The following is a 60,948-nucleotide window of genomic DNA, read 5'->3' as shown; positions in this document are numbered from 1 at the left end:
GGAGATTCTTCCCTTTCTTCACTTTAAATATATCATGCCACTTTCTTCTGATGTGCAGAGTTTCTGCTGAAAAATCAGCTGATAGCCTTATGGGAGGTCCCTTGTATGTTCTTTGTTATTTTTCCCTTGTTGCTTTTAATATTTTTTCTTTGTCTTTAATTTTTGTTAATTTGATTTCTGTTTGTCTCAGCACAGATTTATCCTACCTGGGACTCTCTGTATTTCCTGGAATTGGGTGATTGTTTCCTGTCCCATGTTATAGAAGTTTCCAGCAATTATCTCTCCAAATATTTCCTCAGGTCCTTTCTCTCTTTCTTTTCCTTCTGGAACCCTTATAGTGGAAATGTTGGTGCATATAATGTTGTTCCAAAGGTCTCTTAGACTGTCTTCTCATCTTCTCACTCTTTTTCTTCATTCTGTTCTGTGGTAATGATTTCTACCATTCTGTCTTCCTGGTTACTCATCAGATCTTCTGCCTCAGTTATTGACCTACTGATTCCTTTCAGTGTATTTTTTCTTTTCAGTTCTTGTATTGCTCATCTCTTTTTGTTCTTTAGTTATTCTAGGTCTTTGTTAAACATTTCTTGCATCTTCTCAGTCCTTGCCTCCATTCTTTTTCCAAGATCCTGGATCATCTTCACTGTCATTATTTTGAAATCTTTTTCCAGAAGATTGCCTATCTCCATTTAACATAGTGTTTTGTTTTGTTTTGTTTTCTGGGGTTTTATCTTGTTCCTTCTTCTGGGACATATACTCCTGCCATTTCATTCTGTCTGACTTTCTTTGATTGTGGATTCCATCCTGCAGGCTACAGGATTGTAGTTTTTCTTGCTTCTGCTACCTGCATTCTGGTGGAATGAGGCTATCTAAGAGGCTTGTGAAGGCTTTCTAATGGGAGGGACTAGTGTTGAGTGGAGATGGGTCTTGTCCCTCTAGTGGACAGGGCTGTGCTCAGTAAAACTTTAATCTGCTTGTCTGCTAATAGGTGGGGCTGTGTTCCCACCCTATTAGTTGGTTGACTTGAAGCAACTCAGCACTGGAGCCAAAGGCTGTTTTGTGGGGTTAATGGCAGGCTCTTAGGAGGGCTCATGCCAATGGATACTTCCCAGAACTGCTGCTGCCAGTGAGTGTCCTTGACCACACATTGAGCCCTAGTCATCCCCACTTCTACAGGAGATCCTTCAATACTAGCAAGTAGGTCTGGCCGAGTCTCTTATGGGGGTCACTCCTTTTTCCCCCTGGGATCTAGCACACATGAGAGTTTGTGTGTCCTCCCCCTCCAAGAATGGAGTCTCTATTTACCCCAGTCCTGGGAGTGTCCTGTGATCAAAACCCACTGGGCTTCAAAAGTAGATTCTCTGGGGACTCCTCCTCCTGCTGCCAGCCTGGGAAACCAGATATGAGGCTTAGAAATTTCACTCCCGTGGGAAAACTTCTGTGGTATAATTGTTTTCCAGTTTGTGGGTCCTGGAATTTCAGTTTATCACAATTGAGCCCTTCTTACTGTCGCTCTTTGTCTTTGGATATAGGGTATCCTGTATTAGTATGTTCCAGTGTTTTTTTGTTGATGGTTATTCAGCTATTAGTTGTGATTTGGTGCTTTCATAAGAAGGGGATTATCCTGCATCCTTCTACCCTACCATCTTGAGCTAATCTCCTACCACATTTTATTAAACCAATCATCTGTTGATGAGCACATGGGTTGTTCCCATGTCTTGGCTACTGAAAATAGTATTGCTATGAACATTGGGGTGCATGTATGTTTTCAAATTAATGTTTGTTTTCTTTTCCAAATATATATACCCAATAGTGGAATTAATGAATCATGTGGTAGTTCTAATTTCAGTTTTTAAAGGAACCTTCATAGTATATTCCATGGTGGGTACAACCACTTACAGTGTACAGGGGCTCCCTTTTCCCTGCCTCTTCTCTAGCATTTATCATTTGTGGACAATCTGATGATAGCCATTCTGACAGTTGTGAAGTGAAACCTTTTTGCAGTTTTGATTTCCATTACCCCAGTACTTAGTGACATTGAGCATCTCTTCATGGGCCTGTTGGCCATCTGTATGTATTATTTGAATAAATGTTCATATAGGTATTCTGCCCATTTTTTTGTTGGATTTTTGCAGCAGAGGTTCATGCTTGTCAAAAAGCATCCATCCTGGAAAAGGCGTGAACAACCAAGTAAGCAAAATGATTTGGCCAGTCAATATTAGGCAAACTTTACCAGTGACCATCATGGAACTGGTACAGTGGGTACAAGAACAGAGTGGCCATGCTGGCAGAAGTAGTGGTTACACTGGGCTCGATAGCATGAACTCTCATTTGCCAAGAAAGTCCAGTCTGTAAATGTCCAACTTGCCAACAACAGAGATCATTGCTGAGATCCTGAGAAGTCACTGTTTCTCAAGAAGACCTGGCAACTGATCAGTGGGAAGTCAACTACTATGGGGCCCTTTAATCTGAAAGGGCCAGCATTTGGTCCTCGCAAGAATAGATATTCATTCTAGTTGTGATAAGTGGCTTTTTGTGCCTGCAGAGTCACAGTCAACATCTGTGCTGAGGGCTTGCTTAGAAATGTATGATCTTTAACCATGGAATCCCACATGGCTTAGCATGTGAACAGATATTTCAGCCTTCCATGACTGAGGCACAGAAATAGGTCCATCCCAATAGTATCCATTGTTTGCATCACTTATCAAATATTCACTAGCAACCACATGCACAGTGTGGTGCAACAACCTACAGAAGACACAGCAGAAAAACCAGCTCAGAAACAATATCCTGGAAGGATGAGTGCCATCCTTCAGGGTACAGTGTCTATACTAAATCAGAGACTGCCATATGGTACTGTATATCCGTTATGAGGAATATATGGGATCAGAAAGCAAGGAATAGAAGTTGGGTGGCCCTCCTTAACATGACTCTTAGTGAGCCACTGGTTGTTTTTCTACTTGTCCTCCCAGCAACTGGGTGTTCTCCAGGGCTTTAGGAAGCCGGCGGCCACAGAAAATGTACTCTTGCCAGAGACACAGCATGAGTGCCATGGAACTGCAAGGTACAGCTGCCGTAAAAGCCCCCCAAGTATTAACACGTCCAAAGACTAGTCTGTGGGAGGAGGAGTCACCATTTTGGATGGAGTCATTGACCCTGAGTAGCAGGGGAGTTAGGGCTACTAATCCTCAGTAGAGGCTTGGAAGATTACCTGTAGAACCTAGGTAATACATTTGCCAGACTCCTGAAGCTCCCTTGCTTGGGCAATGGTGTGACTGGACTTGTGCAGCAATCTTCACCTGAGGGGTCTCAGAATCCTGAGGATAAAGATGCAAAATTTTTAAACAAACAATATGGAAAGTCCTGTTTTTTCACCATATATTCTACTCTGCTCCGTCTACTTTCTCCTCTCTTATACTCATACCCCATGGGTATCTAAAACTACTATAAGGTTGGCAGAAACAGTTCTCAGCAGTAGTGTTCTGTTGCTTATCAGGACTCCTCCAAGGTATGGGATAATAGGAAACAGCCTCATGCATTTGTTTTTGTTAAAAGAGAAACTGTGGCTAAAGTTTAAACATAGAACTGCTATTCCAATTCTTCCTCTTCCAAAAACCCTGACCCTCTTTCATCTGGAAAGTGACCTGGTCTGCAGATGTTCTCTGATACACCTCAACACAATGAAGTCTTTACCATCTATTGGAGTCACAGAAATCTTTAAAAAAATTTGATTCCATTGTTTGGGAGAAGTGGAAAAATTTCCAACACTGCCTAGTGGGGTTAAAAACAGAACCAGTACAAAAGACCTGTATATGGAAAATTATAAGACACCGGTGAATGAAATCAAAGATGACACAAACAGATGGAGAAATAGTCCATGTTCCTGGGTAGGAAGAATTAATATTGTGAAATGACTATACTATCAAATGCCATCTACAGATTCAATCAAATCCCTATAAAACTACCATTTTTCACAGAACTAGAACACAAATTTTCACAATTCATGTGGAAACACAAAAGACCCTGAATAGCCAAAGCCTTCTTGAGAAAGAAGAATGGAGCTGGAGGAATCAATCTTCCTGACTTCAGATTAAACTACAAAGCTACAGTCATCAAGACAGTATGGTACTGGCACAAAAACAGAAACATAGACCAATGGAACAAGATAGAGAACCCTGAGATAAACCCACACACCTGTGCGTACCTTACTTTTGACAAAGGAGGGAAGAATATACAATGGGGCATAGATTGCCTTTTCAGTAAGTGGTGCTGGTAAAACTGGACAGCCACGTGCAAAAGAATGAAATTAGAACACTTCTCAATGCCATACACAAAGATAAACTCAAAATGGATTAAAGGCCTAAATGAAAGAGCAGAAACTATAAAACTCTTAGAGGAAAGCATAGGCAGAACACTTAATGACGTAAATCAAAGCAAGATCTTCTATAACCCACCTCATAGAGTAATGGTAATAAAAACAAAAATAAAGAAGTGGGACCTAATTAAACTTAAAAGCTTTTGCACAGCAAAAGAAACTACAAATAAGATGAAAAAACAACCCTCAGAATGGGAGAAAATAATAGCAAATGAAACAACTGACAAAGAATTAATTTCCAAAATATAGAAGCAGATCATACAACTCAACACCAGAAAAACAAATAACCCAATCAAAAGTGGGAAAAAGACCTAAAAAGACATTTCTCCAAAGAAGACATACAGATGGGTAACAAACACATGAAAAAGATGCTCAACATCATTCATTATTAGAGAAATGCAAATCAAAACTACAGTGAGATACCACCTCACACCAGTCAGAATGGTCATCATCAAAAAGTCTATTAAAAAAAAAATAGTCTACAAACAATAAATGCCAGAGAGGGTGTGGAGAAAAGGGAGCTCTCTTGCATTGCTGGTGGGAATGTAAACTGATACAGCCACTGTAGAGATTCCTTTAAAAGCTAGGAATAAAACCACCATATGATCCAGCAGTTCCACTCCTAGACATATACCCTGAGGAAGCCAAAATTGAAAAAGACCCATGTACTCCAATGTTCGTTGCAGCACTATTTAGTATAGCTAGAACATGGAAGCAACCTAGATGTCCATTGACAGATAATGGATAAAGAAGCTGTGATAAATATGTACAATGGAATACTACTTAGCCATAAAAAGAAAGGCATTTGAGTCAGTTCAAGTGAGGTGGAAGAACCTAGACCCTATTATACAAAGTGAAGTAAGTCAGAAAGAGAAATGTAGATATCGTATACTGACACACACACATATATATAGAATGGTGGAATATATATGGAATCTTTTATATACCATAAAAGATAGTACTGATGAATTTATTTTCAGGGCAGCAATGGGGAAATAGACATAGAGAACAGACCAATGGATACGGAGGGAGGGGAAGAGGGAGAGGACGAGATGTATGGAGAGACTAACACAGAAATTTACAATACCATATGTAAAATAGAGAGCCAGGGAGAACTCACTGTATGACTCAGGGAACTCAAACAGGGACTCTGTGACAATCTAGCAGGGTGGGATGAGGAGGGAGATGGGAGGGAGGTTCGGGAGGTAGGGGACATTGGTGTATCTATGGCTGGTTCTTATTGATGTATGACAGAAAACCACAAAATTCTGTAAAGCAATTATCCTTCAATTTAAAAAGTTAAATTAAAAAAACAGAACTGGTCAAAACCCCCTATTTTTTTCTTTTTGGTGTGGAGGTAAGTCCTCCTCCTGTTCTCATTTTTTTGCTTGTTTCTTTTTTGGTGTGTTTGTTTGTTTATAATTTGGAGTTGGGGGGCTGTAAATCTCTTGATTTTTGGAGCCCCCAAAAATAAAGTCTGACACTGTTTCCACTGTTTCCCCATCTATTTCCCATGAAGTGATGGGACCAGAGGCCACGATCTTAGTCTTCTGAATGTTGAGCTTTAAGCCAAATTTTTCACTCTCCTGTTTCACTTTCATCAAGAGGCTTTTTAGTTCCTCTTCACTTTCTGCCATAAGGGTGGTGTCATCTGCATATCTGAGATTATTGATATTTCTCCCGGCAACCTTGATTCCAGCTTGTGCTTCCTCCAGCCCAGCGTTTCTCATGATGTACTCTGCATAGAAGTTAAATAAGCAGGGTGACAATATACAGCCTTGACGTACTCCTTTTCCTATTTGGAGCCAGTCTGTTGTTCCATGTCCAGTTCTAACTGTTGCTTCCTGACCTGCATATAGGTTTCTCAAGAGGCAGGTCAGGTGGGCTGGTATTCCCATCTCTTTCAGATCACTGCAGATGGTGACTGCAACCATGAAATTAAATGATGCTTACTCCTTGGAAGGAAAGTTATGACCAACCTAGATAGCATATTGAAAAGCAGAGATATTACTTTGCCAACAAAGGTCCATCTAGTCAAGGCTGTGGTTTTTCCAGTGGTCATGTATGGATATGAGAGTTGGACTGTGAAGAAAGCTGAGCAGCAAAGAATTGATGCTTTTGAACTGTGGTGTTGGAGAAGACTCTTGAGAGTCCCTTGGACTGCAAGGAGATCCAACCAGTTCATTCTAAAGGAGATCAGTCCTGGGTTTTCTTTGGAAGGACTGACGCTAAAGCTGAAACTCCAGTACTTTGGCCATCTCATGCAAAGAGTTGACTCATTGGAAAAGACTCTGATGCTGGGAGGGAGTGGGGGCAGGAGGAGAAGCAGGATGAGACGGCTGGATGGCATCACCGACTCGATGGACATGAGTTTGGGTGAACTCCGGGAATTGGTGATGGACAGGGAGGCCTGGCATGCTGCGATTCATGGTATCGCAAAGAGTCGGACATGACTGAGTGACTGAACTGAACTGAACTGAACTGAAATCTCTTGAAGGTCAACCTTTTTTCACATGGAGGTCAGTATTTTTCTTTTGCTTTCTGAAGATCTTTGGACAAGCAGAAAATTAGGCATCTTTCCTAAGGTAGATCATGTGCCTCCTTTTACTTCAGACTTTTTTTTACCAGAGAAACTCCTATTTTATTCAAACTGTTCGTCAGATTTACTCTAGATATATGATGTGCCAGAAAGACCCTTAGTCTTTTAATTTCTTCTCAAAGTAGTATAGTCTTATTGAGTAAGATCTGGAATTGTAGTGGCCCTCTCTGGCTTCTTGGGGATGTCAGAGTTGTGAGTGTGGCCCTTAAGAAGAAAGGGCATTGGAATAGCCATCACACCATGGGCAATCTACCTGAGTTTGAGGTAGGAGATCGATGGGCCCCTGGTATGGACAGCTGGTATTTGTCAAATTTGTCCAACAAAACCAAAGCTTTGTTTTCTCTGAGCCAACCCAAGGACAAAGCTAGTGGCAGAAGCTGAACTCTGCTAAGTAAAGAGAAAAGGGGACCACTCCTGAAGTCAAGGAAAACCTCCCTGTCTGCACATGTGCAGGAAGGCTCCTTAGGGGTCAAAAAGGGTGGAGGTGCCACCCTGTAATAAGTGTGGACATACCTCCACAGGCCTCAGGAGTGGGATCCATCTTTGCAAAAACTTGCAGAGGCATGCTGGGGAGGGTCCTAGGGCAGGTCAGGTGTGAAAAAAGATAACTGGCCAAAGGTAAACAAGGACCCAGAAGGACTGTCTCACTTAAGTGATTTAAATCACCTCGTACTGCGGGCTTCCTCGTTAGAGAGGAGCACCTCACGATTTCTCTCTTTTTTCTCCCGGTGTGTAAAAAAATAAACAAAGTGTTTCTCTGTGTGCTCTCCCACTTATGCTGTGTCTCTAAGAATAAACTTTGTACGTGTTTTTGTATTCTTGAAGCATTCTTGCTTTCAAATGGGGGCTAGGGCCAGGGGGTCATTGCTTCCAGCCTCTAGTCACTGGTGGTCCGGTGGTGAGGATTTCTGTTTTTTCACTCAGGTTACCCAGTTTCAGTTCCTGGGCAGGGAACTAAGATCTCTTAAGACCACTCCCTGCTCTGTCTCCAAAATCAAGCTGCTGAAAAGAAGCCAAGAAATGAAAGATTTTGAGTAGATTCTAATATTCTGTGGCCTATATTATATAACTTTCACCTTGCTGCTGCTTCTGCTTTTTCCGTAGAAAAAGACCTTGTCTTTCTATGTCTTCATTTGATGAAAAGTAGTGTGCTCCCCACCACCAGGAATTTCCTTCACGTTGCTACATGTAGCATTCCACACAGAACATCATCTTGTTCACATTGTACAGCTTTTCCTCCTCCTCAAATCACCATCACACCACAGTTTCCAAATTGGTCACCCCTGACATTCAATACGTCATAGCATGCTGGGACAGCCTTTTTTATGTCATAGCCAAAGGAGGGCTTGACAGTGTAAATCGCAGTCACTACAGTTTGCCCTCACACAAACAGCTGATGCTGAACATGGGGTTCCATCCTGGATATAAGTGTCAGCTGGACAATCATGTGTCTCCCTGTTACAGTATTCTGGTAGATCACAAATACCAAGAGTATCTCTGTACATATATCCAGGTTGAGCATATTTATACTTCATGCAGCAATCTCCATGATCACAGTCACTGCCAAGGCTGAGGATACAACTGGTTTCGCAACGTGAGACCTTACTACAGTCTTTTAAGGTGCCACAGTCACATTCTTCAAAATTATCTGTTATCTTGTCACCACACCGTCTAGCTACATAAGGAAAATTATTATATGCTATATTTAGTGAACTCAAACAAGGATCCCACACATGCAACCATTGATGAATAGCCTCAAAAGTACAATTGCTCATCATATCTAGAAGACCAGGATTAGGGGCCACAAGGCACTGATATCTTCGAAAACACCGACAACCTGGAACATTGTGAAATGCACCCATAAGACCTATTCCATGTGCTCCAACAGTAGCAGCTAAAAAGATGTGATATCTTACGACATAAACATATGATGCTCCCCGATTGTGGTTGCATATTCCATTATGGCTGCTATAATAGGAGGTCCCAGTGATTTTATGTCCTGTTAAAAGCAACAAAGTATCATGTGGTATATTTGCATAAAAATTCTGAGATTTCCATAAACCAAACTGAGCCTTTGCCTCTGCAGGGCTTCTAAACCTTTGGAGATTCATCTGATCTCTATGACTCCATATGCACAAAGCATGTATGAAAACCTGAAGTTGACCCTGGTAATAAATGGTGTGCAATATGTTGTTTATAATCACTATATTCTCTATTATACGTGCCTCATTACTGTTCTGAACAACTAATGAGTGAGAAACTGTGTAGTGAACTTTTAAGGCTTTCCTGTGTGGCCACCACAAGTACACAATGCCTGCTCTAGGCATTTCAGAAATCATTGCCTCCTCATACTCTTGATTTGTATCTTTCTCTTCAGCCTCACATTTCTCATCCTCTGCTGCTGTTTTCTGTGTCATAAGCTGAGAAATCAGATGCTCAAATTTGGAAGAAGCCTCCAATGGTTTGATTTCGTAAGTGAAGTCGTCCAGCTGCAGCATGCCACGCAGACCCCCATAGCAGGTGTCCAGGGTGCCCATGGACCCAGGAACCCCTTCGAGGTAGCTAAAGTAGTAGCAGTCTCGGGGGATATAAGGGTAGTTCTCCTGCATGGCACCTTGGTCGTTATCGGTGATAACAGGAAAATGTCTGGGCAGCAAGTTCTTCTTGACTCTCAAGTGAACCACGTGTCTTTGGCCGCTGAAGCGAATCTTGTAGGAGAGCTGGCCTTGTCTCTCAATTCCACTCACTCTGTGGGACACCTTCCTGGGAATCACAATTTCAGAAGAAGTGAAGCGCCATCCTGGTGGGTCATGGGAACAGCAGTTTGGAAACAGGAATACCCAGAGCAGAGGCAGCCAGAGATCACCTCTCAGGTGGGCCTGGGTGCAGGCACGCCCCATGAATGAGGAAGTGTGTGACCAAAGAAAATGCACTGCGGTGGGAGGCAGGCAAGACTATCCCTGGAGCAGCAACTTTTAGACAGCAGGCTAGTCCTGAGGAGAGCAGAGACAGACTGGAGGCTGGGCAGCCCCAGAGGTGGGGGAGGGAGGGGAAACTCTTACATAACAATGTGTCCTCATGAGGGGGAGGGGCTGTGCCAAGTGGTCCTAGGGGTCCTAACACAGGGGTGTTAGGGAAGACAAAACATGGCAGAAATGAGGAAAACAGAGTGCATATCTGGGCTGAGTGGTTCCATGGTCCTTTGGAAAAGTCACAGGGGGAGGATCAGGGGGTTTGGTGCAAATTTGAGACAGTGATTGACTTTTTGCCCTCAAACCAAAATGAGACAAGGCTTCAATTTGTAATGAAAATACGAAATGGAGAAGAGAGTGGAAGCTTCTTTCAGTCAGACTTTTGAGGAGAGAATCAAATTCTTTCATACTTTACAAACGTGGGATGTGTTGGGGGTGATGAGTGGAACAAAACAATAGTGTCATGAGTAGAAATGTTAGGGTGGATAATAGTTCCTTATAAAGTTAAAATTATGCCGGCCCTGTGTCTTGGTGATTCTAGCCATAGGAAGTTACCACAATGATTCTATATACATATTCATAACAGCATCATGCTTGAATTTATTCCACAGACTGGAAACAAGCAAACAGTACTGGACAGATGAATGGCAGACACACGGGGCTATTCGTTCAGTGGGAAAATCCTCAGTAAATCTGAACGAGTTTCTGGTATGTGTACGATCGTGGATGTATCTCACAGATAATATGAGAACAGAAAGAAAGCAGAGCAAAGAAGCTTTACATAGGACTTCCTTTGTACGACGTTCTGGAATAGTCCAAAATAATGTACGGGGAATCGAATTTTAATCAGTGCTTTCCTGATGTGAGGGAATGGACGGATGGAGGGAACTTTCTGGAGTGATGGGAAACTTCTGAACCTTGACTGGGGTGTGTTCAAGATGAAGGTTTCCCTCCAGGGTCCACATGTTGAAATCCGACCCGCCCCCCGCCCCAGGTGATGGTATTAGCAGCTGGGGTCTTCGGGAGGTGATTGGTGCTTTTACAAAGAGGCCTCAGAGAGATACTTCAGCCCTTCTGCCCTGTGTGTTTACAGTGAGAAGGTGCATCTGTGAACCAGGAAAGGGTTCTCCAGACACTAAATTTGCTGGCGTCTTGATCTTGGTCTCACTAGCCTCCAGAACTAGGAGAAATATTTTTGTTTATTACCCACCCAGACTAAGGTATTTTATTATAGTATTCTCAACACACCAAGATAGGATGGTACTTACCATCCTGTCAAACCTCAACAAGCTGCATCATTAAATCTGAGTATTTTATTGTATATGCTGAGCATACCTCGAAAAGTTGATTTACTTAAAAAGTTCTGACTTGAGCTTTTTTTTAGTTCCTTACAGAATAATGAATCATAATCTGATCATCACTGTTTCATACATCTTTCTGCTTTCAAAAATCATTTCTGCATTGAATTGCCTGTAAATGAACTCAACTCAAACTAAGGAAGTTACCATGAGCAATTTATGTCGCCTGATTTCTCTTTTTGTGGATCATATCTTGAAGTTGGAACCAGTAATAAGGACATTAACATTTAGAAGAGAAGACTGTCCTATTGCATAAATGTGATGTATGCAACACTGAAGGATTTTTAAAAAATTAGTGTACTCAGGAATATTCAAAAAAATACAAGTATGCTTGAACTCAGCTTGAAGTCAATTCACCATGAAAAGAATCGGTGATTTCCTATTTTTTAATTGAAGTGTAATTGAGTTATTGTATTGTTTTCAGGTATACAGCATAGTGATTCAATATTTTTATGGATTATATTCATTGAAAGTTGCTATCCTTTAAATATCTGATGCCAGATGCCACTCCCTTCTGCCTCCAAAGTTTCCACAGAAAAGTCAGCTGATGGCCTTTTGATTTAGTGTTCTCCTTTTCTTCTTCTATATACCCAGGTGTGGAGTTGCTGGATCATGTGGTGAATTTACTTTTAATTTTCTGGTAATCCTCCCTGCTGTTTTCCTTAGTGTACCGATTTACATTCCTAACAACAGTGCACAACGGTTCCCTTTCCTCTGTATCCTCACTAACACTTGTTCCTTGTCTTTTTGATGATAGCTCTTCTGAGAGGTTCATGAAGTCGTATCTCATTGTAGTTTTGATTTAAATTTCCTTAATGATTAGCGATGTTCAACACCTTTTCATATGCATATTGGCCATGTGTGTGTCTTTCTTTGAGAAATGTCTATTCAGGTCTTCTGCCCATTTTCTAATGGGTCGTTTGGTTTTCTATATGATATTGAGTTATTATATACTTTGCATAATAATCCCTTATCCATCATTGCATCTCCAAATAATTTTTCCCATTCAGTAGATTGTCTTTGAGTTCAGTTCAGTTCAATCACTCAGTCGTGTCCAACTCTTTTGGACCCCATGAATTGCAGCATGCCAGGCCTCCCTGTCCATCACCAACTCCCGGAGTTCATCCAAACCCATGTCCATCGAGTCGGTGATGCCATCCAGCCATCTCATCCTCTGTCATCCCCTTCTCCTCCTGTCCCCAATCCCTCCCAGCATCAGAGTCTTTTCCAATAAGTCAACTCTTCTCATGAGGAAGCCAAAGTACTGGAGTTTCAGCTTTAGCATCATTCCTTCCAAAGAACACCCAGGACTGATCTCCTTTAGAATGGACTGGTTGGATATCCTTGCAGTCCAAGGGACTCTCAAGAGTCTTCTCCAAAACCGCAGTTCAAAAGCATCAATTCTTTGGTGCTCAGCTTTCTTCACAGTCCAACTCTCACATCCATACACGACTACTGGAAAAACCATAGCCTTGACTAGACGGACCTTTGTTGGCAAAGTAATGTCGCTGCTTTTGAATATGCTATCTAGGTTGGTCGTACCTTTCCTTCCAAGGAGTAAGCGTCTTTTAATTTCATGGCTGCAATCACCATCTGCAGTGATTTTGGAGCCCCCACAAATAAAGTCTGACACTGTTTCCACTGTTTCCCCATCCACTTCCCATGAATTGATAAGACTAGATGCCATGATCTTCGTTTTCTGAATGTTGAGCTTTAAGCCAACTTTTTCACTCTCCTCTTTCACTTTCATCAAGAGGCTTTTGAGTTCCTCTTCTCCTTCTGCCATAAGGGTGGTGTCATCTGCATATCTGAGATTATTGATATTTCTCCCAGCAATCTTGATTCTGGCTTGTGCTTCTTCTAGCCAAGCATGTCTCATGATGTACTGTGCATATAAGTTAAATAAGCAGGGTGACAATATACAGCCTTGACGTACTCTTTTTCCTATTTGGAACCCATCTGTTGTTCCATGTCCAGTTCTAACTGTTGCTTCCTGACCTGCATATAGGTTTCTCAAGAGGCCAGTCAGGTGGTCTGGTATTCCCATCTCTTTCAAAATTTTCCACAGTTTATTGTGATCCACACAGTCAAAGGCTTTGGCATAGTCAATAAAGCAGAAATAGATGTTTTTCTGGAACTCTCTTGATTTTTCCATGATCCAGTGGCAATTTGATCTCTGGTTCCTCTGCCTTTTCTAAAACCAGGTTGAACATCAGGAAGTTCACGGTTCACGTATTGCTGAAGCCTGGCTTGGAGAATTTTGAGCATTATTTTACTAGCATGTGAGATGAATGCCATTATGCAGTAGTTTGAGCATTCTTTGGCATTGCCTTTCTTTGGGATTGGAATGAAAACTGACCTTTTCCAGTCCTGTGGCCACTGCTGAGTTTTCCAAATTTGCTGGTATATTGAGTGCAGCACTTTCACAGCATCATCTTTCAGGATTTGGAATAGCTCCACTGGAATTCCATCACCTCCACTAGCTTTGTTCGTAGTGATGCTTCCTAAGGCCATGACTTCACATTCCAGGATGTCTGGCTCTAGGTCAATGATCACACCATCGTGATTATCTGGGTCATGAAGATCTTTTTTGTACAGTTCTTCTGTGTATTCTTGACATCTCTTCTTAATATCTTGTGCTTCTGTTAGGTCCATACCTTTTTTATCCTTTATCGAGCCCATCTTTGCATGAAATGTTCCCTTGATATCTCTGATTTTCTTGAAGAGATCTGTAGTCTTTCCCGTTCTGTTGTTTTCCTCTATTTCTTTGCATTGATTGCTGAGGAAGGCTTTCTTATCTCTCCTTGCTATTCTTTGGAACACTGCATTCAGATGCTTGTATCTTTCCTTTTCTCCTTTGCTTTTCTGTTCTCTTCTTTTCACAGCTATTTGTAAGGCCTCCTCAGGCAGCCATTTTGCTTTTTTGCATTTCTTTTCCATGGGGATGGTCTTGATCCCTGTCTCCTGTACAATGTCATGAACCTCCGTCCATAGTTCCTCAGGCAGTCTATCAGATCTAATCCCTTAAATCTATTTCTCACTTCCACTGTATAATCATAAGGGATTTGATTTAGGTCGTACCCGAATGGTCTAGTGGTTTTCCCTACTTTCTTCAGTTTAAGTCTGATTTTGGCAATAAGAAGTTCATGATCTGAGCCACAGTCAGCTCCCGGTCTTACTTTTACTGACTGTATAGAGCTTCTCCATCTTTGGCCGCAAAGAATATAATCAGTCTGATTTCGGTGTTGACCATGTGGCATCTCCAAATAATTTTTCCCATTCAGTAGATTGTCTTTTAGTTTTGTTAATAGTTTACTGTGCTATGCAAAAGCTTTTAAGTTTAATTAGGCCCCATTTATTTATTTGTGCTTTTGTTTCTTTTGCCTTAGGAGACAGATCCAAAAGAATACTGCTGTGATATTTTTCAAGGAGTGTTATGCCCATGTTCTCTTCTAAGTGTTTTATGGTTTCTGGTTTAGGTCTGTCACGCGAGCGTATGATCCTCGGTTCCTTGTCTCGTCACAACAAAGATTTGCAATGACGGAGTGTCACAGCTCTCAGGTCTTGGATAGACCATGTTATAGCTCTCAGGTCGTGAAAGGACCGTGTTATAGCTCTTAGACAAATCAGTGTTACAGCTCAATTTTATTTAGAAGATAGCAGGAAAATCCATCTTCGAGGCGTGAGGGCACGTCGATCCAAAGACAGGAAGAGAAGAGCTCCCCAGTGTGCGGGAGAGAGAGCGAGCTAGCTTTGGCTCCTCTTTTTATATGTTTATGTCTCCCTAGGCCTGTCCCATGTAAATTGGACCAGCCAGGAGTGTTATTTGTTTTACCTGACGTCCTCACTCTGGTCCTCGGACCTTCTTTTGTTCTATTTTCATGGGCTTTTCTCTTCTTTGTCTTTTAGCCACTGCCATTTTGGACTCCTTTCCCCTATTCTACCTACCTAACATGTCCCCCTCAGGAGATGGGAGGCCCAATTCTTTGTGAATAGGCGTGTCGAGGTCTTTTTGGCTATTTCCTGCTGTACTGGGACGGCGAGGGGTATTGGGCCTCCTGTCCATCTAAGGGTGAGTGATATTTTCCGTGGTCGGCTGTAGTTTTATATCTTTGTTGAACTGGCACTGCATGTTGTAGCTGGTTGACCTGGGCAGAGACAAAACAGGTAAGACAATTGAGAGTACATGTAATAATCATAAGCATCATCAATATAGCATAACAAGCACTAGTAGAGACATCAGTCAATTTTAAACTCACATGGCCAGGATGGCTCAAGTCCCTCCTTGTTCAGGGATCAGAAGATCTATCTCCTGTCTGTTTTGGAGTACAATCTCTGTCAAGCTGTGTTGGCTCCTTAGAGTTATCCTGAGAAATCTTGTCCCCAGAAACCAGATTTTGGGTGTGTTCATTGGAATGGCACTCATTTGTAGTTCTGAATACGTATCTGAGATTTCCCAGGGGCTCACAGGTGTATGGAGTGTCCTCTTCTGTTTTCTTCCATGGCTTGACTCGTGAGTAGTGAATCCAGGAGTCATGTCCTGGTACCTTGACTGTTGTGGGGGTAGAAAGTATTACAGGGTAGGGGCCCTTCCATGTGGGCTGGAGTTGAGCCTTTGGGGACCCATCTTCCAGACTTTAATTAGGACTTGAGTCCCTGGAGCATATAGTGGTGACTCCTTAGAATCTTTTGGGTCCTGGTTCATACCCCACAAGCATATATCCCGTTGGAATTGCCCAATGGCCATGGTATAAGACTGGAGGGTCTGAACCTCTGGATCTAGGAAGAGGTCATTGACATAAACAAAAGGTCTCCCATATAGCATCTCATAAGGACCAAGACCAACCTGTTCCTTAGGGGCAATACGGGTGTGGAGGAGAGCTATTGGTAAAGCCTCCTTCCATCCCAGAGAGGTCTCCTGGGTTATCTTTTTTATCGCTGATTTTAAGAATTGATTGGCTCTTTCTAGTGTTTCTGAAAATTGCGGCCTCCAGGCACAATGGAGATAATAAGTAATGCCCAATGCTCTCGAGACCCCTTGGGTGACCTTAGAAGTAAATGATGTCCCATTGTCACTTTGTAATGACCTGGGCAGACCAAATCTTGGAATGATTTCATGGAGCAGTTTTTTTACCACCTCCTCAGCCTTCTCAGTCCAGGTGGGAAAGCCTTCAATCCATCTTGTGAATGTATCTATCATGAATAATAGGTATTTATACCCTTGAGAAACTGGCATCTGGGTGAAGTCCATCTGCCAGTCCTCTCCTGGGTAGGCCCCACGTCGTTGGATGGGCTGGGCCAGCTGGGGTCTTCAGGCTCCTTGGGGGTTGTTTAATTGGCAAGTGGGACAAGAGGAGACCACCTGTCTTATAGTTGTTTGGAAGCCTGTTCTTCTGAAGGACCTTTCTAGTAATCTTTGGAGGGACTTTTCCCCCAAATGAGTGGTGCCATGTAAGGAGTTAACCAACTTCCATTGGAGGTTCCCAGGCAGAAAAAGGAGTCCCTCCTTTTGGAACCACCCCATATGATCTTCTTGAAAGCCCTCGCTCTTAGCTTTAAGAGTCTCACCTTCAGTATATGAAGGAGTTTCGGGCAAATTAGTCTGTGGAACTAAGGTGGCAACCCCTATTAGGTAATGGTTCTGTAATGCTGCTCTCCTAGCTGCCTGATCAGCTGCTTGGTTCCCTCGTGCCATTTCTGTGTTCCCTTTTTGGTGTCCTTTACAGTGGGAGACTGAAACCTCAGTGGGCAGATGGACTGCCTCCAAGAGTTGAAGAATCTGATCACCATATTTGATTGGGGACCCTCGGGTGGTAAAGTGGCCCCTTTCTTTCCAAATAGCCACATGTGTATGTAGCACCAGAAAGGCATACTTGGAGTCAGTGTAAATGGCTATTCTTTTTCCTTTTCCCAGCTCTAAAGCTCGAGGCAGGGCTATGAGCTCAGCTAATTGGGCTGAAGTACCTGGTGGCAGAGGCTTAGCCTCTATGGTCTCAAAATTGCAGACTACTGCATACCCAGCTCTTCTTTTTCCATCCAAGACAAAGCTGCTTCCATCAGTGCACCAGATTTCCTCAGGATTGGTCAGAGGATCTTCTGACAGTCCCTCTCGGGGTTTTGTCTAGTGGTCCAAGGTTTCTAGACAGGAGTGAAAGGGGAGAGAGCCCTCGGGGATAGGCAGGAGGGTGGCTGGGTTAAGAACCTCACAAGGGCATATAGCGAGGCCTGGATTTTCCATCAGCATTACTTGATATCTGAGGATTCTTTGATCAGACATCCATAAATGGCCTCTCCCGTTTAGGAGTTGTTTTACTTGGTGGCTGATAAAAATAGTTTGCCCCCAAAGGAGAGTTTTAAAGCATCTTCTATCATGATTGCAATAGCTGCAAGATTTCAAAGGCAGCGGGGCCAGCCTCGGGTGGTTGGACCGAGCCTCTTGGATAAGTAAGCTACAGGCTGGGGCTCAGATCCCAACCTCTGAGTTAACACTCCCAAGGCTATTTCCTTTCTTTCATGGACATAAAGTTGGAATGCTTTTTTTGGGTCTGGCAACCTCAAGGCAGGTGCCTGAGTTAAGGCCTGTTTTAGTGTAGCCTCTGCCTTCTTATGAGGAGTTACCCACATCAGTGGGATTGAATCATCTCGTCCCTTTAAGCTTTCATATAAGGGCTGGGCAATTAGACCATAGTTGGGTATCCAGATTCTACAATACCCAGTTAGCCCCTGGAAAGCTCGCAATTGTTTTTGAGTCATGGGGGAGGACAACTGGAGGATTCCTTGTACCCGATCAGAGGACAGCCTCCTGGGCCCGTGTGTAATCTGAACTCCCAGGTAAGTGACCTTTGTCTCGACCATCTGTGCCTTAGCACGGGAGACTTTATATCCCCTTTCTGCCAAGAAGTTTAGAACCTGAATTGTATGTTGTTGGGCACTTTTCTCATCTGGAGAGCAGATTAGTAGGTCATCTACGTATTGTAATATTTTCCGATTAGGTCCCAGGTCCAGATCTAGGAGATCCCGGCTAAGGGCCTGTCCAAACAGGTGGGGGCTATCTCTGAACCCCTGAGGTAATACTGTCCAAGTCATCTGTTGGTGTTTTTCTCCTGGGGCCTCCCACTCAAAGGCAAAAAGGTATTGGGATTCTTTAGCCAGTGGTATGCAAAAAAATGCATCTTTGAGATCCAAAACTGTAAACCACTTGGCACTGGATTGGGATTTCTCCCAAGATTACATAGGGATTGGGTACTGTGGGATGGAGGGGGACTACAGCTTCATTTATGATCTGGAGATCTTGAACCATTCGCCAGGTTCTGTCTTTTTTCTTTACTGAGAGGATTGGGGTGTTACATGGCGAACTGGTGGGGACCAATAGCCCACAAGCAAGGAATTTGTTTATTAAAGGCTGTAGTCCCTCCCCAGCCTCTCTTTTGAGAGGATATTGTTTCCAGTTAGGAAACCGAGTGGGATCTCGGAGGACAATGATGACGGGTTCAACTTGGTGGGCTCATCCAGGAATCCCCTGGTCCCACACCTGGGGGTTAATTTAGTCTTCCCATAGTTTTTGGTCCCTCTCTATTGAAGGTGTAATGGGTTCTTCAGTAGTAACCAGGAGCTGTAGAGCTCTAGGGGCTGAAAAACTTCCCATCACAAGGGTGGTCCCCAGTTTAGTGAGTATCAGATCAAATCAGTTGCTCAGTCATGTCTGACTCTTTACGACACCATGAATCACAGCACACCAGATCCGTCAACAACTCCTGGAGTTCACTGAGACTCACGTCCATTGAGTCAGTGATGCCATCCAGCCATCTCATCCTCTGTCATCCCCTTCTCCTCCTGCCCCCAATCCCTCCCAGCATCAGAGTCTTTTCCAATGAGTCAGCTCTTCGCATGAGGTGGCCAACGTACTGGAGTTTCAGCTTTAGCATCATTCCTTCCAAAGAAATCCCAGGGCTGATCTCCTTCAGAATGGACTGGTTGGATCTCCTTGCAGTCCAAGGGACTCTCAAGAGTCTTCTCCAACACCACAGTTCAAAGGCATCAATTCTTCGGCGCTCAACCTTCTTCACAGTCCAACTCTCACATCCATACATGACCACAAGAAAAACCATAGCCTTGACTAGACGAACCTTTGTTGGCAAAGTAATGTCTCTGCTTTTGAATATGCTATCTAGGTTGGTCATAACTTTCCTTCCAAGGAGTAAGCATCTTTTAATTTCATGGCTGCAGTCACCATCTGCAGTGATTTTGGAACCCAGAAAAATAAAGTCTGACACTGTTTCCACTGTTTTCCCATCTATTTCCCATGAAGTGGTGGGACCGGATGCCATGATCTTCGTTTTCTGAATGTTGAGCTTTAAGCCAACTTTTTCACTCTCCACTTTCACTTTCATCAAGAGGCTTTTGAGTTCCTCTTCACTTTCTGCCATAAGGGTGGTGTCATCTGACTATCTGAGATTATTGATATTTCTCCTGGCAATCTTGATTCTAGCTTTTTTTTTTCCAGTCCAGCATTTCTCATGATGTACTCTGCATATAAGTTAAATAAACAGGGTGACAATATACAGCCTTGACGTATTCCTTTTCCTATTTGGAACCAGTCTGTTGTCCCATGTCCAGTTCTAACTGTTGCTTCCTGACCTGCATACAGATTTCTCAAGAGGCAGGTCAGGTGGTCTGGTATTCCCATCTCTTTCAGAATTTTCCACAGTTTATTGTGATCCACACAGTCAAAGGCTTTGGCATAGTCAATAAAGCAGAAATAGATGTTTTTCTGGAACTCTCTTGCTTTTTCGATGATCCAGCGGATGTTGGCAATTTGATCTCTGGTTCCTCTGCCTTTTCTAAAACCAGCTTGAACATCAGGAAGTTCACGGTTCACATATTGCTGAAGCCTGGCTTGGAGAATTTTGAGCATTACTTTACTAGGGTGTGAGATGAGTGGAGTTGTGCGGTAGTTTGAGCATTCTTTGGCATTGCCTTTCTTAAGGAGTAGGACACTCAGGGACCACCAGAAACTGGTGGGAAAATATGTGTCCATCCCAGCAACAAAGAAGTGCTCGGGTGAATCTGTTAGTAGTTGTTTTTCCTGTGGCACCCAAAATGGTACAGGTTTGGGAGGAGAAGGCTCCGGAGTAGGAGATCAAGACAGAGTAGGTAGCCCCTGTGTCAACCGAGAAATTCTTGGACCTGCCTGCCACATCAAGTTGCACCCTTGGCTCCAGCCCTGTGATGGTTATCTGTGACAGGCGGGGTGGCTGGAGCGGACCGCTTCAGTCCTCTTGAACCATTGTGAGGGTAGGCTTGGCGCTTGACCTTGAGGCTCTTGGGTCCCAAGGGCAGAGTTTCACCCAATGTCCCATTTGATGGCATTTGTGGCAAGCCATTCTAGGAGACTTGTTACAGTTTGGACACTCTTTGGCCCAATGCCCTGCCTGTCTACAGATTAAGCATTTGCCTAGTGCCTTGTCCTTCAAGGACTCGGGGTTTGCCATAGGGCTTCCCTGGAAGGCGGCCAGCATCTGGGCATGCCTTGTCTCTTTCTTTCTCTCCCTCTCCTAGGCCTTGGCCTCTTTCTCCTGTTCTCTGTTATAAAAGGTATTGGTGGCTGTCTGGACCATCTCATCTAAATAGGCAGCAGAGTCCTGCTGTTGTAGCTGTTGTAACTTAATTCTGATATCTGATGCACATTGGGACAGGAATCTGTCCTTTAAAATCACCTACGCCTCGTAAGAGTCTAAGTCCAGATTGGTAAACTTTTGGAGTGCTCTTTTAGCCTTTCCCGAAAGGCAATGGGGTTCTCATTGGGCTCCCGAGTTATTGCTGAGACCCAGGCATAGCTAATTACTTTTTATTGGGCTGCTTTCAGTCCTGCCTTCACACAGATTAGAAAATGATCCCTTTCCCAGATGTGCTCAGGGTCATTATAATTCCAATTAGGATCGGAGGAGGGGACTGCAGTTTCCCCTACTGGGTGTCTATCACCAGACATGTGAAGCCCTGTTGCATACCTCCAGGCTTCCTTTAAGACCCTAGTATGTTCAGGGCCAGATAATATTTGACTAAATCTTACCATGATGTCTTTCCACGTCAAGTCAAAGGCCAAGGTAATATGTTGGAATATATCTATATATTTGCCTGGGTCATCTGTATAGCTTCCCAGGTCTTGTTTGATCTGTCTTAGTTCTAAGAGGGAGAAGGGTTTATGGACCCGGGTTGGTCCGAATTCTCCTCCAGTTTCAACCAAGGGACATACTCGAGCTGGCTTTTGTGGAGGGGGTGCTCCCAGATATGGGGGCACGTTTGGATACAAGGAAGGAGCACCAGGCAACTCGGGAGCTGTGGGAGGTGAGCCTTCACGGGGTGGTTGGGGGGGGGGGGTTCCTATTCTTGGTTGCCTGTGCCTAACACCATTTGCCTAGTGGGCTCACTTTGAGGGCGTACAACAATCCCATACTTAAGACAGAGTTCCTTCATATCTCTTAGTCGGAATAAAATTTGGACATAGGGGATCTCTGTCCAAATTCCCTTGTCTTTTGCAGAATAATTCTAATTGCAAGATGGTATTGTAATTTAAAGTCCCATCCTCAGGCCAGTGTTCCTCATCCCCCAGTGGATACTGTGGCCACGCAGTGGCACAAAAGAATTTCAAGCGACTTTTTAGAGCTAGAGGGTTGAACAGCTTCCAGTTATCAAGGATGCATCTCAAGGGCGTCTGCCGGGAAGTGGATTGGTTATTTCCCATCTGAAAGACAGTAATGACAGGAGAAAAGGAAAAGACCTCCTTTGATTTTTCATGGGTGGACTTCCTTAGGGGTGAGTCTGAAGCTTATCCTACCCAGAACTGTTGCAGCCTGAGAGCCAGGCGTCCCCGGGTCGGGATGCAGATCCCCAGGCAGGCTGAGGTGTGACAGCCTCCTAGAGGTCGAATCCCCGGGCAGGTCGAGGCGTGACGACCTCCCGAGAATTGGGTCCCTGGACAGGTCGAGGCATGACGACCTCCTGGGACCCCCGGACTGGAGTTTGAGCATCCCCAAGGTCTCCAGCATGACCAGTGCTGGGTAAAATTAAGGGGTTTGTAACTCATTGCTAGTTTGCCCACCATGGACGGGAATAGATGTGATGTAAGCTCATCCTACCTAGTACTGTTGCAGCCTGAGAGCCAGGTGTCCCTGGGTCGGGGTGCAGATCCCCAGGCAGGCTGAGGCATGACAGCCTTCTAGAGATCGAATCCCCGGGCAGGTGGAGGCATGACAGCCTCCCGAGAATTGGGTCCCTGGGCAAGTCGAGGCGTGACGACCTTCTGGGACCCCTGGGACTGGCGGATCGCCGAGCAGGTTGAGGCGTGACAACTTTTTGAGGACCAGATCCCTAGGCAGGTCAAGGTGTGATGACCTCCTGGGACCCCCGGACTGGAGTTGGGCATCCCCAAGATCTCCAATGTGACCAGTACTGGGTAGGATTAGGGGCTTGGACATTATAGAGTATTTCCCTCCCAAGGCCAGCTATTTTCTGGTTGTCTCTCCAGAAGATTGTAGAGGCAACCTTGTGGGTCTGGATGGGGCTCAGGAAAAGAGCATGAAACAGGAGGGAAGGGGGCAGAGCACAACCTTTGAAAGAATGACATAGCACAAGGGTATAATGTAAACCAATTAAAATCAGTTGGGTCCAAGATGACAAGTCAAATTCAAGTAAACCTTAATCCCCAATCTATAAGCCAACAGACACACCCAGAGGGGGCAGGACATCTCCAAGGCACTGTCAAAAGATGGAGGAGTGGATGGTTCCCCGAAGGCTGGGATGATCCTCTCACTCATTAGCATATGAATTCACCCCACTCGCAAAATGCGGCCTAGCCAGGCCGCATTTCTTGGCCTGTACCCTGTAGAGTGGGCGCCTCTCTCTGAATCTTAACAAGTCTACCTCTTACTTATCGCTTTGACTCTCAATGAATTTTTGCAATGAGACCTCAGAGCCTGAGCTTTATTAGGTACCCGAAGCCATTCTGGGTTTTGGTTGGGCTCAAGTCCTGGGAGAGGGCTGAAGGACAGGAGGAAAAAGCAGTAGGAAAAACGTGCCAGGGAATCCCCTTCATAGCCTGCCGGAAATTTTGCTAAATATCTGACCGATGCTCACAGTTTTATTGGTCTGATCCTTGGCACAGAGAAGAGAAAGGACAGAAGAACCCCCATCGGCTTGTGTAACAGCTACTGGGGCTCAGCAGATAGCGCCTTTGGGACATGCTGAGGAGTAGCCTCTCCAGAGTCCCTCAGTTGTGCCCCCTGCCTGTTTTTGGGAGGTTTGAGGAAACAAGAAATGAGAGATTGTAAAGGAATTAAGATTTCGTTAGGTATGTCCCTCAAGCCATAGGAGCAAGGACCTCCTACCTTAACCGGAGGTCTTCTGGAATCTGAGACTGGCCTGCGTGAGCTTTCTGCTGAATTCGTTTTTCACTGTCCTGGTTTCCAGCACAATGGGCCTTCCCCTGCGCTGGGTTTTCTTCCCGTTCGGCTTCTACTGCGGGAGCGTCGCTGAGTTGGGCTCCTGCTGTGCTTGGCCCCTTCCGCGTGGAGTTTGTTTCAGCCAGGTTAAACCCGAGTCACGGCACCATAGAGGTCATGTATGTTCCTCGGTTCTTTGTCTCGTCACAACAAAGATTGGAATGACGGACATGAAAGCCCCCTCGGAAGGTCCCAGCTCTCCGGTCTTGGATAGACCGTGTTATAGGTCTCAGGTCGCGAAACGACCGTGTTATGGCTCTTAGACAAACCAGTGCTACAGCTCAGGGTTACAGCTGTATTTTATTTAGAAGATAGCAGGAAAATCCATCTTCGAGGCGTGAGGGCACGTCGATCCAAAGACGGGAAGAGAAGAACGCCCCAGCACGCGGGAGAGAGAGCGAGCTAGCTTTGGCTCCTCTTTTTATATGTTTATGTCTCCCTGGGCCTTTCCCATGTAAATTGGGCCAGCCTGGAGTGTTGTTTGTTTTACCTGACGTCCTCACTCTGGTCCTCGGACCTTCTTTTGTTCTATTTTCACAAGCTTTTCCCTTCTTTGTCTTTTAGCCACCGCCATTTTGGACTCATTTCCCCTATTCTACCTACCTAATAGGTCTTTAGTCCATTTTGAGTTTATTTTTGTATATGGGGTGAGGAAATGCTCTTATTTGCTGTACAGACAGAAAAGTTGCTCAGTCATGTATGACTCTTTGCGACCCCGTGGACTATACAGTCCATGGAATTCTCCAGGCAAGAATACTGGAGTGCGTAGCCTTTCCCTTCTCCAGGGGATCTTCCCAACCCAGGGATCGAACCCAGGTCTCCCGCATTGCAGGTGGATTCTCTACCAACTGAGCTGTCAGGGAAGCCCATTGCCAAAGCCCTTGACAAAAGTTTTGCTCTGCATTACTCCTGGAGGCCTCAATCCTCAGGAAAGGGAGAAAGAGCCAATCATTTCCTCAAAAACATTCTCGAAAAACTAATCCGGGAAACTTCACAAGTTTGGGTAACCCTGTTACCTATTGCCCTCCTTAGCAGTAGAATAACTCCAAAGTATCCCTCGGATTGAGTCCATATACATTCTTTCTAACATCAGACCTCCTTATGGACAGGGAAGCCCTAGGGCTAGAGTATTATGTAACCAAACTCTCAGTGTTCTAACAGGCCATTAGGGAATTTGGCCCAGAAGCTAATCCTCCCAGCCCTCATTCAGCCATACTATATCAACTTGGGGATAGAGTCCTTAACAGAACTTGGAAGGACAGTTCTCCCAAGTCCCAGCTGGTTCCTATTTGAAAGGGACTTCTTCCAGTCTTCCTTTCCTCACCTACAGCCATCAAGGTTTCAGGAATCTCCAGCTGGATTCACCACTTTGAGGGGGGAGCCTTGGAAACTGCCCTCTGAAGACTCAGGCACTCCAACATCCTACACCTCTGAACCACTTGAAGACCTTAAATTCCTCTTCAAAAGGACCAAAGATAAGTAACAATCGAACTCTTTAAATAAATACATGATCAACTGCCCATGTTGTGCTGCTGATATCGTGATTGTCCTTTCTTTCTTCCAATCTTGTGCCCTCCTGTGGATGATCCTGTCTCACACCTGTGGTACCTAACCTTGGTTGTCTGGTCTTTCTGAGGCCTACACCCGGCATCATTCTTGACTAAATGCCCCTCAAACTCACCCTTGGGCTCCAGAATCACTGAGGACTGTGACTGAAGCCATGAAATAAAAGACACTTGCTTATTGGAAGAAAAGCTATGACAAACCTAGACAGTGTATTAAAAAGCAGAGACATCACTTTGCCAACAAAAGTTTGTATAGTCAAAGCTATGGTTACTCCATTAGTCAGGTACAGATGTGAGAGATGAAACATAAAGAAGGCTGAGTGCCGAACGCCTGATGCTTCTGAACTGTGGTGCTGGAGAAGACTCTTGAGAGTCCCATGTTCAGACCAATCAGTTCTAAAGGAAATCAACCCTGAATATTCACTGGAAGGATGCTGAAGCTGAAGCTCCAGTACTTTGGCCACCTGACATGAAGAGCCGACTCGCTGGAAAAGACCCTGATACTGGGGAAGATTGAGGGTAGGAGGAGAAAGGGGTGACAGAGGATGAGATGAGACGGTTGGATGGCATTGTTGACTCAATGGATGTGAGATGAGTTTGAGCAAACTCTGGGAGATAGTGAAGGACAGGGAAGCCTGGTGTGCTGCAGTCCATGGGGTCCCAAAGAGTTGGACACGACTGAGCGGCTGAACAACAACAAACTCACTCTCACTCTCACCTTACCCTTCCTCTGTTCCATCACACAAGCTAAACCCTCCCAACATTCCTTAGACCCAGAGGAGTATTTATAGACCTTAGCTACTGCCCACAACCCATCCTTCTACTGGCTATGCATCTCTGGAACTAGCCTTCAGACAGTATTACTCTGGCCAGTAGAAACTCAGTCTAGTGTCTCATCTTACCCAGATGCATAATTTGATCCTAGGACCACAAGCTTTAAGTTAGATCATGTGGAGTCTATCTTTCTTCAGGTCCTACGAGAATGCCTAAATTTTATTCCTGTCATTCTGTCAACCCCACAACCCGGAAGCATCCTAACGAACCTAACCGAGGCTCCCATATACCCCCTCTGTTTTCAGGGCGGTCACCCGTGGGGGTATTCTGTTGGTAACATCTCCACACCGTGCAACCATACTTTCATCCTGACTTTTCCCCCAGGGAGTAAACAACATTGGAACAGCACCAACCAAACTATCCAAGCAGCAGTTAAACACAAAAAAACTAGCCCTCTGAAATATCTCAGCTTTTTGGTTTTCAAAATACAGATGCCAGACAAACCCCTCTTTAATCATAGATACCGACAGTACTTTCATTTCTACAGGATGGGTCTCACTAAACATCTCCAGTCACCCCTCTCTTTTTGCACAATTACTGGTCTGGGGACAAAAAAAAAAAAAAACAAAAAAACCCACTTTTTAAAAGTCTATGCTGTTTCCAGCATCCACAGGGGCAAATTGGGACCCTCTGATCCATGTGGAGGTCGGCTGGGAGTCCCAGTAGCCAGTAACACCACCCCCCAATTACACTCCACGCCGACTCATATGGAGCCAGCTTACCCCCATCTCAAGGCCTCTTTTGCATGTGTGTGAGCTCAGCATACATGCGCCTGCCCCCACAGTGGAAAGGAAAATGTTCCCTGGGTTACATGCATGAAAATCTTTACCTGAAAATGTCTAATCATCTGAAGGCCTGCTAGCCCGTTTTTGTTTTTGTTTTTGTTTTCCCCAGAGCACACTGCCTTATTTCTGATTTCCACTTTGAGCTCCTTTCAGGAGGTGCTGAAGGTTAGCAGCTGCAGTGGCTATGATTTAAGTTTTTTAGAGGCAGCCAGCACGTGCCAGATTCCAGTTGGCAGGACCCCTTCATGGCCAAAAATTTGACCATGGTTGGGAGCATTTTATGACCATTTGTCCTATGGTGCTAGGAATGCTCATTTGCTGGTTTGGCAAAGATTCAGCTGATAGGCAAGTCAGTGTGCTGTTACTGGATTAGGCCATGAAAGTAGCAAAAGTTCTGGACCATACCTGTCTTACTAGTAATCTCTTATGGTCCAGGAAAATATTCCCTCTGTTGCTTCTTCCCATGTCTACACTCACATTATTACAATCAGCGATCTCATGTGTGTTGTTTAATCCCTGTGTTGTGCCCACTCTTTTGTGACCCTATAGACTGTAGCCCAGCAGAGGCTCCTCTGTCTATGGCATTTCCCAGGTGGGAATACTGGAATGGATTGATATTTCCTTCTCAGGGAACTTCCCAACCGAGAATCGAACCCTCGTCTCTTGCACTGGCAGGCAGATTCTTTACCACTGAGCCACCAGGGAGGCTATTGATTTCATATCGAACTATATATATATATACATCATCGTTTTATCAGAGGCTCAGTCACACACACTTGGTAGTGCAAGCAACAATTTTGTAAAACAGGCAGTGAAAAGAAAGGAGCTAGCAGTAGTAGTGTCAGAAGCAAGAATTTAAGAATTTTATTAGGTATAGTCCAGGATACCCTAGGTCATCTAACTTAGTCTGTTAAGTAACTATTCAGTTCAGTTCAGTTCAGTCGCTCAGTTGTGTCCGACTCTTGCGACCCCATGAATCGCAGCATGCCAGACCTCCCTGTCCATCACCATCTCCCAGAGTTCACTCAAACCCATGTCCATCGAGTCGGTGATGCCATCCAGCCATCTCATCGTCTGTTGTCCCCTTTTCCTCCTGCCCCAAATCCCTCCCAATATCAGAGTCTTTGCCAATGAGTCAACTCTTCGCATGAGGTGGCCAAAGTATTGGAGTTTCGGCTTTAGCATCAGTCCTTCCAAAGAACACCCAGGGCTAATCTCCTTTAGAATTGACTGCTTGGATCTCTTTGCAGTCCAAAGGACTCTCAAGAGTCTTCTCCATACCACAGTTCAAAAGCATCAATTCTTCGGCTTAAGTCACTATAGCCTGGTGTTAATCTCCTGGTTGTAAATCGTGAAGCATCTGCTTTTACCCGAAGGTTGATGATGAGGTTAGGCATTAGGGGGGAAAAAAAAAAAAAACCACGACTTAGAGTATCCCTTTAATAATGTAGTTAAATCTTGTTAACAGTATAACATAACAGCAAAGGACTGCCTGGGAAGTGAGTCTTAGTAGCACAGACCTTAATTAATAAAACTAGAATTTAATATTTAGTGAAACATAATTTTTTCTAAAATTATTCTCTTTTATTAAACATAGCCGACTAGTTTGTTCTAAAAATAAATTTGGTCCACTGACCATATAGGCTTTTTTTGTATTGACTCTGGCATAATTTTTCAGGAGTCTCAGACTAAATTCCCAAAGGCCTCTCAATGCCAAGAAGGTCATGCCAAAGGCCTGCCATCAGATTTTCCTCTTGTATCGGTCCCCCAAATATTTTGAGATATCTGTATTTTTTAGGAGACAGTCTTTTTATTTATTTGATGAGGTTTTTCAGAACCCAAGTGTCTCTAGTTTCTGGAGGGACAAGGCAGAGAGTAAAGGAAAATGTTTTAATTTTACCCACAGGTGTAAAATGCCAAATTGTTTTAAACCATAAGTAACTTGAGGATAAGAGCTTCTTTATATCTGGAAAAAAAAAACAAAAACAAAACCAAAAAAAACCCCACAAAGATTAGAAGCCAGTAAAATGTCAGACAAAAAGTCATGAAAGTTGCAACCATATTTAGCAGTTCATTTAATCCTCTGTAATTAATCTTTGTTCTGTCTATGGGGTCCCACAGAGTCGGACACGACTGAAGCGACTTAGCAGCAGCAGCAGCAGCAGCTGTTGCCCTTGCCTGATAATTGAGGATGAGAGTTTAAAGAAGTTTGTAAAGTTTTTGTTAAGGCTTGTGTGATGGTCCAGAGAAGTAGGGGCCTTGCTCACTGGCGATTATAGAAAGCATATCCCAAGTGGAAGACACATTGTTAACCGTTTTTTCTGCACCGTGAGGGCATTAACCCTGTGCAGGCAAAAAAAAGAAAAAACAACAACAACAACAACAATGAGGTTCGTCAGGGAGCGGGGAAAAGCCGAGCAGCTGTCTTAGATTTCCCATGGCCCCGACTCTTTGATTTACCCATTTTAAATTTCCTGACTTAGGAGTAGACTGTTGCCATGTTTTAAAGACATCAATACGGCCAAAGTCTTAATTTTTGTAGAAGCAGAATGAACTTTATCCACATGTGCCATAGTCTTCACAGACCATTGTGAAATAATGCTTATTTACTTTACCAAAGTAACAAAAGATTTTAAAAACAAATATAAATCACTTAAAGGTAAGGAAATTCACATAGTCTGTTATCAAAAGCCACATTCCAAGAAAGCTTTGTTCTCTTAGGAGAGAGAAAACCAAATTCCAGTCTGATACCAGGTTATATTCACTGTGGTACAGTAGTTATTCACTTAGTCAAAGTAACAAAAGATTTCAAAGGCAGTCAACATCTTAAGAAAACTTTACCATGCACCCTACTTTTTTCTTAAACAACCATGAACTGTTCTTTATATTAGCACTCTGTAGGTTGGTAAACAGAAATCACCCAGAGCTCTTCATTTTCTTTTCATTTTCTTTCCTTAAAAGTTTCTTCACGTAAAGTAACTTTCCCTGTTGACAAATTTGCAATAGATGTAAGAAGAATGTTATACTTATTGTTGATGATTCTTAAGACCTGTCCATATTAATTAGATTAGCAAACATTAATACCAGGTATTAATTTAATATTGAATATTTCCCAGTTCATGTGAACCTAAAATTCATTCAGCTTAATTTCTCTGTATTTAGAATTGTTTGATTTGTAAGCACTTTTCTTTAGGCCCGTTAAATTAGAACTCATTTACAAAATAACCTCAGCAATAGGATTCAAAGACAAAGACGCACACTGAGACATAGATTACTCCACACGGAAAGAGAGCTCATAGTTTTCCACTTGAGATTTAAAATGTCTCTTTGCCCTTGTATTTTCTTCCTTGGCTTGAAGTTCTACTAATTTGTCCAAGACTGAAGTCTCAGGCAGTGTGGGCCGTGTATGTCAAGGATGTGATAACAGTTAACTTCAGGTTTTTTCCTAGGCATGTTTCTCAAGGTCAGGAGTCTGAAAGAAGTATTGTAACAAGCTAGCCTTCTCCAATTGCACATGCAAAAAGAACCGGTTTTGTAATTTCAAAAAGGTTTCATTTTGACCAGTTTTCTCCAGAGTCTGAAGAATATCATGACCAGTCTTTCTGCGTCATAGCCTCATAGCTAAAATTTAAATCAGAAAGTGCTCAGATTGGTTCTGATGACAGGTGCAGACTGACTGATAAAATGTTGTCCCCGGAGAGGTTGACCTTCTGGGGAGGTGGGGTCTTTGTTTGATCAGAAGAATCGGAAGGAGTAAGAAAACTTGCAGGAGTGGGGGAAGCTTGGTTTCCCTTCCTTCCTCACCACACGCCCTGAGAGGTAGGAGAAGTTAGAAGGAGACTTTTTTAGAACGTTCAGAGAGTTCTTTCAGGCTTCTGATTACAGACAGAGTAGGGGATGGGGAGATAAGGCAGCCACAGAAAGACACATACAACATGAGTCTTTCAGATTTGGATTCTGACTTCCCGCCATGAAGGAGTTTAGTGTGCCATTAAGAGGCCATTTTTCTCTGGTCCCTCAATTTGTGTTGGAGCTAGGAAAAGAAAATGAGCCTTTTCTTTTTGAGGTTTTCAGCATCAAATTTTTTTCCAGTTCCCTAGAATGTAGCTGAGAGGTGAGTCTGAGGGACTCTCCCTCCCTCTCCAAAACCCATTCTTAGCCTATATGCCATAGAATGGGGGTGCTGAGAGTCACCAGCCATAGAAAGGAATCCCTTTTGTCCCAGGGAGCCCTCCCTGAAACTGAGACACCATGTGACTAATGGCACAAATGGTCGATCACCCCAACAATCGGGTCAGACAGTGAGAGGTAGCGCCTGAGCATGCAGCTAGGGCACAAAGTGTGAGGCTAGACACCATGCGACTCGGGCAGGAAAAGATAGGAGAGAAAGGGACTACCGGAACCAACCTGGGGACTCACCCTTTGGCAATTCCCTGAAACATGGAGGCACTTTTTAGAATGACTCAGAGGCAACTCCCAGACTCCTGTGAATCAATCCAGACCAAGGGAGGAAAAGTGAAAGTAACAGGGAAGACAGGCTGAGGGATCTGCTTTGTGGCTCTGCCGGGAAGGCAGCAGTCAGGGGTGAATGGGCTCAGTGCTTTGCTTGAACCCATGTGTGCCTGACATTGCACAGAAACTGTCTTGGTGGGGGCAGATGTCCTAGTAGCCTTGTCCATTCTGTGACCCCCTATCCTGTCATGGGAGTATTCAGTGGCAGGTGCACTAATGGCTTTTAAGTGCCTGACCTGTGCTTGCAATTTTAATTGGCCTGGTCCTCAGCTTAGGGGAGAATGGGGAAAGGAGGAAAGGAGGGCCCTCACCCTTTTGGGTGGCAGTTACTGGGGCATAGTGGACTTTGGGGCCTTTGGAACATGCCAGAGAGTACCCCTGGCCAGAGTTCCTCAATTGCTTCCACAGACACTGGCCTGTTCACAAGGGGTTTGAAGAAAAAGAAATGAGAGAAGAAAGGAGAGCAGGGGAAAACCCCCCTGAGAATCCCCATATGGGCCACTCAATGTTGTGATCTGTGCCTGGGTTGGAAAAGAATTTCCAAATACAGAGTATTTTAGAAAGGAATGAGTTCATTAAGAAAAAGAGCAGAGAAAATGAGGGTGCTGCAAGCACACGGGGTGACCTCCTGACAGACCAGGGAAAGTTAACGCTTTTCGTGGGTTAGTAGCCAATTGTTATAGTCTCAAGACACGGAAAATTCCTGCCAGAAGGGTAGCATTAGATAATTGCTTAGGATGGGTATTTTTGTGTATTCTGGGGTTAGGGAGCTGGCCGGTTTACATCAGGGGAGCTCTCGCAAAGCTTGCTATGTGGCTCGGTCACGTCCCGATGCCCATGGCGCAGGGCTCCACGCCTGTGGAACCTATCGCGTTCCACATAGAGCAGTAATCAACACAGCATGAAAAAGTTATCCTTCAATAAAAAGAAAACAAGGAGAAAAATTTGGACAAATGAAAATGTCACAGGGTGACTATCTTGTTGATTCTCTACTGCTACATCCATCCTCTTCCCTTAGGTAGTTACCCTCATCTGAACTTTATATTTATAGAAACGGATTTGCCCCGAGGACTGAGACATTTAAATACCATGAATATAACATATATCACTTATGAGACCCGCTTCTAAGAATCTCTTATGAGCAATTGCTTCCTGTCTCGTTTTGTGTAAATTTTGTATCTGTACATACAAAAGGCACTCAGTTACACCTGTACTTTATAAACAGGTTGTGCTTAGGCAATTCCTATGATTTTAGTATGAGATGCTACGACATTAATACCTGGGGGCCACAGTAGTGACAGAGCAGTGATCAATGGCTCCTTGTGTATTGGTTTTAAATTAAAGATAGCACATGCCAAAGTCCTTGTACTTTGAATGCTTCTGTTTTAGCACAACCCAAGAGAACAATGAGAATGATAGGCACAGCATGTATTAAGTGCATAACATGTTCCAGGCCCCTCTTAGGTCCCTTCTTTGGACCATCACAAAACTCCAGAAAGGTACATTTCATCTTTCAGTGTAAAATGTCATATATAACCTTGATCCTCTTAAAGCCTATGACTTTGAGCAAGATCATACGTAGCAGAGTATTGAACTGCTGTTGATATTCACATGCCTGTAACACGGAATTTTTTATCTTCCTACAGCATCAGTTAAGGTATCTTTTATGCTATCGTCAAGTTAGGTTTATTTAACGCTAGCAAAAGCATGAACTGGTAACAAAAACCTAGTACATAATCAACTAAGCAAAACGCTAATAAACTACTAAACACGTGCATACCAGTTCTAACAAGGTGTGCTACAGGCACATCCATGAAACATTAGTAACCACAACATAAATAAGTACAGGTCCTCTTGTTGGTTGGAATCTAACAGTTCCCATTATCATTGAGAGGAGTAATAAGACTAAGACCAGATATAAAATATTAAATGCATTTAACCACACAGACTCCTTTTAAATTGCCAAGTCATTTTAGTTGAAGACAACAATTTGGGAATTAGCAGTGTGATTATTGATCATTTCTCCCAGTAAGTGCCAATGTGATTTTCTCCATTTTGTGAACTCCAGTTTTATTTACTTGGATTCAAGGGATTAATTCTCAACATTTTCATCTTCCTCTTCAAGGATATCTTTTACATAGTAAGTGGCGCCTATAAATGCTGCAAAGAAAAGAAGGCAAAGGCGAAGAAGCAGCAGAGCTAATGCTCTGTTTAGACTCAGCCTTAGACTGGCTCGAATGCCTAGTTCTCTGTCAGGTGGAGGGCCACTATCTACGCTGCCACCTGGTCCTCTCTCAGTACAATTTGGTGGTTTCCAACCTTGCTGACAGTGACAATGTTTCCGGTTGTTGCACACCCCTCTGTAATTGCATTTCTTGACATCGCAGTCAAAACCCAGGTCTTGAAAAAAAGTACAGTTTTGGTCCTTACAGTACGCTCCTGGGCCACATGTTGCACCATCCACTACAAGCCCCATTTCTGGCACATCTGTCCCGAAGTGGGCATCATACCCAAAGCAGGTTTGCGGTGTAACATCATGTACTATTATTTGATGAAAAGTAGTGTGCTCCCCACCACCTGGAATTTCCTTCACGTCGCTGCAGTGCAGCATTCCACACAGAACATCATCCTGTTCACATGCAACAGGTTTTCCTCCTCCTCGAGTCAACTTCACACCACAGTTTCCAAATCGGTCACCCCTGACATTTAATACCTCGTAGCATGATGACGCAGCCTGTCTTATGTTATAGCCAAAGAGGGCTTGACACTGTAAATCACGATCACTACAATTTCCCCTCACACAAACAGCTGATGGTGAACACGGGGTTCCATCCTGGATATAAGTGTCATCTGGACAATCATGTGTCTTCCCGTTACAGTATTCTGGTAGATCACAAATACCAAGAGTATCTCTGCAAATATATCCAGGATAAGCATATTTACAGTTTCTGCAACAACCTCCATAATCACAATCACTACCAAGGCTGAGGGCACAATTGGAATTGCAACATCGATCCTGAGTACAGTCTTTTAAGGTGCCACAGTCACATTCTTCATTGGGATCTATCTTCTTGTCACCACATCGTCTTGCTATATAAGGAAAATTATCGTATGGTACATATGGAACACTCAAACAAGGATCCCACATATGTAACCGTCGGTGAATTCTCTCAAAAGTGCAATTGCTCATCATATCTAGAAGACCAGGGTTAGAATTCATGAGACAGTGTTGTCTCCGAAAACACTGACAACCTGGAACATCATGACGACAACCCAATACATGACCTATCGAATGTGCTCCAATAATTGCAGTTAAAAATAGGTGGTATCTTGGAGCAAATACATATGATACTCCCCAGTTGGGATTGCATACTCCTTCAAAGCTGCTAGCATAGGAGGCCCCAGCAATTTTATGTCCTGTTACAAGCAACGAAGTATCATGAGGAATTTGTTCATACCATCCATATAATTTATATAAACCAAAATGAGTTACTGCCGTATTAACATTTTCATATCTATGCAAATTCATCCTATCTTTGCCATCCCATATGCATAAAACACGTATCAAAACCTGAAGTTGACCCTGGTAATAAATGCTATGTATTATGTTATTCAAAATCACCATATTCTCTATTATATGTGTCATATTAATGTCCTGAATATATAATGAGTGAGAAACTGTGTAGTGAACTTTTAAGGCTTTCCTGTGTGGCCACCACAGATACACAGGGCCTGCTCTAGGCATTTCAGAAATTATTGCCTCCTCATACTCCTGATTTGTATCTTTCTCTTCAGCCTCACATTTCTCATCCTCTGCTGCTGTTTTCTGTGTCACAAGCTGAGAAATCAGATGCTCAAATTTGGAAGAAGCCTCCAGTGGTTTGATTTCGTAAGTGAAGTCGTCCAGCTGCAGCATGCCATGCAGACCCCCATGGCAGGTGTCCAGGGTGCCCATGGACCCAGGAACCCCTTCGATGTAGCTAAAGTAGTAGCAGTCTCGGGGGATATAAGGGTAGTTCTCCTGCATGGCACCTTGGTCGTTATCGGTGATAACAGGAAAATGTCTGGGCAGCAAGTTCTTCTTGACTCTCAAGTGAACCACGTGTCTTTGGCCGCTGAAGCGAATCTTGTAGGAGAGCTGGCCTTGTCTCTCAATTCCACTCACTCTGTGGGACACCTTCCTGGGAATCACAATTTCAGAAGAAGTGAAGCGCCATCCTGGGGGGTCATGGGAATAGCAGGTTGGAAACAGGAATAGCCAGAGCAGAGGCAGCCAGAGATCACCTCTCAGGTGGGCCTGGGTGCAGGCACGCCCCATGAGTGAGGAAGTGTGTGACCAAAGAAAATGCACTGCGGTGGGAGGCAGGCAAGACTATCCCTGGAGCAGCAACTTTTAGACAGCAGGCTAGTCCTGAGGAGAGCAGAGACAGACTGGAGGCTGGGCAGCCCCAGAGGTGGGGGAGGGAGGGGAAGCTCTTACATAACAATGTGTCCTCATGAGGGGGAGGGGCTGTGCCAAGTGGTCCTAGGGGTCCTAACACAGGGGTGTTAGGGAAGACAAAACATGGCAGAAATGAGGAAAACAGAGTGCATATCTGGGCTGAGTGGTTCCATGGTCCTTTGGAAAAGTCACAGGGGGAGGATCAGGGGGTTTGGTGCAAATTTGAGACAGTGATTGACTTTTTGCCCTCAAACCAAAATGAGACAAGGCTTCAATTTGTAATGAAAATACGAAATGGAGAAGAGAGTGGAAGCTTCTTTCAGTCAGACTTTTGAGGAGAGAATCAAATTCTTTCATACTTTACAAACGTGGGATGTGTTGGGGGTGATGAGTGGAACAAAACAATAGTGTCATGAGTAGAAATGTTAGGGTGGATAATAGTTCCTTATAAAGTTAAAATTATGCCGGCCCTGTGTCTTGGTGATTCTAGCCATAGGAAGTTACCACAATGATTCTATATACATAACAGCATTATGCTTGAATTTATTCCACAGACTGGAAACAAGCAAACAGTACTGGACAGATGAATGGCAGACACACGGGGCTATTCGTTCAGTGGGAAAATCCTCAGTAAATCTGAACGAGTTTCTGGTATGTGTACGATCGTGGATGTATCTCATAGATAATATGAGAACAGAAAGAAAGCAGAGCAAAGAAGCTTTACATAGGACTCCCTTTGTACGACATTCTGGAATCAGATCAGATCAGTCGCTCAGTCGTGTCCAGCTCTTTGCGAACCCATGAATCGCAGCATGCCAGGCCTCCCTGTCCATCACCAACTCCCGGAGTTCACTCAGACTCACGTCCATCGAGTCAATGATGCCATCCAGCCATCTCATCCTCTGTCGTCCCCTTCTCCTCTTGCCCCCAATCCGTCCCAGCATCAGAGTCTTTTCCAATGAGTCAACTCTTCGCACGAGGTGGCCAAAGTTCTGGAGTTTCAGCTTCAGCATCATTCCTTCCAAAGAAATCCCAGGACTGATCTCCTTCAGAATGGACTGGTTGGATCTCCTTGCAGTCCAAGGGACTCTCGAGAGTCTTCTCCAACACCACAGTTCAAAAGCATCAATTCTTCGGCGCTTAGCCTTCTTCACAGTCCAACTCTCACATCCATACATGACCACAGGAAAAACCATAGCCTTGACTAGCCAAAACTTTGTTGGCAAAGTAATGTCTCTGCTTTTGAACGTGGTATCTGGGTTGGTCATAACTTTCCTTCCAAGGAGTAAGCGTCTTTTAATTTCATGGCTGCAGTCACCATCTGCAGTGATTTTGGAGCCCAGAAAAATAAAGTCTGACACTGTTTCCACTGTTTCCCCATCTATTTCCCATGAAGTGGTGGGACCGGATGCCATGATCTTCGTTTTCTGAATGTTGAGCTTTAAGCCAACTTTTTTACTCTCCACTTTCACTTTCATCAACAGGCTTTTGAGTTCCTCTTCACTTTCTGCCATAAGGGTGGTGTCATTTGCATATGTGAGGTTATTGATGTTTCTCCCAGCAATCTTGATTCCAGTTTGTGTTTCTTCCAGTCCAGCGTTTCTCATGATGTACTCTGCATATAAGTTAAATAAACAGGGTGACAATATACAGCCTTGACGAACTCCTTTTCCTATTTGGAGCCAGTCTGTTGTTCCATGTCCAGTTCTAACTGTTGCTTCCTGACCTGCATACAAATTTTTTAAATGGCAGATCAGGTGGTCTGATATTCCCATCTCTTTCAGAATTTTCCACAGTTTATTGTGATCCACACAGTCAAAGGCTTTGGCATAGTCAATAAAGCAGAAATAGATGTTTTTCTGGAACTCTCTTGCTTTTTCGATGATCCAGTGGATGTTGGCAATTTGATCTCTGGTTCCTCTGCCTTTTCTAAAACCAACTTGAACATCAGGAAGTTCACGGTTCACATATTGCTGAAGCCTGGCTTGGAGAATTTTGAGCATTACTTTACTAGCGTGTGAGATGAGTGCAGTTGTGCGGTAGTTTGAGCATTCTTTGGCATTGCCTTTCTTTGGGATTGGAATGAAAACTGACCGTTTCCAGTCCTGTGGCCACTGCTGAGTTTTCCAAATTTGCTGGCATATTGAGTGCAGCACTTTCACAGCATCATCTTTCAGGATTTGGAATAGCTCCACTGGAATTCCATCACCTCCACTACCTTTGTTCGTAGTGATGCTTTCTAAGGCCCACTTGACTTCACATTCCAGGATGTCTGGCTCTAGGTCAGTGATCACACCATCGTGATTATCTGGGTCATAAAGATCTTTTTGTACACTTCTTCTGTGTATTCTTGCCATCTCTTCTTAATATCTTCTGCTTCTGTTAGGTCCGTACCATTTCTGTCCTTTATTGTGCCCATCTTTGCATGGAATGTTCCCTTGGTATCTCTAATTTTCTTGAAGAAATCCCTAGTCTTTCCCATTCTGTTGTTTTCCTCTATTTCTTTGCATTGATCGCTGAAGAAGGCTTTCTTATCTCTTCTTGCTATTCTTTGGAACTCTGCATTCAGATGTTTATATCTTTCCTTTTCTCCTTTGCTTTTTGCTTCTCTTCTTTTCACAGCTATTTGTAAGGCCTCCCCAGACAGCCATTTTGTTTTTTGCATTTCTATGGGAACGGTCTTGATCCCTGTCTCCTGTACAATGTCACGAATCTCATTCCATAGTTCATCAGGCACTCTATCTATCAGATCTAGGCCCTTAAATCTATTTCTAACTTCCACTGTATAATCATAAGGGATTTGATTTAGGTCATACCTGAATGGTCTAGTGGTTTTCACTACTTTCTTCAATTTCAGTCTGAATTTGGCAATAAGAAGTTCATGGTCTGAGCCACAGTCAGCTCCTGGTCTTGTTTTTGCTGACTGTATAGAGCTTCTCCATCTTTGGCTGCAAAGAATATAATCAATCTGATTTTGGTGTTGACCATCTGGTGATGTCCATGTATAGAGTCTTCTCTTGTGTTGTTGGAAGAGGGTGTTTGTTATGACCAGTGCATTTTCTTGGCAAAACTCTATTAGTCTTTGCCCTGCTTCATTCCGTATTCCAAGGCCAAATTTGCCTGTTACTCCAGGTGTTTCTTGACTTCCTACTTTTGCATTCCAGTCCCCTATAATGAAAAGGACATCTTTTTGGGGTGTTAGTTCTAAAAGGTCTTGTAGGTCTTCATAGAACCGTTCAACTTCAGCTTCTTCAGCATTACTGGTTGGGGCATAGACTTGGATTACTGTGATATTGAATGGTTTGCCTTGGAAACGAACAGAGATTATTCTGTCGCTGTTGAGATTGCATCCAAGTACTGCATTTCGGACTCTTTTGTTGACCATGATGGCCACTCCATTTCTTCTGAGGGATTCCTGTCCGCGGTAGTAGATATAATGGTCATCTGAGTTAAATTCACCCATTCCAGTCCATTTCAGTTCGCTGATTCCTAGAATGTCGACATTCACTCTTGCCATCTCTTGTTTGACCACTTCCAATTTGCCTTGATTCATGGACCTGACATTCCAGGTTCCTATGCAATATTGCTCTTTACAGCATCGGACCTTGCTTCTATCACCAGTCACATCCACAGCTGGGTATTGTTTTTGTTTTGGCTCCATCCATTCATTCTTTCTGGAGTTATTTCTCCACTGATCTCCAGTAGCATATTGGGCACCGACTGACCTGGGGAGTTTCTCTTTCAGTATCCTATCACTTTTCCTTTTCATACTGTTCATGTGGTTCTCAAGGCAAGAATACTGAAGTGGTTTGCCATTCCCTTCTCCAACAGGACTTCCTTTGTACGACGTTCTGGAATACTCCAAAATAATGTACGGGGAATCGAATTTTAATCAGTGCTTTCCTGATGTGAGGGAATGGACGGATGGAGGGAACTTTCTGAAGTGATGGGAAACTTCTGAATCTTGATTGGTGTGTGTTCAAGATGAAGGTTTCCCTCCAGGGTCCACATGTTGAAATCCGACCCCCCGCCCCAGGTGATGGTATTAGCAGCTGGGGTCTTCGGGAGGTGATTGGTGCTTTTACAAAGAGGCCTCAGAGAGATACTTCAGCCCTTCTGCCCTGTGTGTTTACAGTGAGAAGGTGCATCTGTGAACCAGGAAAGGGTTCTCCAGACACTAAATTTGCTGGCGTCTTGATCTTGGTCTCACTAGCCTCCAGAACTATGAGAAATATTTTTATTACCCACCCAGACTAAGGTATTTTATTATAGTATTCTTAACACACCAAGACAGGATGGTACTTACCATCCTGTCAAACCTCAACAAGCTGCATCATTAAATCTGAGTATTTTATTGTATATGCTGAGCATACCTCGAAAAGTTGATTTACTTAAAAAGTTCTGACTTGAGCTTTTTTTTAGTTCCTTACAGAATAATGAATCATAATCTGATCATCACTGTTTCATACATCTTTCTGCTTTCAAAAATCATTTCTGCATTGAATTGCCTGTGAATGAACTCAACTCAAACTAAGGAAGTTACCATGAGCAATTTATGTCGCCTGATTTCTCTTTTTGTGGATCATATCTTGAAGTTGGAACCAGTAATAAGGACATTAACATTTAGAAGAGAAGACTGTCCTATTGCATAAATGTGATGTATGCAACACTGAAGGATTTTTAAAAAATTAGTGTACTCAGGAATATTCAAAAAAATACAAGTATGCTTGAACTCAGCTTGAAGTCAATTCACCATGAAAAGAATCGGTGATTTCCTATTTTTTAATTGAAGTGTAATTGAGTTATTGTATTGTTTTCAGGTATACAGCATAGTGATTCAATATTTTTATGGATTATACTCATTGAAAGTTGCTATCCTTTAAATATCTGATGCCAGATGCCACTCCCTTCTGCCTCCAAAGTTTCCACAGAAAAGTCAGCTGATGGCCTTTTGATTTAGTGTTTTCCTTTTCTTCTTCTATATACCCAGGTGTGGAGTTGCTGGATCATGTGGTGAATTTACTTTTAATTTTCTGGTAATCCTCCCTGCTGTTTTCCTTAGTGTACCGATTTACATTCCTAACAACAGTGCACAACGGTTCCCTTTCCTCTGTATCCTCACTAACACTTGTTCCTTGTCTTTTTGATGATAGCTCTTCTGAGAGGTTCATGAAGTCGTATCTCATTGTAGTTTTGATTTAAATTTTCTTAATGATTAGCGATGTTCAACACCTTTTCCTATGCAAATTGGCCATGTGTGTGTCTTTCGTGGAGAAATGTCTTTCCAAGGTCTTCTGCCCATTTTCTAATGGGTCGTTTGGTTTTCTATTTGATATTGAGTTATTATATACTTTGCATAATAATCCCTTATCCATCATTGCATCTCCAAATAATTTTTCCCATTCAGTAGATTGAGTTTTAGTTTCGTGAATAGTTTACTGTGCTCTGCAAAAGCTTTTAAGTTTAATTAGGCCCCCTTTATTTATTTGTGCTTTTGTGTTTTTTTGCCTTAGGAGACAGATCCAAAAGAATAATGCTGTGATATTTTTCAAGGAGTGTTATGCCCATTTTCTCTTCTAAGTGTTTTACGATTTCCGGTTTAGGTCTTTAGTCCATTTTGAGTTTATTTTTGTATACGGGGTGAGGAAATGCTCTTATTTGCTGTACAGACAGAAAAGTCGCTCAGTCATGTATGACTCTTTGTGACCCCGTGGACTATACAGTCCATGGAATTCTCCAGGCAAGAATACTGGAGTGCGTAGCCTTTCCCTTCTCCAGGGGATCTTCCCAACCCAGGGATCGAACCCAGGTCTCCCGCATTGCAGGTGGATTCTCTACCAACTGAGCTGTCAGGGAAGCCCATTGCCAAAGCCCTTGACAAAAGTTTTGCTCTGCATTACTCCTGGAGGCCTCAATCCTCAGGAAAGGGAGAAAGAGCCAATCATTTCCTCAAAAACATTCTCGAAAAACTAATCCGGGAAACTTCACAAGTTTGGGTAACCCTGTTACCTATTGCCCTCCTTAGCAGTAGAATAACTCCAAAGTATCCCTCGGATTGAGTCCATATACATTCTTTCTAACATCAGACCTCCTTATGGACAGGGAAGCCCTAGGGCTAGAGTATTATGTAACCAAACTCTCAGTGTTCTAACAGGCCATTAGGGAATTTGGCCCAGAAGCTAATCCTCCCAGCCCTCATTCAGCCATACTATATCAACTTGGGGATAGAGTCCTTAACAGAACTTGGAAGGACAGTTCTCCCAAGTCCCAGCTGGTTCCTATTTGAAAGGGACTTCTTCCAGTCTTCCTTTCCTCACCTACAGCCATCAAGGTTTCAGGAATCTCCAGCTGGATTCACCACTTTGAGGGGGGAGCCTTGGAAACTGCCCTCTGAAGACTCAGGCACTCCAACATCCTACACCTCTGAACCACTTGAAGACCTTAAATTCCTCTTCAAAAGGACCAAAGATAAGTAACAATCGAACTCTTTAAATAAATACATGATCAACTGCCCATGTTGTGCTGCTGATATCGTGATTGTCCTTTCTTTCTTCCAATCTTGTGCCCTCCTGTGGATGATCCTGTCTCACACCCGTGGTACCTAACCTTGGTTGTCTGGTCTTTCTGAGGCCTACACCCGGCATCATTCTTGACTAAATGCCCCTCAAACTCACCCTTGGGCTCCAGAATCACTGAGGACCGTGACTGAAGCCATGAAATAAAAGACACTTGCTTATTGGAAGAAAAGCTATGACAAACCTAGACAGTGTATTAAAAAGCAGAGACATCACTTTGCCAACAAAAGTTTGTATAGTCAAAGCTATGGTTACTCCATTAGTCAGGTACAGATGTGAGAGATGAAACATAAAGAAGGCTGAGTGCCGAACGCCTGATGCTTCTGAACTGTGGTGCTGGAGAAGACTCTTGAGAGTCCCATGTTCAGACCAATCAGTTCTAAAGGAAATCAACCCTGAATATTCACTGGAAGGATGCTGAAGCTGAAGCTCCAGTACTTTGGCCACCTGACATGAAGAGCCGACTCGCTGGAAAAGACCCTGATACTGGGGAAGATTGAGGGTAGGAGGAGAAAGGGGTGACAGAGGATGAGATGAGACGGTTGGATGGCATCGTTGACTCAATGGATGTGAGATGAGTTTGAGCAAACTCTGGGAGATAGTGAAGGACAGGGAAGCCTGGTGTGCTGCAGTCCATGGGGTCCCAAAGAGTTGGACACGACTGAGCGGCTGAACAACAACAAACTCACTCTCACTCTCACCTTACCCTTCCTCTGTTCCATCACACAAGCTAAACCCTCCCAACATTCCTTAGACCCAGAGGAGTATTTATAGACCTTAGCTACTGCCCACAACCCATCCTTCTACTGGCTATGCATCTCTGGAACTAGCCTTCAGACAGTATTACTCTGGCCAGTAGAAACTCAGTCTAGTGTCTCATCTTACCCAGATGCATAATTTGATCCTAGGACCACAAGCTTTAAGTTAGATCATGTGGAGTCTATCTTTCTTCAGGTCCTACGAGAATGCCTAAATTTTATTCCTGTCATTCTGTCAACCCCACAACCCGGAAGCATCCTAACGAACCTAACCGAGGCTCCCATATACCCCCTCTGTTTTCAGGGCGGTCACCCGTGGGGGTATTCTGTTGGTAACATCTCCACACCGTGCAACCATACTTTCATCCTGACTTTTCCCCCAGGGAGTAAACAACATTGGAACAGCACCAACCAAACTATCCAAGCAGCAGTTAAACACAAAAAAACTAGCTCTCTGAAATATCTCAGCTTTTTGGTTTTCAAAATACAGATGCCAGACAAACCCCTCTTTAATCATAGATACCGACAGTACTTTCATTTCTACAGGATGGGTCTTACTAAACATCTCTGGAAACCCCTCTCTTTTTGCACAATTACTGGTCTGGGGACAAAAAAAAAAAAAAAAAAAACCACTTTTTAAAAGTCTATGCTGTTTCCAGCATCCACAGGGGCAAATTGGGACCCTCTGATCCATGTGGAGGTCGGCTGGGAATCCCAGTAGCCAGTAACACCACCCCCCCCAATTACACTCCACGCCGACTTATATGGAGCCAGCTTACCCCCATCTCAAGGCCTCTTTTGCATGTGTGTGAGCTCAGCATACATGCGCCTGCCCCCACAGTGGAAAGGAAAATGTTCCCTGGGTTACATGCATGAAAATCTTTACCTGAAAATGTCTAATCATCTGAAGGCCAGTTAGCCCATTTTTGTTGTTTTTTTCCCCAGAGCACACTGCCTTATTTCTGATTTCCACTTTGAGCTCCTTTCAGGAGGTGCTGAAGGTTAGCAGCTGCAGTGGCTATGATTTAAGTTTTTTAGAGGCAGCCAGCACGTGCCAGATTCCAGTTGGCAGGACCCCTTCATGGCCAAAAATTTGACCATGGTTGGGAGCATTTTATGACCATTTGTCCTATGGTGCTAGGAATGCTCATTTGCTGGTTTGGCAAAGATTCAGCTGATAGGCAAGTCAGTGTGCTGTTACTGGATTAGGCCATGAAAGTAGCAAAAGTTCTGGACCATACCTGTCTTACTAGTAATCTCTTATGGTCCAGGAAAATATTCCCTCTGTTGCTTCTTCCCATGTCTACACTCACATTATTACAATCAGCGATCTCATGTGTGTTGTTTAATCCCTGTGTTGTGCCCACTCTTTTGTGACCCTATAGACTGTAGCCCAGCAGAGGCTCCTCTGTCTATGGCATTTCCCAGGTGGGAATACTGGAATGGATTGATATTTCCTTCTCAGGGAACTTCCCAACCGAGAATCGAACCCTCGTCTCTTGCACTGGCAGGCAGATTCTTTACCACTGAGCCACCAGGGAGGCTATTGATTTCGTATCGAACTGTATATATATATACATCATCGTTTTATCAGAGGCTCAGTCACACACACTTGGTAGTGCAAGCAACAATTTTGTAAAACAGGCAGTGAAAAGAAAGGAGCTAGCAGTAGTAGTGTCAGAAGCAAGAATTTAAGAATTTTATTAGGTATAGTCCAGGATACCCTAGGTCATCTAACTTAGTCTGTTAAGTAACTATTCAGTTCAGTTCAGTTCAGTCGCTCAGTTGTGTCCGACTCTTGCGACCCCATGAATCGCAGCATGCCAGACCTCCCTGTCCATCACCATCTCCCAGAGTTCACTCAAACCCATGTCCATCGAGTCGGTGATGCCATCCAGCCATCTCATCGTCTGTTGTCCCCTTTTCCTCCTGCCCCAAATCCCTCCCAATATCAGAGTCTTTGCCAATGAGTCAACTCTTCGCATGAGGTGGCCAAAGTACTGGAGTTTCGGCTTTAGCATCAGTCCTTCCAAAGAACACCCAGGGCTAATCTCCTTTAGAATTGACTGCTTGGATCTCTTTGCAGTCCAAAGGACTCTCAAGAGTCTTCTCCATACCACAGTTCAAAAGCATCAATTCTTCGGCTTAAGTCACTATAGCCTGGTGTTAATCTCCAGGTTGTAAATCGTGAAGCATCTGCTTTTACCCGAAGGTTGATGATGAAGTTAGGCATTAGGGGGAAAAAAAAAAAAAAACACGACCTAGAGTATCCCTTTAATAATGTAGTTAAATCTTGTTAACAGTATAACATAACAGCAAAGGACTGCCTGGGAAGTGAGTCTTAGTAGCACAGACTTTAATTAATAAAACTAGAATTTAATATTTAGTGAAACATAATTTTTTCTAAAATTATTCTCTTTTATTAAACATAGCCGACTAGTTTGTTCTAAAAATAAATTTGGTCCACTGACCATATAGGCTTTTTTTGTATTGACTCTGGCATAATTTTTCAGGAGTCTCAGACTAAATTCCCAAAGGCCTCTCAATGCCAAGAAGGTCATGCCAAAGGCCTGCCATCAGATTTTCCTCTTGTATCGGTCCCCCAAATATTTTGAGATATCTGTATTTTTTAGGAGACAGTCTTTTTATTTATTTGATGAGGTTTTTCAGAACCCAAGTGTCTCTAGTTTCTGGAGGGACAAGGCAGAGAGTAAAGGAAAATGTTTTAATTTTACCCACAGGTGTAAAATGCCAAATTGTTTTAAACCATAAGTAACTTGAGGATAAGAGCTTCTTTATATCTGGAAAAAAAAAACAAAAACAAAACCAAAAAAAACCCCACAAAGATTAGAAGCCAGTAAAATGTCAGACAAAAAGTCATGAAAGTTGCAACCATATTTAGCAGTTCATTTAATCCTCTGTAATTAATCTTTGTTCTGTCTATGGGGTCCCACAGAGTCGGACACGACTGAAGCGACTTAGCAGCAGCAGCAGCAGCAGCTGTTGCCCTTGCCTGATAATTGAGGATGAGAGTTTAAAGAAGTTTGTAAAGTTTTTGTTAAGGCTTGTGTGATGGTCCAGAGAAGTAGGGGCCTTGCTCACTGGCGATTATAGAAAGCATATCCCAAGTGGAAGACACATTGTTAACCGTTTTTTCTGCACCGTGAGGGCATTAACCCTGTGCAGGCAAAAAAAAAACCAAAACAACAACAACAACAATGAGGTTCGTCAGGGAGCGGGGAAAAGCTGAGCAGCTGTCTTAGATTTCCCATGGCCCCGACTCTTTGATTTACCCATTTTAAATTTCCTGACTTAGGAGTAGACTGTTGCCATGTTTTAAAGACATCAATACGGCCAAAGTCTTAATTTTTGTAGAAGCAGAATGAACTTTATCCACATGTGCCATAGTCTTCACAGACCATTGTGAAATAATGCTTATTTACTTTACCAAAGTAACAAAAGATTTTAAAAACAAATATAAATCACTTAAAGGTAAGGAAATTCACATAGTCTGTTATCAAAAGCCACATTCCAAGAAAGCTTTGTTCTCTTAGGAGAGAGAAAACCAAATTCCAGTCTGATACCAGGTTATATTCACTGTGGTACAGTAGTTATTCACTTAGTCAAAGTAACAAAAGATTTCAAAGGCAGTCAACATCTTAAGAAAACTTTACCATGCACCCTACTTTTTTCTTAAACAACCATGAACTGTTCTTTATATTAGCACTCTGTAGGTTGGTAAACAGAAATCACCCAGAGCTCTTCATTTTCTTTTCATTTTCTTTCCTTAAAAGTTTCTTCATGTAAAGTGACTTTCCCTGTTGACAAATTTGCAATAGATGTAAGAAGAATGTTATACTTATTGTTGATGATTCTTAAGACCTGTCCATATTAATTAGATTAGCAAACATTAATACCAGGTATTAATTTAATATTGAATATTTCCCAGTTCATGTGAACCTAAAATTCATTCAGCTTAATTTCTCTGTATTTAGAATTGTTTGATTTGTAAGCACTTTTCTTTAGGCCCGTTAAATTAGAACTCATTTACAAAATAACCTCAGCAATAGGATTCAAAGACAAAGACGCACACTGAGACATAGATTACTCCACACGGAAAGAGAGCTCATAGTTTTCCACTTGAGATTTAAAATGTCTCTTTGCCCTTGTATTTTCTTCCTTGGCTTGAAGTTCTACTAATTTGTCCAAGACTGAAGTCTCAGGCAGTGTGGGCCGTGTATGTCAAGGATGTGATAACAGTTAACTTCAGGTTTTTTCCTAGGCATGTTTCTCAAGGTCAGGAGTCTGAAAGAAGTATTGTAACAAGCTAGCTTTCTCCAATTGCACATGCAAAAAGAACCGGTTTTGTAATTTCAAAAAGGTTTCATTTTGACCAGTTTTCTCCAGAGTCTGAAGAATATCATGACCAGTCTTTCTGCATCATAGCCTCATAGCTAAAATTTAAATCAGAAAGTGCTCAGATTGGTTCTGATGACAGGTGCAGACTGACTGATAAAATGTTGTCCCCGGAGAGGTTGACCTTCTGGGGAGGTGGGGTCTTTGTTTGATCAGAAGAATCGGAAGGAGTAAGAAAACTTGCAGGAGTGGGGGAAGCTTGGTTTCCCTTCCTTCCTCACCACACGCCCTGAGAGGTAGGAGAAGTTAGAAGGAGACTTTTTTAGAACGTTCAGAGAGTTCTTTCAGGCTTCTGATTACAGACAGAGTAGGGGATGGGGAGATAAGGCAGCCACAGAAAGACACATACAACATGAGTCTTTCAGATTTGGAATCTGACTTCCCGCCATGAAGGAGTTTAGTGTGCCATTAAGAGGCCATTTTTCTCTGGTCCCTCAATTTGTGTTGGAGCTAGGAAAAGAAAATGAGCCTTTTCTTTTTGAGGTTTTCAGCATCAAATTTTTTTCCAGTTCCCTAGAATGTAGCTGAGAGGTGAATCTGAGGGACTCTCCCTCCCTCTCCAAAACCCATTGTTAGACTACATGCCATAGAATGGGGGTGCTGAGAGTCACCAGCCATAGAAAGGAATCCCTTTTGTCCCAGGGAGCCCTCCCTGAAACTGAGACACCATGTGACTAATGGCACAAATGGTCGATCACCCCAACAATCGGGTCAGACAGTGAGAGGTAGCGCCTGAGCATGCAGCTAGGGCACAAAGTGTGAGGCTAGACACCATGCGACTCGGGCAGGAAAAGATAGGAGAGAAAGGGACTACCGGAACCAACCTGGGGACTCACCCTTTGGCAATTCCCTGAAACATGGAGGCACTTTTTAGAATGATTCAGAGGTGATCCAGGGATCATTACATCAGTTTCAGAGGAGGGATCTCTAGTGCCTGCAGGATCTTGTCATGCCCTGTCAGAGCTGCCTCACTCCTAGGCTCCTCCACCATCCCAGCAGGACAGACAACAGTAGCCACCCTTCTGTAAGGTACAGGCAGCTGGCTTTGGCAGTGTGCACACTGGGCAGTCTCCATCGATGTGCAAATTCCACCCAGATTTTGAAGGATGGAGATTATTGGAGCCAAGGGCCCATTACCTTTGAGAAGTAGGGCTCCATAGAGAATACACCATAGGGCACTGCCCAGCAGAGCCATGAGGGCAGGCCACTTCAGAACCCCAGACTAGTAGAACCATTGCACATTATTTCAGCCATGGGCATTCAACTGTAGCCCATGAGAAGTACAGTGTAGGCTACGCTCTGCAAAGTGATGGGGTAGGCCTCCGGGAGTTGTGGGTGTCCAACCCAGAACTGTCACCCCAGTGTGTCTGGAAGGCAAGACCTCCACTTTAGTGGGTCAGGGAGTGGGACAAAATCCCCAGTGTGCCTGGAGGGAGGAAAGAACATGGAACCAAAAAGGATTAATTATTCTCTTGCTTTAAGATTTTAGACATAAGTGGAAACTGTCACTCCTTTCTTCCCTCCTATTTCTCCCTTTTGGAATGGGAGTGTCTATCTTATGCCTGTCCCACCATTGTATTTTTGAAGCATATAACTTTGGTGACTTTTTACAAAAATTATTCAGGAAGTTCCCTGGTAGTCTAGTGGTTAGGGTTCTAGGCTTTCACCGATGTGACCAGGGTTCAATCCCTGATCAGGGAACTAAGATCCTACAAGCCACGCAGAGTGGCCAAGAAAAATTATTCAGGAATATCCATATATAGTTGAAAGATAAAGAGCGAGGCTTTGACAGAAGGTGGCTTGAATTTATCTGGGCCATTATGTGACTGACGTCATCTTTTAATCAGCTTTTCTTCCTATTTGTTCCCGTCAGGATCTCCTAATGTCCAGTATAGCATCTCACTTATTTTTGAGTGATATAATGTTCTGGAGGTTTAGAAGTCTGAGATAAGGATGCCATCATGTTTCGGGTTCTGACACACGCTGTCTTCAGGGCTGCAGGCTGCCGAATCCTCCTTGTATCTCTGCATGGCTTAAAGAGACGTGTGTGTGTCCCATAATTTATTGCACCTTGAAGATCCTACAATGTAGACTCCTCTCACAGGGAAGCGTCTTTCAGAGAGAGAACCATTATCCATATGACTTGTTCATTTCCATTAACAGCTGGACTCTTCCTCTTGGATTTCCCGCTCTTGACTTCCCATGTGTACATGTGATAAAACACTGTACATGGTGACGTGATATGAGGGCTAGACACCCAAGAGCAGTATAGGCTGCCCTTGTTAAAACACTGCAGGAAGCATGCTGTGGGAAAGGCCACAAGGTCATAACATGACGCATCCCCATCAGATTTCCAAACTGGCAGTGACTCAGGCACATACTACAGTCATGGGAAATCATCCACAGTTTTTTAAAATATTTTCTTTTCCACTTCCAAGGTAATCAAGGGAGGAAAAAGAGAAGTTACTATGTTATCAGAGAGTGGAAGGTATTTTGTTGAATAATATAAAGCATTTACAGTTTGGCATTCTGTTACCTTATATATGACAGGTTGTAATGAGACATATTGAATATTCCAATAAAACTGTTGTGATTATAGCCTCTTTCTCCTAATAGACCCCCACATTTTTTTCAAATAAAAACTAACAGTATTTGAATATTGATATTTTTATTCCCATTTTGCCAAAAAGAGAAAATAGAACACGAATAATCTACCTGGTCAGAAAAAAATGTTTATAACCAAAAAAAGAAAACAATAAATCTTTATTCACCAAGAGCTGCTGCTGCTGCTGCTGCTAAGTCGCTTCAGTCATGTCTGACTCATAGACGGCAGCCCACCAGGCTCCCCGGTCCCTGGGATTCTCAAAGCAAGAACACTGGAGTGGGTTGCCATTTCCTTCTCCAGTGCATGAAAGTGAAAAGTGAAAGTGAAGTCGCTCAGTCGTGTCCGACTCTCAGCGACTCTTAGCGACCCCGTAGACTGTAGCCCACCAGGCTCCTCCATCCATGGGATTTTCCAGGCAAGAGTACTGGAGTGGGGTGCCATTGCCTTCTCTGTCACCAAGAACTGTTGACTGCTAAAATCACTTAAATTGGATATGTCAGTGGGTTTTACCAATAAAGTAATTCCTACAGTTACAGAATATTAAAAACATACAAAAGTGCTGTTTTTATACACAGTGTAACTGAAATGTAGTTTAACCAATGGTTTACAACGTAGTCAAATACCACAACAGCAAACCATGGAAGGAGTCATAAATTATGTATTTTCTACACGTCTGAAAAGCTTTCAGCTGGGACCAATCTTGTGTTTTTATCTTTGAAGGATGACTGTTGTAAAATGACAATATTCATTAGCCTGCCCTCTAAAAAGCAATAAGCTCAATTTATAGAATGAACAAAGGAAAAAATTTTCTATTGTTCTAAAGTATAATACGATTCCTTTATTTAAGTGAAGGGTATAGGAAGTGAAAACCCATCGTGTGGATCTACCTCTTACTTCAGGGATGAGGGTACTGAGGCCCAGAGAAGGGCAGTAACTTGGCCAAGGTCAACCCAGCAAGGTCTCTGATTCCCAGTTCAGAGAGACCTGGGGCTTTGGGATGGTCCTTTCCCCCCGAGTTATAACACTGTAACAGACTTGCTCTGGATGAGTATGTAGAAGTTTGGAACTCTTGGATCCTATCTATACCTCAGGTACAGTTTCTCTTCTTTTCCAGGAGATAAGCGTCACTTGTGTTGAATGGCTTCCCAAGGAGTTGATCTCTGTACAGCAACTCTGAGATGCACTCTTTATACCTTCACCAAAAATCTCCCTGCCCTGTTCATCATGGCTATTGTAGCTCTTTTGATAGAAGTAGGCTACCACTATAGGGAATCCCATTCTGCACATGGACATCTTCTGGGCACTGATGAAATCTCCCACTGTACCACTCTGGAAGGTCACATTCATTGATCTGAGGTCTACAGAGCTCCCCTGATGGCATGAACTTGCAGTCTTTGCAACAAAGCCCAGCACAAGCAGCCCCAGGTCTTAGAGTGCAGTTCAACAGACAACAGGGATCTTGTTCACACTGCTTTATAGATCCACAGTCACACTTCTCTTCTTCAATCACACCATTCCCACAGTGCTTCAGCATGAAGACTGTCCCTGGAATTGGAGGATTGTGCAGACATGATCCCTGGTTTAAAGCGGTCTTTGTAAATTCTGCATAGCTACAATTCGTGAATCTCTCTGCTGGCAACCTAATAGCATTCATGATGCAAGCACTTTGTCCACACACACAGAATTCTTTTTCATGCTGCATACCCAATTCAGTTCAGTTCAGTCACTCAGTGGTGTCCGACTCTTTGCAACCCCATGAATCGCAGCACGCCAGGCCTCCCTGTCCATCACCAACTCCTGGAGTTCACTCAGACTCACGTCCATCGAGTCAGTGATGCCATCCAGCCATCGCATCCTCTGTCGTCCCCTTCTCCTCCTGCCCCCAATCCCTCCCAGCATCAGAGTCTTTTCCAATGAGTCAACTCTTCACATGAGGTGGCCAAAGTATTCGAGTTTCAGCTTCAGCATCAGTCCTTCCAAAGAACACCCAGGACCGATCTCCCTTAGAATGGACTGGTTGGATCTCCTTGCAGTCCAAGGGACTCTCAAGACTCTTCTCCAACACCACAGTTCAAAAGCATCAATTCTTCGGCGCTCAGCTTTCTTCACAGTTCAACTCTCACATCCATACATGACCACAGGAAAAACCATAGCCTAACTCATGAGCTACAGTGAGAGCAAAAACACACCAGAGGTCTCCTTTGAAATTATTAACTCTACAGTTGAGAAAATGACAACATATTCCTGCCATATATGCTATAGCAAGGACACTTAGAAGTGAACCTTTAACAAAAATATGTACAGCATCATACTGTAGCTGGGGAAGACTGCTTTGTTTTCTCTGTCTTTATTAGTAATTTGTGTCATCTTTCTCCATTTTTAGTGTGGAAAGTGTATAAGTTTTACTGATATTTTCAAAGGACCAGATTTGGTTTCATTGATTTTTCTCTATTAATTTTCAGTTTCATTATTTTCTGCTTTATTTAATTTCTTCTCTTCTGCTCACTTTGGGTTAAATTAGGTACCAGATTAGTACAGACCTTCTTTCTAATATATGCAATCAGTTTTATAAATTTTAATAAATACTAAATACTGCTTTCACAGCACCCCATTAATTTTGAAAAGCTGTGGGATTTCCATCTTTGGAATTTGTTATGTTTCAGAATGTGTTCTACTTGGTATGTGTTACATATGGGTTTCGGAAGAATGTGTTCTGCTGTTGTTGAATGAAATATTTTATAAATGTCAATTATATCCAGTTGACTGATGGAGTTGAGTTCATCTATATCCTTCCTTACTAATTTTCTGCTTGCTGGGTCTGTTGTTGTTGTTTTTCACTTGCCCAGTACTGTCTGACTCTTTGTGACCCCATGGACTGCAGCACGCCAGGCCTCCCTGTCCCTCACCATCTCCCAAAGTTTGACCAAGTTCGTGTTCATTGCACTGGTGATACTATCCAGCCATCTCATCCTCTGATGCCTCAGTCTTTCCTAGCATCAGGGACTTTTTCAATGAATCATCTGTTCACGTCAGATGACCAAAATACTGGAGCTTCAGCTTCAGCATCAGTCCTTCCTGGTTTGATTTCTTTGCTGTCCAAGGGACTTTCAGGAGTCTTCTCCAGCATCACAGTTCGAAGGTATCAGTTCTTTGATGTTCTGCCTTCCTTATGGTCCAGCTCTCACAACCATACGTGGCCACTGGAAAGTCCAGAGCCTCGACTATACGGACCTTTGTCGGAAGAGTGATGTCTCTGCTTTTCAACACACTGTCTAGGTTTGTCATCGCTTTCTGTCAAGAAGCAATTGTCTTCTGATTTCACAGATGCAGTCACTGTCTGCAGTGATTTTGGAGCCCAAGAAGAGGAAATCTGTCACTACTTCTACCTTTTCCCCTTTAATCTGCCATGCAGTAATGGGGACAGATGCCATGATCTTAATTTTTTTTAATATTTAATCTTAAGCCAGCTCTTTCATTCTGCTTCACCCTCATCAAGAGGATCTTTTGCTGGGTTTACCAATCATTAATAGAGAGTTGTTGACATCTCCAAATATAATAATGCATTTGTCAGTTTCTTCTTGCAGGTTTCTCATTTTTTTTAATCTAAGTATTTTGCTGCCCTGTTATTAGGGATATACACATTAAGGATTGTCATGCCTTTTGGAGAACTGACCACTTTATCATTATTTAGTGCTCCTTTGTATATCTTATCATTTTCCCTGCTCTGAATTCTGCTCTGTTTGAAATTAGTATAGCTATTCCAGCATAGTTTTGATTAGTGTTAGCATAGTATCATTCTTCATCCTTTTACTCTTTATCAATGTCTTAAAATATGTTTCTTGTAGACAACATATAGCTGGGTCTTGTATTTTATTTACTCTGATAGCTTCATTCTTTTAAAATGTATATTCACATTTAAAGTGATTATTGATATATTTGGTTAATATCTACCATATTTATGTTTTCTGTTTATTGCTCTTGTTCTGTTTTTTGTCTTCTATTCTTTCTCTTTTTTTGCCTTTTGTGGTTTTAATTCTGAAAAATTTTCTCATTCAAATGAAACCTACAAAACTTAGTTCCCTTGAGCCATTTTCCATCCCCTTTACAGTATAATTGTGTTAAATATTTCTTCTCTGTATATTGAGAACTACATTAGACAATATTATATTTGCCTTAGCTACTAAATATAATTTATAAAATTCAAGAGGAAAAAGAAAGTCCATTGTATTTACCCATATTTTAACTCTTCCATCACCCTTCTTCCTTCTTGATATTAAAAGATTCCTTGTTTTATAATTTCCTTTCTATTTCAAAAATTTTCTTTAGCTATTTTTTCAAGCAGGTCTGCTAGTGACAAATTCTCTTAGTTTTCCTTCATCTGAGTATGTCTTGGTTTCCTCAGCATACCTGATGAGTATTTTCAGTGGATATAAAATTCTGTATTGATATTTTAATTCTTGTGAAATATTTTGCTATTTCCTTCTGGCCTATGTGGTTTCTAACAAGAAATCTGCTATTTTTCAAATTGTCTCCCCCCTTAGAAGTAAGATTAGGCAATATAAAGTTTCTCTCAAAGTACTTTCAAGATTTTTTCTTTGTCTTTTAGTTTTCACAATATGATTATGACGTGTCCCAGCATGTTCCTTGGGTATATCCTGTTTGTGATTTTGAGCTTCTTAAATCCTTAGGCTATGACTTTTGCCAACTTTTAGAAATCTTCAGTCATTATTTGAGTACTTGGAATCCCTGCCTATTCTTCTCTCCTTCTGTAACTGGGATAACATGAGTCTTATATCTTTTGTTATAGTCCTAGAGGTTACACATTTTTTTCCACTTTATTTTTCCCTCTCTGCTTTTCAGATTTAGTAGTAATTCTTTCTCTGTGTTCAGTTTCACTACTTATTTCCTCTGTTAACTCTATTTTATTTTCCAGCCCATCCATTGACTTTCTGCCTTCAGATTTTGTATTTTTCAGTTATAAATTTCCATTATTTTCTTTTAAAATATATCCTACACTTCTTTGGTAGGACTTTATTTTCCTGAAATTTTCTACTTTTCCCAATTGTTTTGATCATCCTTGTCATTGTTCATTGGAACATTTTTATGTTGGCTATTTTAAAATTCTTACCAGATAATACCAACATCTGCATCATCTCAGAGTTGGCATCTGTTGATCGTCTTTTCTCCTTCAAGTTGCAACTTCTATACTTCTTTATATGACAGGCGAATTTTCATTGTATTCTGAACATTTTGGCTGTTATATTTTGAGGCTTTAGATCTTATATAAATACCAGGACCCCTCTGACAGTGTACTAGCAGAGGAAGAGAAGTATTTCATTGTCAGTGCTATGATGGTACATGCTTAGGTCTCCACTCTGTTTCTGTTGATATGCTGAGGAGAAGGGGAACCTCATATTGTTAAAGTATGGAGCACATTAATTTCCTCTCTTGGTCTCTGCTGACAGCACCCTGACTAGGAAATTTAAGAATTCCACTGCCCAAGTGGCCTCCAAAAGCACTGTAATACGAGAGCCTCATTACTACATGGTGAGAATGAAAGTCCCAGAAGTCTATTTGACCTTCCCTGACACCACCCCAATGAAGGGGTGGCTAAGGCACGTCATGAGCTGGGTGAGATTGGATATCTAATCTCCTCACCTGGCCTTTGCCTATGAGGATTCATGTGGGACAACAACTTTTCCCATGACATTTGGCTGGAGTAGGATGGTTATTTTCTATTAATGAAAGGTTTCTGTCTTTCCAGGCTGCTCATTTCTTGTTTCTTTGGCTAGAGAGAACAAACTTGCTTGGGCCTTTTGTTTGTTTGTATCTATTGCATTTTAGCGTTTAACAGCCTTTTCCATACTACAATGAGGGTAGAAGAAAATAGAAAGAAATCATCACCATGCTGTTCTTAGGTTCCAGTGTCACTAACTGGTCTATAATTTTTGCTCCACCTTTCTGAACCTTCTTATGTTTGTTTTATATGTAAAGTACAGTACTTTAACCAGTACTGAGCATAAGCAATATGGAGACAAGTGTTTATTCTACCTTTTCTGGAACCAGAAGTCCTTAATGCTATTTTTAAAAAGCATTGCTCCCTGTTAAAGCAAGCAAGACCAAGTCAAAACTACTTTGGGAGATTTGAATTCTTTCTCACCTCTCAATCTCCTGGGATATTTTCTATTTGAAGCAGGTGCTCTAGTCTTCCTTCCTGAGTTGAATTTCCTTGCTCTGCTTACAGGTCCTACTTGTTTGTTACTAAAACTTTTCCATGATTGACTGTCTATAGTTTCCTACTTTCTTATCTCTTGGTTATATTTGCTTCATTGTTAATTACCTCATGCATAAGAGCAGACTTAATCCACTGAGTTTAGCTGTAGACAAACTTTTTTTAAATCTTCCCTTCCTAAGAAAGGGATATCTCCAGTTCTGTGTGGTTGAATGACAGTTTATGAAAAGAAAAATCTCAAACAGATTTCTGAGGAAATCAGCATGGCTAGAAAGAACTTTTCCTGAGAGTAAACAGAAGGGGACTGTCACTAAAAATGCTTCTAATTGATAATTATTTCATAGAGCTCTGAATCCAGTTAAATTAGGTGACAAGACTCATTTAGCCAATAATCCTTTTAAAATAGGATCTACCCAGATTTAGTATTTTATTGACTCAGGTTTTTTCTATGCAATATTTATAGAGTTGAAATCATTTTAGAGATGATCTATTTTGTCAAATATTATACTCTAAATTATCTACCAAATCATTTTGAGCATGTTTTTTGTCAAAATATTACAGTTTAATAGGAGATGCAACTTTTAAAACTTGTGTACAAAACAAAATAGCAAAGTTATAAATTATATAATACAAAAATGTGTTGAATATGGCAATTGTAAGGAGAATTATAGAATATCAGTGTTGTCTATATTATTTAGAAAATATGTAATATCTTGACCTACAATGTTAATATAATTAAACCCAACAGTGAAAAGTGATTAGACAATCTGGCCAATACAATAGCATGGGTAAAATGATGAAGCAGAAATGAATCTACACAAATTGGAGGTGAAGAGGCTATCTAATTTCAATTATAGTGAAGTCAGACGTAAATCTGTATAGAAATGGTGGAGCCAGAGCAAGACATTCTTGAGAGCCAGTTGTTTCTGGAGAAGTGAAAAATCCTTGTTGCTAAGCAGCTAAATCTAGAACTTTTGTCACCTGAGAGACAAGAGCGGCAACGCTTAAGTTTCCCTTTGTTATGTGAGGTCTCAGCTACCTATCTTGCTTCACTGATAAGAGTGGTACAAATTATCTCGAAGGAAAAAGCATGGAAGCTGCTGTTACTCCTGTTGGTAAGTCAGTTATCAAGTTTGCCTCTATGTGTAATTTGGTAATCAGAATAATATGTCGAATAATGGAAAGATTCTTAACTTTGGTTGTTTTTCCTTTTAAAAGATGCGAGAGACTTTAGCATAAGAAGGTGGAGCTATGTTGCAGCTAGGGTTTGCCTAAAACTGAGGGGGTTGCTGTGATGTGGGACTTTCAGTTTATAAACAAGATAGTACTGGGCAAAGCAAGATAAGTTGATTACCCAAACTGCTAGTAAAGAACAGGAAAATAGGAAAAAGTAAAGTTGAGAGTAGGAAACATTTATAGACTCGGTGCTTTAGTAGATAGGAGATATGACCTGGAATAGAAGATAAGGGCTAATACCTGAATCTCAGGAAGGATCGCTCTTCCATTATGACTGGGATATGGTGTAGGGCAGAGAAGTAAAAGAAATGGACACGCATTCATATAGGTTTGTAACAGTGAAAATCCTAAAAACCATTTGGTCTTTGAATTTGGCATCAGTATGAATATTTTTTTTCACTCTGTTCTGGATTAAAAATTCATTTTGTATTATGACCCAGTGGCCACACATACACAAATACCCACAAAATTTGTGCATCATTCACGTATGAGTTGCTAAGGAACTTCTAGGGATGTCCTCTGATACTTTAATTCAATTTTCTAAAAGATAAAAACTGCATGTCTGCTGGGGTCCAGCCCCGGTGGATCCAGGGAAACTTGAAGGAGAGACGGTGTCGGCTTTGATCAGGAAACAACTGCTAGATTAAATACTAACTAGAGGGTTATAGAGTGGTTAAGTGAAGATAGCTCAGCAGGGAAATTCAGTGGAGAAAAGAGGCTGAATAACTTGGTTTACGCGGAAAACCAATAAAACTTCAAGACAAGAAGTTTGCACCACCCATGTAGGCCACAGGCGTCTTCCCATTCTCCCAAGGGAGAGGAGACACTAAGGCCTCCCCGGTCAGATCTTAGAAGCCCAGGCAAAATTAGTAGGCTTGGTGGGCCTCCGCACTCCAGATGGGAATTCAGCCAGAAGGTGAAAGAAAGAATGACATGAGGATACCAGTCTTTCGAGGAACTGATCCCATTCTTTATTTTCCAGGGTCAACTTTTATATACTGAGTGTTAAACAAAAGTCACGCAGGATCAGCAGCCCTGACTTTTATTAAAGTCAGGTGCTTCATACAAATGTATACAAAGGTCTTAGGGGTGTTACATCATCTTCTGGCCAGGGGGCCTGCTAACAATTTATGACCCTCTCCTTGTGACAGCAGTCAGTCAACCAGAACACTTATTTCTCCAGGGGTAATTATTCTTAAAACAGACACCACCTTCCGAAGGTACCAGATAAAGTTACATTCCTATAGGGTGAGGATGTAGTGGGTTTTAATTAAGCAAAGAATTTGCTTAGCCTAAGGTCTAACGTGATTAATATCAAAGGTTAATACTTTTTTCTTCTACATATTCATCAATGTGTATAAGGGCAGGGGATGTGGAGACTTAGCAGCAAACATTGGCTCAACAAATGAAAAAACCCTTCACCAGTACAATTTCTAATCAGCCCACTGTACTACACTAATAATTTCCTAACTTCTCAAAAGAATCTGTTTTTAAAAGGTTTAAAGCATCTCGTGCCTCTCATGGTTGGGAGGCTGTGAACAATCACATGTGGCCGGACAAGCCTGTCAGGCAGGCTAGAGAACCTTCAGAGGAGTTTGTAGGTTGAAACACTCCTGTCACGCCCAGGAATTATTATTAACTGGAGCTCTAAGTTAACTCTTTTTCAGAGAGAGGTGGTGGAGGACAGCCCCCATAAAGTCAGAGGTGTAGGTGAGAGCACAAAGCAGTAAAGTAGGCAGACTCCGGTTTTGGGGGTAGATGCTCGAGAATTTCCAGGGGGACTCCTGAGGCTCGATCCCGCCTTTGCGTATGTCAAGGCTCCTTTCTCATGACCTTTGCCATGGGCGGAGTTCCTCACGCTGGCTCCCAGCACATGTCAAGAACCATTTAATTGACTTCATGACTCTAATGAATCAGTGACAGACTGTATTCAAGCATAACAGAGTAAGAGAAGTGATGGGTAGGTAAAGGTTTTCAGAAATTTGGAATAGCTGTGGGGAAAAATTAAAAGTTGATAAAAATATATGGAGGAGGGCTATTGTCTACTCCAAGTTTCCAATAATTATAGAGAATATGGATTTTTAATGGCACCACTTCACAGTATTAAACATTTAGAATGATGTTCTTTTAGGAGTTTGGCTCTCTGGGGTCCTAGAAATAATGAGGACAAGGATTATGACAAAGATACTTTGAAGCGTTTTCCTATTCCCTGCTCTCAAGATGAGCAGAATATGACATAGGTTGTTTGTTTGGCCTCAGGGCAGCTCAATATAAAAAAAAAATTATAATAAAAAATGAGTGGAAGATCTAAACAGATACTTCTCTAAAGAAGACATACAAATGGCCAAAAAGTATATGAAAAGATGGTAAAAGTGAAAGTCACTCAGTCATGTCTGACTCTTTGTGACCCCATGTAGGGAATTCTCCAGGCCAGAATACTGGAGTGGGTGGCCTTTCCCTTCTCTGGCAAATCTTCCCAACCCACGGATCGAACCCGGTCTGATCATGCACATGCACTTCAATGTTCATTGCAGCACTATTTACAATAGCCAAGACATGGAAGTAGCCTAAATGTTCATCAAGAGAGAAGTGGCTGGATCATACCGTAGCTCTATTTTTAGGTTTTTAATGAACTTCTGTACTGTTCTCCATAGTGTCTGTACCAATTTGCATTTCTACCAACAGTGTAGGAGGATTCCCTTTTCTCTGTCTCACTGTTTCCAGCATTTACGGTTTGTAGAGAGGGAGGCGGGGGATGATTTGGGAGAATGGCATTGAAACATGTATAATATCATATAAGAAATGAATCGCCAGTGTAGGTTTGATGCAGGATACAGGAACCTTGGGGCTGGTACACTGGGATGACCCAGAGGGATGGTATGGGGAGGGAGGTGGGAGGGGGGTTCAGGATGGGGAATATGTGTACACCTGTGGCAGATGCATGTTGATGTATGGCAAAACCAATACAATATTGTAAAGTAAAAAAAATAATAATTAAAAAAATTTTTAAAAAGAAGATGTAGTGTATACACACACACACACACACACACACACACACACACACACACAATGGGCTATTACTTGGCCATAAAAAAGAATGAAACAATGCTATTTGCAGCAACAAAGATGGACCTAGAGATCATCATACTAAGTGAAGTAAGTCAGATAGAGAAAGACAAAAATCATATAAT

General features: G+C 42.6%; 2 protein-coding genes and 1 pseudogene across 2 annotated transcripts; all 3 read right to left on the bottom strand.

Moving 5' to 3' along the window:
- Positions 1-6,987: 6,987 nt before the first annotated feature.
- On the bottom strand, positions 6,988-9,871 carry LOC147364091 (disintegrin and metalloproteinase domain-containing protein 29-like). The gene has a single exon (XM_086319997.1). The coding sequence runs from the start codon at positions 9,869-9,871 to the stop codon at positions 8,300-8,302; it is 1,572 nt and encodes a 523-aa protein (XP_086176123.1). The 3' UTR covers positions 6,988-8,299.
- A 23,575-nt stretch (positions 9,872-33,446) lies between these two features.
- Positions 33,447-35,961, bottom strand: LOC147364090 (disintegrin and metalloproteinase domain-containing protein 20-like). Its single transcript, XM_086319996.1, has one exon. The coding sequence runs from the start codon at positions 35,810-35,812 to the stop codon at positions 33,587-33,589; it is 2,226 nt and encodes a 741-aa protein (XP_086176122.1). The 5' UTR covers positions 35,813-35,961; the 3' UTR covers positions 33,447-33,586.
- Positions 35,962-51,369: 15,408 nt separating this feature from the next.
- LOC147364089 (disintegrin and metalloproteinase domain-containing protein 21-like) lies at positions 51,370-51,991 on the bottom strand (annotated as a pseudogene).
- Between the last annotated feature and the right edge of the window lie 8,957 nt (positions 51,992-60,948).

This window comes from Bos grunniens, chromosome 10, assembly GCF_055505025.1.
Source record: "Bos grunniens cultivar Pamir isolate PY7600 chromosome 10, Bosgru_T2T1.0, whole genome shotgun sequence".
NCBI lineage: Eukaryota > Metazoa > Chordata > Mammalia > Artiodactyla > Bovidae > Bos > Bos grunniens.
This window is presented reverse-complemented; position numbering and strand designations above follow the sequence as displayed.

Excerpts from the sequence above, each read along its gene's own strand:
- LOC147364090 (XM_086319996.1), bottom strand. The coding sequence starts at position 35,812 with ATGGGGCGTGCCTGCACCCAGGCCCACCTGAGAGGTGATCTCTGGCTG.
- LOC147364091 (XM_086319997.1), bottom strand. The coding sequence starts at position 9,871 with ATGGGGCGTGCCTGCACCCAGGCCCACCTGAGAGGTGATCTCTGGCTG.